This window comes from Pimephales promelas, chromosome 10 (genome assembly GCF_988280905.1).
Source record: "Pimephales promelas chromosome 10, fPimPro1.hap1.1, whole genome shotgun sequence".
Lineage (NCBI taxonomy): Eukaryota > Metazoa > Chordata > Actinopteri > Cypriniformes > Leuciscidae > Pimephales > Pimephales promelas.
In genome coordinates this window covers 16,947,462-17,019,550 of record NC_142778.1, presented here as the reverse complement: position 1 = coordinate 17,019,550, position 72,089 = coordinate 16,947,462, and the positions used below count along the sequence as shown (strand labels likewise).

Here is a 72,089-nt window from a genome sequence, read left to right as displayed (position 1 = left end):
GGTTTCGCCTAGAAAGCCAATCCTCTTCAAATAATAAAAAACGAGCCAATGGCAAGAAAATGCCATGGGTCTGCGGAATTTGCATAGCGTAACTCCGCCTCACCTCGTGAGTATATAAGGAGGAAGCAAACGCAACCGCAGTATGTTTTCGCTTCAGAACCAAGAGCATCTCTTCACTCCACAAGCCACAATATCTGAGTTTTCAAGTGACTCACCTCTTCGAGACGAGCGACCCTCCAGTGTTGGTGTGACAGCAGTACCCAGTGAGTCTTCACTTTGCCTGCGGTCTGTGCTGTGGTCTGCCAGACTCTGTGTTTCTCCCTGGTCGCCTCAGCATTGTAGAGTTTCCTCTCCTGAAAGAGCTGCATGGTGCGCGTCTTTTTAAAGATGTCTCGCCCGTGTTTTTCTGGTTGCAGTCGATATTTGTCATCTTCTGATGGGCACAAGTGCTGTTTTGTGTGTCTGGGCTTTGAGCATGCAAAAGCAGCACTCGTGGACAGTGGCGCAAAAAGTGGGTATGTGCTATATGCGGCACATAGGGGCGCAGCACAATGGGGGGCGCCAAAGCGATGGTAAAAAAAAAAAAAAAATTAAAAATATAGGCTATATATATTGTATTTCTATATGTAGCTGTTGTGCGTTTCTAAATAATTTCTGCATTCCTTTAATGTTATATAAGGCTAGAGTAGGCGCCCTCATGGAGAAGGGGGGCGGGTAATATTGCGAGCGGGCGGAGGCGCCGTGAGCGCTGATCGAGCAGGTACGAGTAGTGAGTTGTCGTCGAAAAAGATGGATAAAACAAAATGCTGTGGGGCTAAAAATAGAAAAAGAAAGAGAGAAAAGAAGATGGCATGTCAATTGATGCAACAGCAGCTAAATAACTGCATGCATTGCTGAAAGCCAACAGGTAGGATTTAAAATGTGATATTCAGGCATGCAGGCTATCTATATCTCGTTGGCCATCGGGATTACCGGGAGATTCCCGCTGGGCCGACGTGCTTTTTCAGCCGATACATCTCATCCTTTTTTATTTATTCGTCTTAATGGCCCACAAAACTCATACATCGGCGGCCCATTTGTTTGTTGTTTGTTTTTGTTTTGTTTTTTGCTTAATTGGCGGCGCTGTGCTGGTGTAATGCATTGGTCAAAAAAAGTCAGCTTTAGTTTTTTTTCTGACACACTGGCCCATGAAACATGTCATTATGCGCTTATATCGTTCAAGTATAGAAATTAGTGCAAAACTAATTATGAAAGTTTCCTTTATTTTTCAGTGCATTGGTTTTACATTAGCCTTTATGGCTATTACTATCATGGGATTAATATTATAATTATGGAGTAGTGTTATGTAAGGGTGTCACGATTTCGAATTTAAATCGAAATCGATCAAAATTAATTAAAACCAAAATCGATCGAAATTAATTCAAAATCGTCGATGCTGCCACGCCCCCATGTAACGTCCGTTCTGCTTGCCAAGCAGAAAAAAACACGCATGTTGAAGTGCTGCGAGTCTATGGTCAACCTCTAAGCCATTCAAAAGATAGCATGGACACTGCAGACACAGGAGACCCATCAACAGAACGTGAACCCCCTCCTCTTTCATTGAAGTCGCAAGTGTGGAAGTTTTTTGGATTTCCAGTGTGTAATGTTGACAACGTTCGCGCTTCAAAAAAGCCCCAGTTTGCAGACATCCAAAGTCTCGCCGAAGTGCCGGGAGTCTCCCGCATATTGATAGCGGCTCCCTGATGCACGCAAATTGGTTAAAATCTCCCGGAATCTAGAGCGAGTGAGCAAGAGCGAGCATGCATGCCGAGACAGAAAAAAAAGTGCTCCAAACCGCATTGCGCGCACGATAGAGAGGGAGAGAGCGAGAGACCTTGGCTTGCATGTGTTCACACACACTCTGTTTGCAATGTGTATGCGGTGCGTATTTGTTTCTGTACCCATGTTAACAGGTTAGAGCTTTCACACTGCACGCGGATGCAGTCCGTCGATCCGTTCCAGTTGCGGTGCATATACAGCAGTGCAGAGATCGTTTCCGTGCCGAGTCTATTTCTGCTGAGCTGCAAACGCTGAATTAAGTGACTAGCGCACGGTTCGTGGTCAAAATGAACTCAGATTGACCTGAAAATGTACTAGTTTCACTAATTAATTCAATAAAATGTAGTAATCTCACCATAAATGTATTTAATTAAAAACTACTTTTCATCTTTTTACTTTAAGACCGGGGTTATAAGCAAGGAAAACTACAATTTACCTCAACAAGGTCATAATGAACGACATTCGCCTCATTCGTGGAGGTAGAATAACAACTTCCTTGAGACATGCAAGATTTATAGTATTACAATTTAAATGCAAAAGAAAAGGAGGAGAGTCGGCTGTTTTTGTGAATTTAAAGTTTTAATTTAAATTGTTTGTGATTTTAATATACATGGTTGAATATTTGACCATTTGCTTGAGAACCAATATAAGTAATGCATGTAATTATAGAGCTACAGTACGTTGTTTATATTGTGTTTAAACATGCATACGTCCATTCAAGTTTGTATAAGTGTACAAAGAGAATCACAATGCTGACACAACCTTTTTTTTTAAATAAAATTTGCTGCATATCTGAATTTGAAATAAAAATAGTGAGTAGGCTGTGTTTGTGGTACAGCCGTGGATCAGTTACGCACAGCAGATGCAGCTTATGTGAAAGCACTATAGTGCGTGCTGCTCCTGTACCGTACACACCGCAACATACGCACTGCACACAGAGTATGTGTGAAATAGGCATAAAGCACATGTAATGAAGAGAGCATCCTGATTGGCCGATTGATAAAAATCGAGAATCGAACCGTGACCTAAGAATCGAAAATGGAATCGAATCGAGGATTTGGAGAATCGTGACACCCCTAGTGTAATGTAGACAGACACTAACTAAAAGCGGTTCAAATTTTTCTTTGTTTAATTTGCACCCTGAATATGGGTTGGAGCTTTTAATTTTGAATTCTCAAAGTGCACCAGACTGCTGAATTTAACATTACAGAACACAAAATTTTATTACGGGGGAGCATGCCCACGAACCCCCCTAGACAAACAGAGGTCCACCTACCACAGTTTTACCTAAAATCTTGTGAGAAACACTTGTATTGCTGTTCCAATGGAGCTTATAGTTTTCTTAGGGGGGGTTCATCAAGGTGGAGTAGCTATAGTTTAATTTGATTAATAAACAACAATTTTTGCACTTATTTTATCTGTTAGCTCTCACTTTTTCCTACTCACCTATTGCACGGCTGGGGGTGGGGGGCTGTCATGAGAGCGGAGGTTGCCACCCTGCTGGCGAAGGGTGCAATCGAGATGAGGTCAGGGTTTTACAGCCCCTACTTCATTGTCCCCAAGAAAACCGGTGGGTTACGACCAATTCTGGACCTGCGCGTTTTGAACCGCACCCATATCCCAGGCTGGCCTTTTCGCCGGTGCGGTTGAGGACTTTGCCCAGCAGTTCTCGACCGCTCAGAAGCAGTCTGAGGCTATCAAACATATTCTGCCCCGACGGCTGTGGCTCGGATGATTCCACTGGATCAGTTTTTGGGGGCTTGGTTAGAGCTCCCAAATTTGTCCCATTGGGTCGCTCGAACTAACAGGCTCGGCTATGCGATTCAGTTCGCACGGTCTCCTCCCCGCTTCAGGGGAGTCCGCTTTACGATGGTTGGTGGCAATGCCCCGATCATGAGAGCGGAGGTTGCCACCCTGCTGGCGAAGGGTGCAATCGAGGCTGTCCCTCCAGCCGAGATGAGGTCAGGGTTTTACAGCGCCTACTTCATTGTCCCCAAGAAAACTGGTGGGTTACGACCAATTCTGGACCTGCGCGTTTTGAACCGCACCCTTCAACGGCTGCCGTTCAAGATGCTCACGGCCAAACGCATTTTCGAATATGTTCGGCCCCAGGATTTGTTTTGCAGCGAAGGACGCTTACTTTCATGTCTCCATCTTACCTCGACACAGACCGTTTCTTCGGTTTGCTTTCGAGGGGCAGGCATATCAGTATGCGGTAGAGGTCTTCACAGTGCACCCGAGACCCGACGGCCCGGGACCCGACCCGGGACCCGTACGGGTTCGGGTCTGTATTTTAAATGATCAGCCGGGTCCAGGTCGGGTCCGAATCTATTACTTCGGGTCCCGGGTCTGTTTAACATTGTGTGTAATACCAACGCATTCTCATCCTTTAGCGTCATATAGGTCGCTATATGACAAAACGGCGAAATACTACTCACATGGCACCCGTTATCGTTAATATAACACGCGCTGAGAACCTGCTCAGACTGATCTCATGAAGTAGCGTGTGTATGACACGCCAATTCGTATTTCCATTTTTGGCGTGCCATCAAGACGCAAAATCGCCTTTCAGCGTGTTTATGAACGCCGTTGACTTAACGTTATATAAATATATGACTTGCCTCAACCCCGTCCCTAAACTTAACCGTCACTGGGGTTAATGGCATTTATGACTGGAGATTTGACTGCGTGTTCAGACACGCGGAATGACGCGGAGGTTAATGGCGTAGACATATACGCATACACGCGGATAGCTCAAAATGCGTGGAGATAACACGCCACCTGACTCCAAAGTGGCGTATATGTTTACGCAAAAGTCATGATGTCATGTTGACCTGCTGGTAATACACGTGCGATCGGAGTGCAATCTCAAGCACGTGTCATGTTTCCATGGCAACCAGAGCAGAGTTTCCGCCAAACCGTGCTTTACATTTTCTCCAATGTTTACAATAATATAAATGAACCGTCTTGTTTAATCTTAAAGTTTTGGTGTTCGCAAGGGGTTCGCGTCCTGAATTATCTCGATGACTGGCTAATCCTAGCACACTCTCGAGATCAGGTCTGCGAACACAGATACCTTGTGCTCCGGCACCTGTACAGGGGTTTTCTAAATATAAGTTGTCCAAAATTATCTTGGTAGGGGGGTTTGGGGAAACCCCCAAGAAAATGTTGGTTTTCCTGATCTCGACATGTCCATTTTAAGGTCCCAAAAAATAAATGGAAAACAGTAGCTTTAACAGCATACAATACAATGTTCTACAGTGAAAGTAGTCTTCTGAGATCGGTAACAAGTACACTGACAGTATTCACCAATGCAATTTAGAAACAGAAAATATTCATTAGGCCAAACATTACTGTTGTATACATTATACAACAAAACCATAAACATATGTAAATCAAATGTATATTCTTTATAATACAGTAAAGGACACAATTGAGTCTGGGGGTCTCTGTCCATTGTTGGCATCTATTGTTCAAAACAGGTAATCTGACCTTTGACCTATTATAGGCTTATACTACAGTAAAGCAGTGATTGGTTAGTGATCAGTAAACAATTAGAGTTTGCACATATGAGGAGTGTTTGCGTGACCTGGTGAATAATTGTAGCATGTTGATTGGTGTGTTTGGAAAAGAAAAGCAAGTCAATTCTAGATGTTTTTTGTTTTAGTCAAAGGCTGAGAAATTGCTTATGGTTTTGGAGATTTGGTGTGTAGGTTTGCACTTTGAGTTAGAGGTTTCAGGGCTGGAGTGAGACTCATTGTACCCACATGCCCACTTTAGTTCCCCACTGACTATATTACAGTAAAATAATTTAGTTAAAACCTCAGTATATAAGTCTTCAATAGTGCACTCTACTGTACAGCCTTGTAATTCATTGTATTTTGCAAAAATATAATTTTCTATTCAGTGCAAAAGCAGTACACAGGGTTTTATAAATACAGAGGTCCCAAAAGTGATCTTGGGTTCGGGGGCATATTATTTTTCCACAGTAATTGTCAAAGAACTTGGGATATGTATATTTGTGTTAAATAGGAATCCATTGCAATAAAGTTATTCTCATTCTGGGCACAGTATGCAATAGGGAATTGCTTTACCTCTCCTCTCTTATCACAATCTCCTTCTCTCGTTCTTCTTCTCTGAGTCTCTTTATCTTTACCTGTAAACATCCCCTACCTGAAGCTGAGCTTTGATAGATGTTTAGTTTTGCCACTTGCATCCTATCTCGTGAAGCTTTGCATTGGGATGCCCGCGCGGCCCGCGCTTCTGTGAACATTCTGCTTTGATCGTCATTTCAAACATTTTGACATATCACAATTTGATAATTTAATTAATAATAGTCTCTATTTTACTGATAACTTAAACAATGTTAAAATAAATGTTACTCGAATAATTTGAGGAATTTTTAATTTGCATAGAATGTTATCTTTCTTAACGCCGTAATAAACCTTCGCGTGAAGTGGAAAATCGATTCCCGATGCCAACTAATTCAGCACCTTACTTGGGACAGCGCCTTTGTAACGTCGAACGTAAGAGGAGCAAGTTAAGAAGCTTCCTAAGTGACACTTCGGGGAACACACTTAGGAACATATACAACTTAGGTAAGATATATCTTTTTGAGTCTTCTTAGCGCGCTAAGAGTGAGAGTTATCGGGGAACCGGGCCCTGGTCAGTAGCATGAAGGCCTATTTGATCAGATAACAGATTCTTTAATATGAGAATCAGTTTAAATCTGTCAATGAGTGATCCACACAAAAAAATGGAATGCAGAATGTTTATGCATTTGTTGACAATACACAATCACATATTCAAAATAGGAATGTCCTTAAATAGTCAAGTCACCTTTATTTATATAGCGCTTAATACATATTGTATCAAAGCAGCTTCACAGTGATAACATGAAAATACTACAACACAGATCAATAATATTGTTGAATATTAAATGTCTCCAACTAAGCAAGCCAAAAGCCAAGGCAAATAAGAAATGATTCAAGGATTATTTACATTTCAAACAAACGCCAATGCAATCATTCTGTGCCCAGAGGCATATGAGCAATTAGTGTGAGCATCACAGATCAGTTTCAGCTACTTTTTCTTTCCTAAATTAATCAATATTTTTGGACTAGCTAATGGTTCAATTGCTCACTTATTAAGACAGTCACTTGTCGCCGCCTTCTGGCTTAATAATGCAAGTTGCGCAAACACACGAACAAGCGGAGTGGAACAAACAGTGAAAAGTCAAACACATTTGAGGTAACTTTATATTACAATAATAACTAGAATGTACATTTCCAGAGGAAAATGTGAAGTGGTGCTTGCAGTGGCAAAAAGCTCGCTCGGTTGCTAGAGTGTTGTACAGAATTGCATATGAGACAACAACCATGTCTGTACGATGTTCTGGTGCTGAGATGTGGCTTATTCATGTGTTTGTAGGGTTACTAGGGTACCCTATATGGTTGCTATGGTGTGATTATACAGTTTATGAGTTAATATTTAAAGACTAGTTGACAGTCTGAGTCAAAAAAAGGCAAAATCCATGTTTCTTCTATTTTCTAAAACTGAGATATGGCTTGAATATGTTGTTTTATGGTTGCTAGGGTGTTCTGGGTGGTTGCTAGGGTGTTGCTAGGCAGTTGCTAGGGTGTTCTGAGTGGTTGCTAGGGTGTTGCTAGGTGGTTGCTAGGGTGTTCTGGGTGGTTGCTAGGGTGTTATGGGTGGTTGCTATGGTGTTGATGGGCGGTTGCTAGGGTATTCTGGGTGGTTGCTAGGGTGTTCTTGGTGGTTGCTAGGGTGTTCTGGGTGGTTGCTATGGTGTTGTTAGGCGGTTGCTAGGGTATTCTGGGTGGTTGCTAGGGTGTTGCTAGCGTGTTCTGGGTGGTTGCTAGGTTGTTGCTAGGAGGTTGGTAGTTGTCACAGATGGTTACTATGAAGTTTGTAGCATTTTCTTGGCATGATTTAACACTTAGCTAATCAATATTAGCATGTAGCTATTCTCTGCTAGCATGTGTAGCATGTAGCAAGTCATGTTTGCTAGCATGAGTAAAAAGAGCCAACCCCCATCTCTATACGATGTTTTGATGCAGAGATGTAGGTCTTACAAAATGGTTGCTAGGGTACTCTGTTTGGTTGCTAGGGACTGGCTTGGCAGCTGCCAATCATGAAGCTCCAAAGTCAATGTGAATGTATAAACCAACCCCCATCTCTATACGATGTTTTAATGCAGAGATAAAGTCTTGCAAAATGGTTGCTAGGGTACTCTGTTTGGTTGCTAGGGAGTGGCTTGGTAGCTGCCAATCATGAAACTCCAAAGGCTGCTTGTCAGTATGAATGATATAAACCAACTCCCATGCCTCTATGACATTCAGAATGGAAGATATCCCTCTTTGGATTTTGGTTGCTAAGGTGCTCGAAAATGGTTGCTAGGGCATGGCCAGAAATTGTTGAGGTGATTCATGATTGGCTGTTTGCTGGCCCAAGTCAAACGAGCCCACCCTCATGTTTCTATGACACTTATATCCTGAGATATCCCTTTGATCTAATTCAATGGAAGTCTATGGGAGTTGTTGCTAAGGTGCTCTAAATGGTTGCTAGGGCGTGGCTTAATAGCTTCACAATGATCCTGAGAGACTGATTGGTCGTCTGAGTAAAATGAGCCCGCCCCCTTGTCTCTATGACACTGTGATCCAGAGCTATGTTCAATACAAAATCCCTATGCAATTTACCATAGTAGGAAAAACACATGCATTTGATGGGACGTCCTTCACCATAGTAAGTCAATGGGGAAAACTTTAGGCAGCTCCTGCCCCCCAGGGGTGCAACTTTTACCCCATTGTGAGGTATGTTCTTACAGAGGCTGCCAGCCTCTTCAAATGTGGCAAATCACACGTTTTTCCGAAATCGTTGTTCGGAGCTATGAGTCGTCAAAGTTTGTCTCAATGTTAAGTCTATGGGATTTTTTGGAAATTTGTTCGCCCCTGGGTCGAACACCGTACCCCCGATCTCTGATAAAAGTGATAGGACACTTCTCTTCAATAGGCCGCACGATTTGATGCCTCATTCATGGGTCTGTGACAAAAACTGTGGATGTAGGAGTGCTCCAAACTTTTTCCTGGAATAGTATAATGCTATACTAGAAATTTTAAATAACATTGGGGTCAATGGGGGAAAATTTGGGCAGCTCCTGCCCCCCAGGGGTGCAACTTTTACCCCATTGTGAGGTATGTTCTTACAGAGCCTGTCAGCCTCTTCAAATGTGGTAAATCACAGGCTTCTGTGAAATCCTCGCTCGGAGCTATGAGTCGTCAAAGTTTGTCGCAATGTTAAGTCTATGGGATTTTTGGGAAATTTGTTCGCCCTTCGGGCGAACATCGTACCCCCGATCGCTTAGAAAAGTCATAGCACACCATTCCCGAATATTCCGCACGATTTGAGACCTCATTCATGGGTGTGTGACAAAAACTGCGGGAGGAGTAGCGCGCCAAACTTTTTGGCCGACTCAAAAAACACAATAGTAATAGTGTTGCCTTGCTTTCAGCAAGCACCACTAATAATGGCAATATATTTAATAAGGTGCTTGTGTTGTTAAATTGAGCTTATAGTAGGGAAGAGAGGGGCACAACCTAATGATGCTACGCAGCATCTCGTTACCAGAGACGTTCTCTCTTTTTTACTGGTTCTGACAGTACACTATGTAACATTTTTGGTTCAAAATTTTAATGAGTACTTATAAACCCATCTTCCAAACCTTGTTTTTGTTTTACTCTTATCATGTTCATAAACAGAGATCTGGTTACAATGTTCTTCTGTTTGTTTATTAAGTTGGCTTGAGAAAGCCAACTTACTGAAATCCTATTTAAACTTATTATTATTAGTGGTGCTTGCTGAAAGCAAGGCAACACTATTACTATTGTGTTTTTTGAGTCGGCCCAAAAGTTTGGCGCGCTACTCCTCCCGCAGTTTTTGTCACACACCCATGAATGAGGTCTCAAAACGTGCGGAATATTCGGGAATGATGTGCTATGACTTTTCTAAGCGATCGGGGGTACGATGTTCGCCCGAAGGGCGAACAAATTTCCCAAAAATCCCATAGACTTAACATTGCGACAAACTTTGACGACTCATAGCTCCGAGCGAGAATTTCACAGAAGCCTGCGATTCACCACATTTGAAGAGGCTGACAGGCTCTGTAAGAACATACCTCACAATGGGGTAAAAGTTGCACCCCTGGGGGGCAGGAGCTGCCCAAATTTTCCCCATAGACCCCAATGTTATTTATTATTCTTATTCTTATTCTTATTGTTCCGCCGTTTTTCTGTTCGCTACTCCTCCCGCAGCTTTTGTCAGAGACCCATGGGTGAGGCGTCAAATCGACCGGCTTATTTAGGAGAGGTGTGCTATGACTTTTATAAGCGATCGGGGGTACGATGTTCGCCCCAGGGGCGAAAAACGGCCCAAAAAATCCCATAGACTTAACATTACGACAAATTTTGGCGACTCATAGCTCTGAGCGAGAATTTCGCAGAAATGTGTAATTTACCACATTTGAAGAGGCTAACAGGTTCTTTAAGAAAATACCTCACAATGGGGTAAAAGTTGCACCCCTGGGGGGCAGGAGCTCCCCAAATTTTTCCCATTGAAAATTTTCTAGTATAGCATTTTACTATTCCAGGAAAAAGTTTGGAGCACTCCTACGTCCACAGTTTTTGTCACAGACCCATGAATGAGGCATCAAATCGTGCGGCCTATTGAGGAGAAGTGTCATATCACTTTTATCAGTGATCGGGGGTACGGTGTTCGACCCAGGGGCGAACAAATTTCCAAAAAATCCCATAGACTTAACATTGAGACAAACTTTGACGACTCGTAGCTCCAAACAAGGATATCGGACAAACGTGAGATTTGCCACATTTGAAGAGGCTGGCAGGCTCTTTAAGAACATACCACACAATGGGGTAAAAGTTGCACCCCTGGGGGGCAGGAGCTGCCCAAAGTTTCCCCATTGACTTACTATGGTGAAGGACGTCCCATCAAATGCATGTGTTTTTCCTACTATGGTAAATTGCATAGGGATTTTGTATTGAACATAGCTCTGGATCACAGTGTCATAGAGACAAGGGGGCGGGCTCATTTTACTCAGATGACCAATCAGTCTCTCAGGATCATTGTGAAGCTATTAAGCCACGCCCTAGCAACCATTTAGAGCACATTAGCAACAACTCCCATAGACTTCCATTGAAATAGATCAAATGGATATCTCAGGATATAAGTGTCATAGAAACATGAGGGTGGGCTCGTTTGACTTGGGCCAGCAAACAGCCAATCCTGAATCACCTCAACACTTACTGGCAACGCCCTAGCAACCATTGTAGAGCACCTTAGCAACCAAAATCCAAAGAGGGATATCTTTCATTCTGAATGTCATAGAGGCATGGGAGTTGGTTTATATCATTCATACTGACAAGCATCCTGTGGAGTTTCATGATTGGCAGCTGCCAAGCCACTCCCTAGCAACCAAACAGAGTACCCTAGCAACCATTTTGCACAACCTATATCTCTGCATCAAAACATCGTATAGAGATGGGGGTTGGTTTATACATTCACATTGACTTTGGAGCTTCATGATTGGCAGCAGCTAAGCCACTCCCTAGCAACCAAACAGAGTACCCTAGCAACCATTTTGCAAGACTTTATCTCTGCATCAAAACATCGTATAGAGATGGGGGTTGGTTCATACATTCACATTGACTTTGGGGCTTCATGATTGGCAGCTGCTAAGCCACTCCCTAGCAACCAAACAGAGTACCCTAGCAACCATTTTGTAAGACCTACATCTCTGCATCAAAACATCGTATAGAGATGGGGGTTGGCTCTTTTTACTCATGCTAGCTAACATGACTTGCTACATGCTACACATGCTAGCAGAGAATAGCTACATGCTAATATTGATTAGCTAAGTGCTAAATCATGCCAAGAAAATGCTACAAACTTTATAGTAACAATCTGTGACAACTACCAACCTCCTAGCAACAACCTAGCAACCACCCAGAACACGCTAGCAACACCCTAGCAACCACCCAGAATACCCTAGCAACCGCCTAACAACACCATAGCAACCACCCAGAATACCATAGCAACCACCTAGCAACACCCTAGCAACCACCTAGCAACCACCCAGAACACGTTAGCAACACCCTAGCAACCACCCAGAATACCCTAGCAACCACCTAACAACACCATAGCAACCACCCAGAACACCCTAGCAACCACCCAGAATACCCTAGCAACTGCCTAACAACACCATAGCAACCACCCATAACACCCTAGCAACCACAAAGAACACCCTAGCAACCACCTAGCAACACCCCAGCAACCACTCAGAACACCCTAGCAACCGCCTAGCAACACCATAGCAACCACCCAGAACACCCTAGCAACCGCCTAGCAACACCCTAGCAACCACCCAGAACACCCTAGCAACCGAGCGAGCTTTTTGCCACTGCAAGCACCACTTCACATTTTCCTCTGGAAATGTACATTCTAGTGTTGTGAATACTATTCTCCAAGACGAAACTTTGGCACGCTACTCCTCCCGCATTTATTGTCCTAGACCCATGAATGAGGTGTCAAATCGACCGGCTCATTTAGGAGAGGTGTGCTATGACTTTTCTAAGTGATCGGTTGTACGATGTTCGTCTGACGGGCGATAAATCGGCCGAAAAAAGTCCCATAGACTTAACATTGGCACCAAATTTGTGAGATCATATCTTTTGACCAGAAGGTCATAGAGACTTGGGGTTGGGCTCTTTTTACTTGGCCTATCATGCAGCTAACAATTAGTGACATACTAACTTCATATTCACGCCCTAGCAACCACATAGGGCAGCCTAGCAACCATAAAACAACATGTTCAAGCCGTATCTCAGCTCCAGAAAATAGAAGAAACGTGGATTTTGCCTTTTTTGACTCAAGACTGTCAACTAGTCTTTAAATATAATCTCATACACTGTATAAGCACACCATAGCAACCATATAGAGTACCCCAGTAACCACCTGAACACATGAATAAGCCATATCTCAGCACTAGAACATCATAGAGGTATGGCTGTTGACTCGTATGCAATAATGTACCACACTCTAGCAACCGAGCGAGCTTTTTGCCACTGCAAGCACCACTTCACATTTTCCTCTGGAAATGTACATTCTAGTTCTTCTTCTTTTTCTTATTTTTCTTACCCAAAATTTTCTGACTGCTACTCCTCCTAGAGCTTTAACTCTACAAACTCCAAACTCGGGTCAGACCTTCAGACTGTTCTGACTCGAGTTGCTATATCTTTTTAGACTGATTCGACTTTCAGATTTCTTAAAAATTAATATTAAAAATCATAAAAATCCCATTGACTTTCATTGCAGCATGGTCAAATTGAGCCAAGACTATGGTGGCCCAATAGCGTACAACAAAAACTCAAATCTAAATTCCCTGAAGCCCTAGACTCAATTAAACTACCATTCTATATGAACTAATGATCTATCTATCTATCTATCTATCTATCTATCTATCTATCTATCTATCTATCTATCTATCTATCTATCTATCTATCTAATCTTTCTTTCTTTCTTTCTAACAAATCTATCGTTCTTTCTTTCTAACTAATCTATCCATCTTTCTTTCTAACAAATCTGTCCATCTTTCTTTCTAACTAATCTATCCATCTTTCTTTCTAACAAATCTATCCATCTTTCTTTCTAACTAATCTATCCATCTTTCTTTCTAACAAATCTATCCATCTTTCTTTCTAACAAATCTATCCATCTTTTTTTCTAACTAATCTATCCATCTTTCTTTCTAACTAATCTATCCATCTTTCTTTCTAACTAATCTATCCATCTTTCTTTCTAACAAATCTATCCATCTTTTTTTCTAACTAATCTATCCATCTTTCTTTCTAACTAATCTATCCATCTTTCTTTCTAACAAATCTATCCATCTTTCTTTCTAGCAAATCTATCCATCTTTTTTTCTAACTAATCTATCCATCTTTCTTTCTAACTAATCTATCCATCTTTCTTTCTAACTAATCTATCCATCTTTCTTTCTAACTAATCTATCCATCTTTCTTTCTAGCAAATCTATCCATCTTTCTTTCTAACTAATCTATCCATCTTTCTTTCTAACAAATCTATCCATCTTTCTTTCTAACTAATCTATCCATCTTTCTTTCTTACTAATCTATCCATCTTTCTTTCTAAATAATCTATCGTTCTTTCTTTCTAACAAATCTATCGTTCTTTCTTTCTACCTAACTAATCTATCCATCTTTCTTTCTAACAAATCTATCCATCTTTCTTTCGAACAAATCTATCCATCTTTCTTTCTAACTAATCTATCCATCTTTCTTTCTAACTAATCTATCCATCTTTCTTTCTAACAAATCTATCCATCTTTCTTTCTAACTAATCTATCCATCTTTCTTTCTTACTAATCTATCCATCTTTCTTTCTAAATAATCTATCGTTCTTTCTTTCTAACTAATCTATCCATCTTTCTTTCTAACTAATCTATCCATCTTTCTTTCTAACAAATCTATCCATCTTTCTTTCGAACAAATCTATCCATCTTTCTTTCTAACTAATCTATCCATCTTTCTTTCTAACTAATCTATCCATCTTTCTTTCTAACAAATCTATCCATCTTTCTTTCTAACTAATCTATCCATCTTTCTTTCTAACTAATCTATCCATCTTTCTTTCTAACTAATCTATCCATCTTTCTTTCTAACAAATCTATCCATCTTTCTTTCTAGCAAATCTATCCATCTTTCTTTCTAACTAATCTATGCATCTTTCTAAAAATTCTTTCTTTCTCTTTCGTTCTTTCTTTCTTTCTTGATGCTAATAACATGCTAATCATGCTAGCTTTCTGCTAATCATGTTAGCTTCTTGTTAAAAACATGCTAGCATGATGCTAGCTACATGCTAATCATGCTAGATTCTTGCTAAAAACATGCTAGCATGATGCTAGCTACATGCTAATCATGCTAGCATGATGCTAGCTACATGCTAATCATGCTAGCATGATGCTAGCTACATGCTAATCATGCTAGCTTCTTGCTAAAAACATGCAAGCATGATGCTAGCAACATGCTAATCATGTTATTATGATGCTAGCTACATGCTAATCATGCTAGCATGATGCTAGCTACATGCTAATCCTGCTAGCTTCTTGCTAAAAACATGCTAGCATGATGCTAGCAACATGCTAATCATGTTATTATGATGCTAGCTACATGCTAATCATGCTAGCATGATGCTAGCTACATGCTAATCATGCTAGCATGATGCTAGCTACATGCTAATCATGCTAGCTTCTTCCTAAAAACATGTTAGCATGATGCTAGCAACATGCTAATCATGCTATTATGATGTTAGCTACATGCTAGTAATGCTAGCTTCTTGCTAAAAACATGCTAATCATGCTAGCTTGATGCTAGCTACATGCTAATCATGTTAGCTTCTTGCTAAAAACATGCTAGCATAATGCTAGCAACATGCTAATCATGCTATTATGATGTTAGCTACATGCTAATCATGCTAGCTTCTTGCTAAAAACATGCTAGCATGATGCTAGCAACATGCTAATCATGCTATTATGATGTTAGCTACATGCTAGTCATGCTAGCTTCTTGCTAAAAACATGCTAATCATGCTAGCTTGATGCTAGCTACATGCTAATGATGTTAGCTTCTTGCTAAAAACATGTTAGCATGATGCTAACAACATGCTAATCATGCTAGCATGATGCTAGCTACATGCTAATCCTGCTAGCTTCTTGCTAAAAACATGCTAGCATGATGCTAGCAACATGCTAATCATGTTATTATGATGCTAGCTACATGCTAATCATGCTAGCATGATGCTAGCTACATGTTAATCATGCTAGCTTCTTGCTAGCAACATGCTAATCATGCTAGCATGATGCTAGCTACATGCTAATCATGCTAGCTTCTTCCTAAAAACATGTTAGCATGATGCTAGCAACATGCTAATCATGCTATTATGATGTTAGCTACATGCTAGTAATGCTAGCTTCTTGCTAAAAACATGCTAATCATGCTAGCTTGATGCTAGCTACATGCTAATCATGTTAGCTTCTTGCTAAAAACATGCTAGCATAATGCTAGCAACATGCTAATCATGCTATTATGATGTTAGCTACATGCTAATCATGCTAGCTTCTTGCTAAAAACATGCTAGCATGATGCTAGCAACATGCTAATCATGCTATTATGATGTTAGCTACATGCTAGTCATGCTAGCTTCTTGCTAAAAACATGCTAATCATGCTAGCTTGATGCTAGCTACATGCTAATGATGTTAGCTTCTTGCTAAAAACATGTTAGCATGATGCTAACAACATGCTAATAATGTTATTATGATGCTAGCTACATGCTAATCATGGTAGCATGATGCTAGCTACATGCTAATCATGCTAGCTACTTGCTAAAAACATGCTAACATGATGCTAGCAACATGCTAATCATGCTAGCATGATGCTAGCTACATGCTAATCATTCTAGCTTCTTGCTAAAACATGCTAGCATGATGCTAGCAACATGCTAATCATGTTAGCATGATGCTAGCTACATGCTAGTCATGCTAGCTTCTTGATAAAAACACGTTAGCATGATGCTAGCAACATGCTAATCATGCTATTATGATGCTAGCTACATGCTAATCATGCTAACAACATGTTAATCATCTTAACTACATGCTAATCAAATTAGCATCAAGCTAGCTACATGCTAATCATGTTAGCTTCTTGCCAAAAACATCTATCTATCTATCTATCTATCTATCTATCTATCTATCTATCTATCTATCTATCTATCTATATTTCTTTCTAACTAATCTATCCATCTTTCTTTCTTTCTTTCTAATCTATCTTTAAAACTTCATTCAAACTTCAAAACTTCAAACGCTCTGGTCCGGCTTTCTCAAGCCAACTTAAAGTTTGTCATCAAACTTTTTTTTCTAGTTTATTAATAGTGTACTTTTAATAATTAAGGCTAAATGTGGCCAATACAATCAAGTCCATCACTGTCTTGCTTTTGTTGCGGGAAACCATTATAAAGTGTTAGCCATTTGAAACCCAATTCATATATTGGAGACTAAACATGATCATAGTTCTTTTCTCTTTTTCCCCCTCAATGTAAAAATGTCTAGTTTTTCCTCAATGTAAATGTCTAAACTATTTATGTTGTGTGGCTCTTCCCATGATGACTTTTTTAGTGTTTCTCTCTGGATGTAAAAGGATGATGTAGCATTTTGGGGCAAATATGGCCACCAATAATCCAAAACTGGAAGCTAAAATAGCAAATATTTCCACAGCCACTGCATATTTCCCTGGTGAACTCACATATGCTGGAACAAATGCAATCCACACAGCACAGAAGATCAACATACTGAAGGTAATGAATTTGGCTTCATTAAAATTATCTGGAAGGTTTCTTGCCAGGAAGGCTAAGAGGAAACTTACTGCTGCCAGGAGGCCAATGTATCCCAGCAGTAGAGAAAAACCAGCCACTGAGCCAATAGAACATTCGTAGACTATTTTAGAGGTGACATACTGGCTGTTTTTATAGGGTGTTGGGGATGAAGTGGTTAACCATACTATGCATATCAGAACCTGAAGTGCAGTTAGGGACATGACAGTGCCTCTTTGTTGAGCTACACCAAACCATTTCATGACACTTTTACCCTCAGGTCGAGATGACTTGAACACAGCTATTACCACCATAGTCTTGACCAGGATGCTGGAGACGCACAGGACAAAGCTTATGCCAAATGCAGCATGTCTTAATTGACATGTCCACACCTGTGGCCGGCCAATAAACAATAGAACACATAGAAAACACAGTTTGAGTGACAACAGCAGCAGGAAGCTTAGCTCTGAATTGTTGGCGCGTACTACAGGAGTGCTACGGTGATGAGCGAAGAGGACCATCACAAGTGCGCAGAAACAGGTGCCAAGCAGAGATGCAGTGGTCAGAGAGATGCCCAGAGGTTCCTCATATGACAGATACTCTACTTCTTTGGGGACACACCGATCTTTATTTGGACTCGACCAAAACTCATCTGGACATGTTGTGCACTCAATAGCATCTATGTGTATAACAAAATATGAATAAAAAATTTTCTTTAAATATATATTAAGATTTTGGAATAGGACTTCTTTACCTTTTGTATTTGAAATCTCTCCATCTCCGCATGGCAGGCAGTCAAAACAACAGACGGGAAGACCCTTCTTCCTGGCTCGTCTGGTGCCTAGGGGGCAACTCTCACTGCACACAGACAGTGGGGGCTAAGGGGCACAAGATCTGTTATCACGCTTTTTTAATTATGTGTGTGTTAAGTATATTAATTTTAGTTTTGAAATGAATATTATATATATATGTATATATATATATTACTTTTTTGTTCTCAAAATTCCAGAATATTTCATCCTCATTTAGTGTGAGCACATTCCCTGCTGTAGCCCCTTCATTTACTACACCAACTGTGCTGACCCTTATCGCACCATCTGAACTCGGCTGCCAGTTCATCACATCATAGATGGCCAGAGCATCTCCATTCTTATCAAATGAAACATGATCCCCAAAGCCAGTGGTGAAGTTCACTTTCTGTAGGTAATGGGCTACCTGAACAAGTTACAGGCAGGACATGTGTTATATGTGTTTCTATAGTGTGTATACACATGTAGAATTATTTGTGTCCCTTCTGTGTTCATGTAGTATTTCTGCTATACCTGCCAGGGCTGCAGGTTGATTATCTCAGCACATCTGTTTCCATTAAATGGTCCTCTGCCCTCCTCACACTGCATCAGGTCATGAAGCGCATGTGCAAGGGCATAAACTGCTTTATACACATTATATGATGCCCTCAGCTCTGAAACATCAGTGTATGCTGTTTCTGTGCAGTTCAGATCTTCCTGCCCTGAACAACCCATTTTTTCTCCCTCTACCTCTTTGCCTTCAGCATCAAAACTGCACCCGAACATGTTTTCCCAGAAGATTCGAACCATATTGTTTCTTGGATTCTTGTCAGGGCGGAGGTTATAAAGAAATTTACGAAGTCCCTGGATCTCACCACGCCTTATAGCAATTCCCAGTGTGCCCCCCAGGAAAGGCAAAAGACGTTGAGTGTGAAACACTGGTGAAGTAGCCCAAGCTTCACTTGCAATCCACTGTCTGCCTGTCAAATTTTGCAATACCACCTCATGCATCAGTGGTAACAAATATGCTTCGGTGGAGAACACCACCACCACTCTAGCTGTAGAGGCCTGAACCACTCGCACTATCCTCTGAATATCTTTGCTGTTATTATCACGAGGCAGCATTTCAGAAAAGCCAACACAACCTCCAAATAGCTGCACATCTTTGTGGAATGACTGAGAGGCATGGATGCCATAGTCATCATCACTGTAGAGAAGACCAACCCAGGTCCATTCAAAATACCTCAAGATCTGAACCATAGCCTGCACTTGGAAGGCATCACTGGGTATTGTTCTGAAGAAAGAGGGGTACTTTTTCCTGTCACTCAAACAGGAGCAGGTGGCAAAGTAGCTAACCTTATAGAAAAGACAAATGAGCAGCAAATAAATCAAGCAAAAGAGAAACAAATATTTGGAAGCATTATATGCAGACTATATATTTTTGTATGTATTACAATTAAAATAAAAATAAAAAATTGCATTTCACATTCACATTTACCATAGGCACTCTAAACAGTCCCAGTACACTGGAGATTGCAATTGAGTGAGTAGACCCCGGGTCCCCCACAATAGCAATCACTGGAGGTAGGCCAACACAGTTTAGGTTAGAGAAGGAATCATCTGTCCCACTAACCATAGCTGTAGCAGCTCTGAATGCCACTCCCAACTTTACACAATTGTCATAAAGATGGTATCCAAGAGTGATGTTAGGAAGCAGGTTTGGATTCTTATTGATCTCATCTATAGCAAAGGCCATAGTCTGTGCCTGCTGGAAACTTGCCTTATCAAACCTATAAAAAGCAAGAGAAATTATAATATTTCAATGTTTCTGAATTGATGGTATAAAACAGTTTCCAACATTCTCATATGGTAAAATATTATTTAATTTACCATATGTAATTCTTGATGAATAAAAAAGTATATGCAATTTATAACAAGACAGTTCAGCAGCTATGTTATAGTTTTCTTAATTTTGTCTTTTACAAAAATAGGTAGGCTATCCTTGTCCATTTTGTCTCAGACTCACTGCTCACAGTAAGGTGGTTCCGGTTCCATTCTGAAGCTCAGCTCTGGGAACACTGTGAGGAAGTGAACCTCAAACAGACCTCCAAGTATAAGATCTCCATCCTGGAACATCCCATTTAATTTGAAGTGTCCCTGGAGCTGACAGATGCCTGAACTGAGGACTGAAGCTGCAGAGACACAGTTAAAAGACAGACACAGGCAGATTTGAAGAGTGATCCACATCTCTATCTCTTTCTAGCTTACCCAAATTGCTGTTATTTATAATAAAGACTGTGTGGGGTGTTGCTTTAAAAAAGCAGGTGGAGACAATTAGAGCTCCAATGAAATCATGGAATACTTTTCTCTTTTAATTATAGTTTGATGAATGGCAACTTAAATCTGCCACTTGTTTTAGTGTTTGCTTTCACTGCGTTAATGGTAATCTCATTAAACAACCGTTTGTTAATGGTAAAATGAACCTCCCTTTAACAAAAAAAAAACAAACAAAAAAACTTGTAGTACTGGTGACTAATATATTGCATATATTATACTGTAGAATAGATAGATGAGACAAATAGAGTAGGTTAGTCCAAATGTATGCCCACATTCCTAATTTTTCCTCCAGAGGTCAGTATATTCATAGATTTTCTTCTAGGTGCTTAAGTTTTTTTTACAATAATAACAACAGGCAGACAGACCAAGGAATAGCAGGCAAATATGTCATAGGTTAACAGAAATGCTCAACATCAAGTAAAGCAAGGAGACAAAAAAAACCCAAGACATATCTCAGTTTGTACTCAGATAAGATATCCATTTTCCCCCATATGCTTCACATTTACTCCTGGCATGTCTCAGAGAGAAAGTCAAATGTTCCATAACATAAATTTCCTGCACTATTTCTATCCATTCAGCAATTGTCGGGCATTCTTTCCTTGTTATTGTTTTTTGCTACCAGCTAAGAGTATTTGTAACAAATATCTATCTGCTTTTCTCAGTCCTGTTGGTAGATTTCCTAAATACATAACAGTGAAGTTAAACTCAAGCTCTGAGCCGATTATTGACTTAATTGCCGTCACAACCTCTACCCAATACAAAGAAATAACAGGGCACTCCCAAAAGATATGATAGTGACCAGCCGACATATTACCACACTCTCCAACGACCATGTTCAGGATTATTGGTTTGTGACTTTTTTATATTGGGGGTTATAAAGAATCTTATAGTGTTTTTCCAAGTGAATTCCCTCCATAGACCTGAGCTAGAGGTGGTAGATTGTGTTCTGCATATATTCAACCAATCTTCCCCAGTTATCTTTATGTTAGCTTCTTTTTCCCACCTGATTTTTACATACATTGTTGAGAGTCCCCTGTCCGACTGTAAATATGAATATAACTTGGAAATCAGTTTTCTGCTCTTATTATCCTTATATGTGTTGATGAATATTCTTATCAGGTCTGTTCCCTTCTCTCCAGTAGTTTTAATATTTTTATCAAAGTGGTGTCTCAGTTGAAGGTATCTGAAGAAATCTTCCTTCCCTAAGTAGTATGTATCTATGAGTTTTTTAAAGGCATCCAAACCGTCAGTAGAGGATATCATGCAATATGAAGTGATCCCTAAATTAGTCCATTGCTTGAATCTACTGTCCAAACTAGCTGGTTTAAATTCTGTATCATATTCCACCCAACGTAATATTTGTGAGTTTCTTTCAAATTCCTTATTTTTGAGTAGTTTCTGCCAAACGTCATCCAATTAGTTAGCTTGTTCAGATGTTTCTTCAGAAGAGTTTTTCCACCCAGAATAGATTGAAGAGGTACGCTTATTTGACTTTGCTCTAAGTCCTTCCATTTGGCATCACACTCAGGGTCACACCAACAAACCAGAGAACGTAATTGTGCTGCTCTATAATAATCTTCCAAGCACGGTAGAGCCATACCACCTTTGTCCTTGGGGAGTTGTAAGGTTTGAAATCTAATCCTTGATTTTTGTTTTCCCCAAATAAAGGATGAGATAATTCTATTCCATTCGCTGAATTGTTTGGGAGGCACTTCTACAGGCAATGATTGAAAAAGAAAAAGCAGCCTAGGTAGTATATTCATAGATAGAGATAATAATTTGGGCAAACTTGCATTAGGGTTTGTTAGTGTCACGAGTATGTCATCCACATATGCACATATCTTATATTGTGTCTCCTATCAATACCCCCGTTATATCCTTATCATCTCTGATTACCTACGCCAGAGGCTCTATGAAGAGGGCAAATAGAGTGGGACTGAGGGGGCATCCCTGTCGACATCCCCTTTCGAGAAGTCCCCATTTATTTTAATTCTAGCCGTAGGAGAGGAGTATAGGGATTTCAAACATCTAATTACCTGGTCATCGAAACCAAAGCGCTTAAAGGGATACTCCACCGGGTTTTCATATTAAACTATGTCATTCCCTTAATTAAGACGAGCTGATGCATACCTCTCTCGTCTCAGTGCGTGCACTCTATCGCTCTGTATTGCCGCAAAACTATGTTAGCACTTAGCTTAGCCCAGTGCATTAAATATGGGCCAAAAAGAGAAGCGACAAAACACTTCCTCGTTTTCCCTATTTAAACACAGTTACTCGATTAGTGTAACTCGACCTAGGCTGGTGACACAAAATAAAACGTTGTGTTTTTGTAAGCGTTTAAAATTGATGACTATATTGTATGGCGGAATACCATAAAAAAGTGCTTTAGAGCACTTCAACTTGGCACAATAATACCTTCACTCGTGAAAAGTCCTCTTACCGGCTCCCGCTTTGTCGCATGTCACGTTGGCTGCATTGACGGAAATAAGAGGGAGGGGGAGAGCGAGGAAGAGGGAGCCGGTAAGAGGACTTTTCACGAGTGAAGGTATTATTGCGCCAAGTTGAAGTGCTCTAAAGCACTTTTCTATGGTATTCCGCCATACAATATAGTCATCAATTTTAAACGCTTACAAAAACACAACGTTTTATTTTGTGTCACCAGCCTAGGTCGAATTACACTAATCGAGTAACTGTGTTTAAATAGGGAAAACGAGGAAGTGTTTTGTCACTTCTCTTTCTGGCCCATATCTAATGCACTGGTCTAAAGTGCTAACATAGTTTGCGGCAATACAGAGCGATAGAGTGCACGCACTGAGACGAGAGAGGTATGCATCAGCTCGTCTTAGTTAAGGGAATAACATAGTTTAATATGAAAACCCGGTGGAGTATCCCTTTAAGGACCAAATATAGATATTCCCATCGGAGAGAGTCAAAAGCCTTTTCAGCGTCGAGACTAATAACCAATATGATCAATGAGGTAGAGAGCCCGTCTTACATTGTACTGGGTTTGCCTGTTTTTTACAAAGCCTGTCTGGTCTGTGTCTATCAGATCCGGGATTATGTTTTCCAATTGTTTTGCTAGTATTGACGCGTATAATCTATAATCTATATTTAAAACTGATATAGGTCTATAAGAGCTGCAATCGGTTTTGTTTTTTCCCATTTTAGGGATCACTGAGATTACTGCTTGTCTCCAGGACATCTGGGTCTCGCCACCTCCTAGAACATAGTTAAAGCAATTTTTGAGCATTGGTGTTATTGTTTCCCTAAAGATACAATTGAGATGGGTACCCATCTCCTGGGTTATTATTTTATTTTGCTCTGTCCCTATAGATGGTAAATCCAAAGATGTTAGAAAGGATGTCATGACAGCTGACTCTGTTTTGTTGCGGTTGAGCATATCATTTAAAGGGCGGCATCGGCTCAGTGGTTCATGTAGGTTGTCTACAAACCGAAAGGTTGGTGGTTCAATCCCCGGTTCCACCTGACCAAGTGTCGAGGTGTCCATTGGCAAGACACCATACCCCAGCTGCTCCCGATGAGCTGGATGGCGCCTTGTATGGCTGACACCACCGTCGGTGTATGAAGGAGTGTGTGAATGGGTGAAAGTGAGGCAATATGTAAAGTGCTTTGGTGGCCATTGTGAGCGCTTAGTTCTTCTCTTATCATTTTGGCGATTACTTTACTTCTTTTTATAGGATTATGTAATCCATTTATATTAAGGGTGATTATTCTATATTTTTGATGAGGCATTTTAGTCAACCGTGAAGAGAAAAAAAAAAGTTTACCAAGACATTTAAATATCCCTGAAGGCCTGAACAAATGAACTTCGGTCTGTGATTTGAAATAAAACTTAACACATGAATACAAACATTTAACATTAGTGACCTCCATCTATGAAGTATGAATTGTACTTCAAAAACAAGAGGGGAAGCCCTACATCTGGAAGGGGCCCCTCTAAGCATGGACGAAAATCTCTGACTACATAAAATCAGAACAGTCCACATAGAAAAACAGATTCCCTAAATTCCCAGATGTGGTCAGTTTAAATTTCTCTAAATTAGATGAATATGAAATTTCACCTGGTCTTATGGAAATACAGTTCGACGTAGAAATGTGAGGGCTATACTCTTACCGGCCTTTTCAAAAGTTACTCAGTCACTCATAGCACCTTCGTTGCATCGAAATCCCTTTAGTTTCTCCTGGATGTGTTTCATGCGTGCTTCTCGATGACGACGCGATGTAGCACCTGTCGTTTCCCAGGCAGGTTGTCTTCGTCTCGTTGTCGCTGTGGCGCATTTTCCCACCGGCGTCCCGATTCCGCCGTTCGGCATCAGTCCCTTTTTCTTCAGATCATCCATCGCTTCGGACGCGCTATTGTATATAACTGCGCCTGTGTCGAGAAACACTCTAAGTCTCGCTGGGTGAAGAGTCTGAAAACGGAGCCCCTGTTCTTTAAGTGCCTTTCTGATGGTGGAGTAAGCCTTTCTTTTCACGACTATTTCGGTTGGGTAGTCTTGCTCGAAAAAGTATAAATTGGCCTTAACATTAGAGAGTGAGGAAGCAACGGTGGTGCATGCTGGTAGAGTGAATTTCTGAGAGATAATCATGATTTCACATGCCAAGATGAATGAGTTTTAATGCAGATGTATTTTACAACAATAGAAATTAAAAAAAATCACACTAATTGTACGATGTGTTTGAAATGTTTGAATGATTTTTTATTTTTATAAAGTTACCAAAAAGGAGGACCAGCCACGTCAACTCCTTGCAAGAGACCTGCCCCTTCAAACCCTCTCCACCAGCTTCGTCCAGTGACTCATACAGTAACATCTGTGATAACTAATTTATTTTTAAACCTGGCTTTCTCTTGCGGTTATTTCAGTTTAAGGAAAAACAAGCATGTAAACGCAACAGTTATAGAAATCGAACTTTACCTCATCCATGACAACAAATTTTCGACTGATTTATCCACGGTGGAGTTGAAAACAACAGTTCCCATCATTCCGCGTTTCTCCACGTCGTCATCAAGCAAAGCCGCTGTTGTTGTAGAATCTAGCGAAATGTTGTTGTTTTGAATTTAGCGCCCTCTAGCGACATAAATCTTAGGTATTGTAGCTTTAACTAATGTAGTTAACTAATGTCCACTAACGGACCTTATTGTAAAGTGTTACCACAATGTAAAATAAAAAAAAATCACACTAATTGTACGATGTGTTTGAAAAGATTTCTCTGGTGGTCTGGAGGAAGAGGAGGCCTCACTGCTGGCTCCAGAGCAGGTGCAGTTTGACACGGGTAGGTTTGATCCTTTTCTACATTTTGTCATTAAATTGGATAAGGTCCTTCAACTATAGCCCTCACTGTTGACAGTTTATAAAGATGTAACTCATTCATGCACGTTTGGTTTGTGTGTGTATTTTGAAATTTTCCATGGTGCAGGCGATGAGGACTCGGATGCACAGCATTCATGCTCAGATGCTGAGGAAGACGCACCTCCAAGGAAAAGACTAAGAGCTGAGAACACCTGGAAGAAAGTCATCAACAAGAAAAGAAGAATGGTTGGAAAGTCATACAATGGAAAACAGAAGCAGAAGGAAACAATGAGGGAGCCACGGGCTATGGGGCCCAGATGTTCATCAGCAGCATGTGCCAGGTCAGGTAAACATCACTGCAGTGCAATCGGCGAGTCTGAGAGGAATACGATTTTCAATGACTTTTGGCAACATATGACCTGGGAGGAGAAGAGAGTGTATGTGCGTGGTCTAATTGATGTGGTCCCCGTGCAAAGGAGAAGGGGGGCTGAAAATTCCTGAAGATCAAATTCGCTGTTGTTTTTTTTACGGGTCAACGGGCAGAGAAGACGCGTCTGCAAACGTATGTTTTTGTCTACCCTAGGAATAGGCGAGTGGTCTGCTCTTAACTGGGCAAAGGAGGGACACACGCAAGCAGAGACAGAGGGACAAACACACAGCAATGCACGTCATTCAGTGGCAGGCCATGAATTTATTTGCAGTTTTTTGCACGACCTCCCAAAGATGCCCTCACACTATTGCAGATCCACAACATCAAAACAGTATCTGGAACCTGTGTTTCAATCGATGGCTGATCTGTATGCAGTGTATTGTCGTGCTGCTGGAGAGAAGAATGTACAGTAGGTAGACAACCAGAATGTGGTTTTTACCGCCGCAGCTTGAGGCTTTACAATCGTATAAGACGACAGCGCATTAGCAGTCCAGCGATAGCTGTGTGGTTAACGCATCATCCTCATCCTCATATACCTCCAAACGACGCAAGATCGCACCTCGTTACATGCTCTTGGCCGACAGCTTTTATGTTTATCCTACCGTTCTTGAAGCTTAAATAGGTAGCTTTTGCAATCCGTCCCCTCAATGTATAAACTGTAGGCTACTCACGGATTCTTAAACTGTTCCCTCGGTTTAACAATTCGTGCCCACTGATTAATAAACCGTAGCCACGAGTTCCTAATCCCTGCTCTCAGATTTGTAAACCATGCCCTCAGTTTTTGAAATATGTACCCACAAATTCATCAACCGTGCCCACGCTTTTCGCAATCCGTAGGCTACTCACGGGTGTGTAATCCGGACTCGCGGATTTGTGGCTCGTCCCCGAGAATGTGCCGCATGATTCAACCAGGCCTCCTGTTTAGATGCGGGATGCATTGTTTTTAAAAGGACTTCACTTACAAAAAAATAAATAAATAAATATAGCCTAACACAAACACAAAGTTATAAGTCTATAAAAATAAAACATTCATAAATTGTTTTACATATTCCTGTCTTAAGTGAACTCATTTAAAGTTATAAACGCAAATAATAGGCCTAATAATAATATGCTATTATTATTACATTATTATTTAGGCTACATATTTAGATATAAGACGCTTTAATAAAAAAAAGAAAAAAAAGCAATTCGTCAAATGTCAGTCATAATAGGCCTACTGGTTAGACAATAATAAAACAGGGCTGAGATTATCACAAATAGGCCTAAACACACGATTTTGACGCATAGGCTGACTTTTTGCCTTTATTAAACATTTAAAATATTCGCAAATTAATATGAAAAAAAAAATAGATTTTGCTTTCTAAAAACTATATTTTGCCCGCAGTGCTAAATGAGAAGAGCATGTGAGAGATGATTTATAGGTGATTTATAGGCTTGTGTCTGTAAAAAATAACTACGTTTTCTTGTTATTGTGAGTTTACGCAAATAAAAGTAGTTGCAAATAATGTATTATGTATTATGTTTTTTTTTTCCGTATGACCAGAAATGCTAGATTTTAAATTGTTCCACTGTTGATAGGAACATGCAAGTGTTTGCGGCCGCGGTGACATGCACACAAACAGTTGGATATACGTTAAAACCTGTTTGTTTGTTAGAATCGTAGCCTATTATTATTGTCTAAGACTGACATTTGATGAATTGCTTTGTTCTTTTTTGTGGATAAAAGGGTCTTCTAAATAGGCCTGTAGCCTAAATGCATTTTTATTTGCATTACTACTATGAATGAGTTCACCGACGACAGTAATATATTTAACATAAAATAATTTATAACTTATAACCAAACCTTTTACAGTTTTTGAACTGTGTTATTATTATTATTATTATTTTCGCTTATTATAGTACTGAGCTTTTTCCTCTAAATTTACTTTAAAGATAAAAGTATCCTAAATGTATTTATTTTTTTAAATGCAAGAAATTATCCATTTTAAAAAAGGATTTTAAAAACAATGCAATGCATCCCGCATCTAAACAGGAGGCCTAGTTGAATCATGCGGCACACTCTGGGGTACGAGCCACAAACCCGTGAGTAAGGATTACAAACCCATACGGATTGCGAAAGCGTGGGCATGGTTTACAAATCTGAGAGCAAGGATTAGGAACTCGTGGGTACGGTTTATTAATCCGTTGTGATAAAGTGCAGTTATGTTTCTAACGTTAGTGTTTTTGGAGCAACTGAATGCCTTCAAACAAAAGCTACCGAGGAATCGTCAAGAAAAGTAAAGGCCAGTTTTAAAGTTTTACAAAAAATAAACCATGTTCAATTTGTAGCCTATAGCCTATATTGTTCTTGAATTGTTCGAAGAAAAAAAGGACATACTAAAAACGCTAGTCTAATCTCAGGAGCTGCTTTGATTACGCTCATGGCGTTTAAAAAAACGCGGCGCTCCCATTGAAAACAATTGAAAACACGCCAGGCGCTTTGGTGGACACACGGGGTTTCAAGTGGGGGAGGGCGCATATTTGCATTTGAATGTTGTGTTACATTCTAAAGCCTGTTTTATGCTTCTGCGTCGAATCGACGGCGTACCCCCGCAGACCCCTATCCGTCGACGCGAACCCCTCTCCGACCCCTCCGCTGTAGCTCGCGCGTTCACTGTGAAACTTTATCTTTGCTGCTGACACAGACAGAAAACACTAGTTTACTAGAGTTTAGAGCAGCATGTTTGCAGCAATAACGGCGTAGGCCTACCCTCGACGCAGAAGTATAAATTGGCCTTAAACTTCGAATTAGCCTACTTACGCAGAGAGTTGCCAATTTATTTTCGTTTTTAAATGTTTTGTTTAAAAGTAGACATTTAAAGCTTTCATATCGCGCCTCTGTGTCCTGATTATATTGTCTTATATTTACTTCTAATGTGTTAATCCAATTTGTTGATGAAACATTTATTACAATGAAGATAGAATTTATCCGAAACGAAATTTACAAGCTTTCTACAAAACAAAACTTAATTGGTGGTCAAAATCATGTCTGACCCACTCAAATATTTTCCGATATATTGGGTAGCTTTTGATCCTATCTTACTCATCTCATGCGGTTCACTTTTTATATAGCCTACTAAACATAGACGAAATAATAAAAATAAGTAACATAATATTATTAAACATAAATGTGAAACGTAGCCTATGTTTTTTTTTTTGTTTTTTTTTTACTTATATTTAAGCGTCACGCCGCTCCGCTTTGCTCACATTCTATACATGCATGTGTGTGTGTGCATGTGCTGGAGGGAGGCCCATCCCTACTTTTGAATATCGTTATCATTATTGATCATTTGTAATAATTAGTTTTTTTCATGCGTATGTAGAAATTATACTATTTTTTTCAGGTTTGACACTTTACTAAAAATGACTCTGAATGTATTACTAAATAACTTTACATAACATTACTATCATTACTTTTTTCAGGTTGTTTTACTAAATTTAATTTATATTAATTTATAGCATGAGCCCCTGATTATGTTGCATGTTCTCTTGTTTTTTTTTTCTTCTTTTCTTTTAAAGACAAACCTTATTTTTACAAAAAAAATTGATGGATTTATATAGCGTTTTGAAAAAAAAAACTTTTAATTTATCATTAACAATATTGTTGTTTGACTTAATAATCATTCTTCAACATGTTCAGACTGAACCAATAAAACATTTAATTTGAATATTCACAAAATGTGTGGGTCTAGGTAAAAAATGTAGTTTTCCTGAAAACTATTGAAATGGATTTATAGCGTTTTGGAAAAGAACTCCTCGTATTTTTTTTTTTTTTTTACGGAACTGCTTTTGAAATTACGATTGGTATTATTATAGATGTAAAGAAGTCATTCTGTTGGATACTATTTTGTTCCTTCCTTAGTGTAAAATGGAAATCTATATATTTTTTTATAAATACAAGCAAAAAAAAAAAAGAAGAAAAAAAAAAACTAAATGGTGTAACAGTTTTAGAACTAGACAAATCTTTCTGCATAAATACCTAAATATAAAATTTAACTACAGTCATCCATGTTGAATCGGGCTTCGAACCCATGTCATTATCATGTTCTAACCGTAAGTTCTACCACTCAGCTATGTGTTCACTTATGCCCAAACATATGTTTCTCCAGTGAGTATTCGCTCATGAGCATGAAAACGTTTTGTCGTTAATCTATTGTGAGTGTAAGCCTACTTTACACGAAAACGTACACCTTTTACAGTTTAAAAGATTATTTTATTTTAGCTGTTATAAGAAAAATAAATTCAAGTGAACACCGCCGCGTTTGTCGAACACAATTAATGCCAGAATAAAACCTAATTTTAGAATAGGCCTACACTGGGCGTGGTGTGTCAAAAAATACTCAATTATAAACTTCAATATTTCGTTCAAAACCACCTCAAAACAATTCGTGACATTTTAAAAAGCCGTGAATCAATGTATTTAAGGCCACTGAAACTGAAATCTCTCAAATACATGAGCAGAAGCGCTGGTTCAGATTTTATTATTTGTTGTTTAAACATGCGTGTTGCATATTTAAAAATAAATAAATAAATATATTTGATATGGTCTAGGCTAATTATAACATTGATTACTGTGGAGGGGGGGTGTTTTTTTTTAATTTTACATGGAACCCCATTAAGTTTTATTTTCTAGATTTTTTGCATAACTGCTTTTGAAGATGTAAATTCAGTCAATCTGTTGGAAGAGATTTGTTCCTTAGTTTAAAATAGAAATGCATGGTCATTTTATTTATATAAGCAAAAAAACTAAATGGTGTAACAGAGTTTTAGAACAAATCTTTCTGCATTAATAGCCTAAATATAAAATATAACTATAGTAATCCATGTTTGAGCAAGCTTCGAACCCATGTGTTTGTAATGGTAAAACCGTAGGCCGATGCTCTACCACTCAGCCATGTGTTCGGTCTAATGAGTAATAAATAAATTCAAGTCACCACCGCCACGTTTGTCGAACAATAGGCTATTAAGGCCACTGAAACTGAAACGCGCGCTGCATGTTATGTGTCAATACAGGCGCAGAAGCGCTGGTTCAGATTTTATTAGGCTATTTGTTGTTTAGACGTGCTTGTTGCACATTTAAAAATATATATACACATATTTGATATTGTCTAGTTAGGCGATGTCACGGATCCATCTGCGTTAGCACCAGACACCTTCACTCCGCCCACTCGTTCCAGCTCCCCAGCCTTCTAATCACCGTCACCTGCCCGCATCAATCACCGTCCCAATCATCCTCCCTTTATAAACTCACTCCTCACAGTCACTCACCGTCTGGTCTCGTCGATACTACGGCTACAGACTCCCGCTACTCTCACTGCTACGTTCAGGATTACTTACCCGCTTGCATCAGCCCCGTCTGCCTCTCATCTGCTCCTGGTTCCCGGTCTCCTCCTGTTCATCCGTCCGCTGCTTCCACTCTCCGTCTCTCCGTCCTGCACAAGATAAGATATACTTCATCAGACTGTTTCCCGCTGCATCCCCGAACTTTCTCCATTACATACTCACCTGTTGTTTACCCTACCACCTGTTCAATAAACCTGGTTACTTTCATCCATCTGCGTCCTTCTAGTTTGTGACAGAAGACCAGACCACCAACATGCTGCAACCTACCCCGAGCACCAGCGCTACACCGACCCCACCCTCTCCAACCATTCCCCGGACTAGCGCTCCAGCACTCTCCACGGCCACCGTCACCACTTCTTCCCCATCTGCCTCTGTCAGTCCCATGGCCCAACCAGCGCCCTTCTCTGGCGAGGAGGAGGAGTGCAGCGGCTTCCTCCTGCAGTGCGAGCTCTACATGGAGATGAATCCATCTGCCTTCCCCACCGAACGATCTAAGGTCGCCTTCTTCATCTCACTCTTGCGAGGTCGAGCGCTCAATTGGGCTCATGCCCTGTGGAAAGATCGAGGTCCCGTTACTCGGACGTTTGCTGCTTTCTCCGGTCATTTCATCGAAGTATTCTCGCAGTCTGCACATTCCATCTCGGTTCAAGACCAGCTGTACCGGTTGCGGCAAGGGAGATCGTCAGTCGCCTCCTATGCTCTGCAGTTCCGCACCCTCGCCGCCACTCTCGGTTGGAACGAGAGCGCGCTCATCACCGCATACCGTCATGGCCTGAATTCTGACATCCGCCTCCAGCTCGCGATTTATGATGACACCGTTGGAATAGAGAGCATCATCCAGCGATCCATTCGCATCGACCAGCAACGCACTGCCTGCCAGCTCGACAGCCCTGCACTCCCACCTCCTCGTCCAGCGCCCCGTCATCACAGTCCTCCAGCACCAGAGCCGATGGACATTGGAGCCTCGCGACTGCCAGTGTCCGAGAGAAATCGGCGCATCACCAGCGGTCTGTGCCTGTACTGTGGAGCCTCCGGCCACCTACTCGCCTCCTGCCCCATTCGTCCACCCCGACCCGCTGTGAGTACAGTCCACCTACCACTACCCATTTCCTCCTTGAAATATACTGCGGCCACTATCACTTATCTGAACTGTTCCATTTCAGTTTAGGCGCTGATCGACTCCGGATCAGCGGCCAATTTCATCGCTCTGTCCACCTTAGACCGGCTACAAACCAGGCAACGATCCATCCCTCACAAATTGCAAGTACAGACCATCCTCGGTCAACCTCTGGGGCGTGGCCGGGTAGGACATCGTAGTCCCGACCTGGGACTGGAGATCGGCTGGCTCCATAAGGAGGAGATATCTTTCCTGGTGCTGGAGGGCTCCACGGCCGAGATCATCCTGGGACGCCCCTGGTTGGAGACCCATTCCCCGCATGTCCAATGGTCCACCGGCGAGATTCTACGGTGGGGTAAGGACTGCTTCCATCACTGCCTGCCATCTGTGACGAGAACCTCCGTTCCTGCCACCGCTCCGTCCGTTCCCCTCTCCACCACCTCCGTGGAGAGCCCACCTGTGGAACATCCTCCCGAGCTCCCCTCTCCCTACCGGGCGTTCCAGGATGTCTTCGATAAACACCAAGCGACCACCCTACCTCCACATCGGCCATGGGACTGCGCGATCGATCTGCTGCCCGGGGCGGTCCTACCGCGAGGTAAGATCTACCCTCTGTCCATCCCGGAACAGAAGGCCATGGGGGAGTATATCCAGGAGGCTCTCGACCACGGATTCATCCGACTATCAGCGTCCCCTGCCGCTTCGAGCTTCTTCTTCGTGGGGAAAAAGGATGGAGGCTTGCGCCCCTGCATCGACTACCGTACCCTCAATCAAGCTACTGTCAAATTCCGCTATCCTCTTCCTCTGGTCCCAGCCGCCCTGGAACAACTCCGAGGGGCATCCATTTACACCAAGCTAGATCTTCGTAGTGCCTACAACCTCATCCGAGTCCGGGAAGGAGATGAGTGGAAGACCGCCTTCATCACCCCAGCGGGGCACTACGAATATCTCGTGATGCCCTTCGGATTGTCCAACTCACCCGCCATCTTCCAAGGTTTCATGAATGAGATATTCCGCGATCTCCTCAACCAGTTTGTCATCATTTACATCGACGATATCCTCATCTACTCCCCCGACCTGACCTCCCATATCCATCACGTTCAAACAGTACTCACCCGGCTCCGAGATTATCACCTCTATCTCAAACTGGAGAAATGCGAATTCCACCAAAGCACCATCCAATTCCTCGGTTATATCATCACTCCCCACGGAATCACCATGGACCAGAGGAAGGTGGAAGCGGTACTCCACTGGCCACAACCCACCACCCGTAAGGAGCTTCAACGCTTCCTGGGGTTTGCCAATTTCTACCGCCGGTTCATCCAGAACTTCAGTCCCATCAGCTCTCCCCTCACCGACCTTTTCAAGAGTGGGGCCAAGTCTCTATCCTGGAACGACCAAGCCACCCGCGCCTTTCAAGACCTTAAATCCGCCTTCAGCTCCGCTCCTACCCTGGCCCTTCCGGACCCTGCCCTACCGTTCCTCGTCGAAGTGGATGCCTCCATCTCGGGGGTAGGAGCGGTCCTCTCTCAGCGGCAGGGGAACCCACCTCAACTCCACCCATGCGCCTTCTACTCCAAGAAACTGTCCCCGGCGGAGCAGAATTATGACATCGGCAACCGGGAGTTACTGGCCATCAAACTCGCGCTGGAGGAATGGAGGCACTGGCTGGAGGGAGCCCAACGCCCTTTTACAGTGATCACGGACCACCGTAACCTCGAGTACCTCCGAGAGGCCAAGAGACTCAATCCCCGTCAAGCCCGTTGGGCCCTGTTCTTCACACGCTTCAATTTCTCAGTCACCTACCGCCCCGGAGATAAGAATGTGAAAGCAGACGCTCTCTCGCGTCAGTTCCAACCCGAGGTCCCTCCTTTTGAGTCCGAAACTATTCTCCCTCCAGCCGTGGTGGTCAGCCCCATTCAGTGGAGCATGGATGATCACATCGCCGAAGCCACACAGCTTGAACCTGCTCCGCCGGGAGGTCCTGAGGGACGGGTCTATGTCCCAACTCGTTTACGCCTGTCCCTCATGGACTCAGTTCACTCCTCTCCGGGCTCTGGACACCCAGGCAGGCAGTCCACTCTCTCGCTCGTCCAACAGCGCTACTGGTGGCCGGGTATGGCCCAGGATGTCTCCCGGTTCGTCAAAGGATGCTCAGTCTGTGCCATGGCCAAAGTTCCCCGTCATCTCCCAGAAGGCAAACTGGTCCCTCTTCCCATACCCACTCGACCCTGGTCCCACCTCGGAGTGGACTTCGTCACCGACCTGCCCGTATCTGACAATCACACCTGCATCCTAGTAGTAGTAGACCGCTTCTCTAAAGCGTGCAAGCTAATTCCCCTTCCTGGCCTACCAACAGCCCTTGAAACAGCGGAGGCGCTGTTCCAGCACATTTTCCGGAACTTCGGTATCCCAGAGGACGTTGTCTCCGATCGAGGACCCCAATTCATCTCCCGTGTCTGGAGGGCCTTCTTCAACCTTCTGGGAGTGACCGTCAGCCTCACTTCGGGTTATCATCCCCAGTCAAACGGCCAGACTGAGCGGAAGATCCAGGAGATAGGGAGATACCTGCGGTCATACTGCCACGATCATCAGGACTGTTGGAGTCGTTACCTGCCCTGGGCCGAGTATGCACAGAACTCTCTCCGACAAACCACCACCGGACTCACCCCATTCCAGTGCATACTCGGCTACCAACCTCCACTCTTCCCCTGGTCAGGAGAACCATCAGACGTCCCAGCAGTCCACCATTGGTTCCAGACGAGCGAGAGAGTCTGGGACTCAGCTCATACTCACCTCCAGCGGGCTGTTCGGAGACACCAGAACCAGGCCAACCTTCGCCGCGCCGACACCCCTCACTACCTTCCCGGACAACTGGTCTGGCTCTCCACCCGGGACATCCGTCTCCGACAGCCCTGTCGGAAGCTGAGTCCCAGATACATCGGACCTTTCGCGATACAGAGGCAGATCAACCCCGTTACCTACCGGCTGGTCCTCCCCGCTCACTACCGCATCGCACCCACCTTCCACGTCTCCCTGCTGAAGCCCTACACTAACCCTCTCTCTCCTTCTTCCCCAGGGTCTGGTGCTGCGGAGGTGCCCCCTCCTCCTGCAGATCCCGAAGACGATAACATCTATCGAGTCCATGAGATCCTCGACTCCCGACGACGGGGCGGCCGCTTGGAATATCTCGTGGACTGGGAGGGATTCGGTGCTGAGGAGAGATGTTGGGTCAACCGGGAGGACATTCTGGACCCCTCATTACTCCAGGACTTTCACACCACCCACCCAGATCGTCCAGCGCCCCGGGGCCGTGGTCGTCCCCGTCGTCGGTCCCGTCCGCCAGCTGGAGCTGGCCGTGGGGGGGGGGGGGTACTGTCACGGATCCATCTGCGTCAGCACCAGACACCTTCACTCCGCCCACTCGTTCCAGCTCCCCAGCCTTCTAATCACCGTCACCTGCCCGCATCAATCACCGTCCCAATCGTCCTCCCTTTATAAACTCACTCCTCACAGTCACTCACCGTCTGGTCTCGTCGATACTACGGCTACAGACTCCCGCTACTCTCACTGCTACGTTCAGGATTACTTACCCGCTTGCATCAGCCCCGTCTGCCTCTCATCTGCTCCTGGTTCCCGGTCTCCTCCTGTTCATCCGTCCGCTGCTTCCACTCTCCGTCTCTCCGTCCTGCACAAGATAAGATATACTTCATCAGACTGTTTCCCGCTGCATCCCCGAACTTTCTCCATTACATACTCACCTGTTGTTTACCCTACCACCTGTTCAATAAACCTGGTTACTTTCATCCATCTGCGTCCTTCTAGTTTGTGACAGGCGAATTATAGCATTGATTACTGTGGAGGGGGAAATACCCCACCGGCAAATCGCAACTTGCTTAGCTTGGTTATGTTTTTTTTTTTTTTTATCTACATGGAATTTTTTTTATCATAACTGCTTTTGAAGATGTAAATTAAGTCAATCTGTTGGAAGAGATCTGTTCCTTAAAGGTGCAATACCTAAGATTTTTGCATTAAAATATCCCAAAATCACAAGGCCAGTGTTATATATTTAGTAAAGATGATAACTCACAATATTCCAAATGTTTCAAACAATGTTTAAATCGCGAGAAAATTGAGATTTTAACCAAGGAAACGGAACGTGTCAGCAGGGGTGATCTGGGAGTCGCGAGTCAATCGTGTCATATCCGCTTACCTCGGTTTCCGCTCTTACTACGTGTAGTCCTGGACAAATGCGGTAGTTGTAGTTGTGCGTTAGCGTCTATCAAACGACAGCTTGTTTCGCGCATTTGTTATGGAATGGAGCACAATTGTTCTTTTCATTTATTCACGGAATGTGAACTGTTGGCTGTAAAGGGGGTCGCACACCGGACGAGAAGCGCCGCGCCACGTTTAGGACAACTCCGCAGTAACGTTATCGAACACCGGACGCGCACTTTCTCATCAGTGCATGGCCAGCAATATTGTTATGTTTAATGACAGAAAATGAAGATAATGTTCTATGTTAAATTGTACTGTACAATTAAATACAATCGTTGCTGAGTCTGCATTCTGAAAACTTTACCTCAGAGCATCCGTTCACAGAATGAATTGAGAATCTCACCTGAAAAATCTAATAATAATCAGTAATTGTCATTCAAGCAGCTGATTAGTAATTGTCATTCAAGCAGCTGATTTCTGTAAATCACTGCAAAACTAAATGCATATTGCAGCATAGGGCAAAATCAGGATCCATTAGCAACGGTTTGAGGCAAAAATAATTACAATTTTATATAAAACTATGTAAATGGCGCTCTGTGGCGCAGCAGGATTTTGAACACGGTCCTGATTGAGGCGTTGCTGGGTGCCGCGGACAGACGCCGAATGGCGCCGCCGGTATGTGTACACTTATAGATAATACTGTTCGAATAATTATGTGGTGCGACGCGGCGCTGCAGCTTCTCGTCCGGTGTGCGACCCCCTTAACGTTAATTTTGTGAAACTGTAGCTGTGGTTGAATACTTACACGACATGAAAAGATGTGTCAAATGTACATTGCAGACATCCCAAGTCTCCCGGAAGTTCCGGGAGTCTCCCGCATATTGATAGCGTTTCCCTGATGCCCGCAAATTAGTTCAAATCTCCCAGGATATAATGTTAGAGCGAGACATACTGCGCGCATAACATACAGTGTACTGTACAGAGGGAGAGACTTTGCGAGTGTGCCTCGCGAACGCGAAAGTTAGCCTTCCCTCCCACCCCCACAATCTTGTTATCGAAATATACCTCCCGGAAATGAATTCTTGCAGGTTGGGATAACTTACATTAAATTGATTTTTTATTTTTATAAAGTTACCAAGGAGGACCAACCACGTCAACTCCTTGCAAGAGACCTGCCCCTTCAAACCCTCTCCACCATAGCTTCGTCCAGTGACTCGTACAGTAACATCTGTGATAACTAATTTACTTTTAAACCTGACTTTTCTTGCGCGGTTATTTCAGTTTAATGAAAAACAAGCATGTCATTAAACGCAACGTTTATAGAAATCGAACTTTACCTCATCCATGACAACTAATTTTCGATTCCCGTCTGACTGATTTATCCACGGTGGAGTTGAAAACAACAGTTCCCATCATTCCGCGTTCCTCCACGTCGTCATCAAGCAAAGCCATTGTTGTTGTTTTGAATGTAGCGCCCTCTAGCGGCATCTAAATCTTAGGTATTGCACCTTTAATGTAAAATAGACATGCAAGGTAATTTTAATACATGTTTATGCGGGATTCGAAACAGTGTCATCAAAATAATTGTACCAATGTTCTACCACTCGACCACGACTTTTCTCACAGACAGAAGCCCAGAAGTTCGGTTGTTCAGCAGTCAGTGTGCGCACGCGAGAGAAGCGCTCTTCAGTCTTCGCATTCCTCAATAGCGTCATTGAAAGCAGCACTTTATTTTCGCTGACTGCAAGATAGGCCTATTTTAACTTTTGATTAATAAAATGTTCTTCTATAGCCTAAAAGTTTATATTCTAGTTAAAGCTATATTCTATTTAAAATGTAGGCTACTTTTACATAATTACGTTTTGCTTTCGCTAAATGTCCCTTTGCGCCACCTGGTGGTCACTTCGCCACCGACTTTGAAATACGGCTGGTTTATTTTTGCCGCGGTAGATTTACCGCGGCACTTGCCGCGGCGGTAAACGACATGCTGGTTGTCCACCTACTGTAACACCTTTGTCAAGGCAAGTGTTCACAAATGAGTTCAAGCGTCTCAACCTAGGCCTTTACCACCCAAAAAAGGACCAGTGCAACATCTGTTGTGCTTTCAAGACCGGCAACTTACCTGATGACGAGTGGCAGCACCATCTCCTTCAAAAAGAAGAGGCCCGAGCCGAAAAGTTGTCTGACAAAAGCAAGGCCAGCAACAACACTATGGTCTTATGTATGGACTTACAAGCCGTCCTTTTGTGCCCTAAGCTAAAAGCCTCTGCCTTGTATTACAAAACAAAGCTTGCTGTTCACAATTTTACCATGTACAACATGCTGACACACAGTGCCACATGTTATGTCTGGCATGAAGGCGAGGGATGCCTGTCTGCCAGTAAGTTTGCTTCATGCATTGTTGACTACCTCTCTGCACACACTGAGCCTGACACATTTATTCTGTGGAGTGACGGCTGCGGGTATCAGAACCGGAATGCAGTTCTAAGCAATGCACTTCTTCTGTTCTCCATGAAGAATAACAAAGTCGTCATTCAGAAGTACCTTGAGAAAGGGCATACTCAGATGGAATGCGACTCCGTTCACAGCGTCTGAGGGACCAGGATGTTTATCTCCCAGCAGAGTATGTTAACCTGATGAAGAGGGCCCATGTAAAGCCTCATCCATATGAAGTCAAGTACATCGACCACACCTTCTTCCAGGACTTCACCAAGCTGAGGCTCTGCAAGTCTCTGCGCCATGGAGGAAGACCTGGTGACCCAACTGTCCATGATATGAGAGCCATCAGGTAATTACCAATGCAAATCTTATGTCTTACCAATTATACTCATGACATTATGATGTTGCATATTGTTTTATGAAATCTTACAGTGATTATGTTGTTGTGTTATATTTTGTGCTATTAGGTACAACAACAATGGAAAGATGGACTTCAAAATCAACCACTCTGACGTCTGGCATTCACATCCAAGTCACCAACTCCGAAACTCCACCTCAGACAGCCACACAGTCGCCCCACTCTATTCAGACCGCCTGAAGATCAACGACCTGAAATTCAAACACCTCCAAGACCTGAAGGAAGTCATCCCAAAGGACTTTCACAGCTTTTATGACAATTTACTTCACTAGCTTAATATAGGATGCGGTATTAAAGGAGAACTCGCAAAATGAACCTGGGGTGTAATAACACATTGGTACCGAATCGACCATTGTCTGGGATTTGTTTTCATGATAATCGAATGTAAAGAGTATCTCTAAAAACTGTTTAGCTTATAATGCTAGTATATCTAAGTAAAAAGAAATCAATGCTAACAATGCTCAAAATAGCCCCACACTAACACGGTAGCATAATGAGGGTCCCTACATACAAACCGAAGCACTGATAACTTTGTAAGTGTACAGACAGTTTAATAATAATATACTTTATAAAGACAGTACCATCCCGGAGCCATCTTTGGAAAACAGTCTTGACCAGTCGAACCACTAACAGCGTGCTAAGTGAGCTGAACTAAGTTCCAAGTCACAGTTTACCTTGTAGCAGGGCGTTCATGGTTCGAATGGTCGAGACTGTTTTCCAAAGATGGCTCCGGGATGGTACTGTCTTTATAAAGTATATTATTGTTAAACTGTCTGTACACTTACAAAGTTCTCAGTGCTTCGGTTTGTATGTAGGGACCCTCATTAAGCTACCGTGTTAGTGTGGGGCTATTTTGAGCATTGTTAGTGGTATTAACTAGTGATTTCTTTTTACTTATTATATTCCAACATATACTAGCATTATAAGCTAAACAGTTTTTAGAGATAAAACTCTTTACACTCGATTATCATGAAAACAAATCCCAGAGAACAGTACCAATGTGTTATACACCCCAGGTTTATTTTGCGCATGAGTTCTCCTTTAATAATGTCAATATGATGGCAATGTAACCACACACAGAGCCTCACAGATATATGCACACAAACAAGGGCTAACCATACTCACAAACACAAATACACAAGCCTTAACTGTGATTTTATTATATTATAAATATTATTTTATATTAATATATTTATTTTATTGTTAAACTATGATATTAGTTATTGATGTATTTTAAATGTCTACTTATTACTAGGTTTATTATAAATGTGCATTGAAGTTTTTAAATGTATATAATACTTGAATTGAGCCTCACACATACATGCACACAAACAAGGGCTAACCATACTCACAAACACAAATACACAAGCCTTAACTGTGATTTTATTATATTATAAATATTATAAATATTATTTTATATTAATATTATATTTATTTTATTGTTAAACTATGATATTAGTTATTGATGTATTTTAAACGTTCTACTTATTAGGCTTATTATAAATGTGCGTTGAAGTTTTTAAATGTATATAATATAATACTTGAATTGAATGTTTTGGATACCGCATTAAATTAATGTTTTTATTAATATTTTACTGACTCAAAGTTCCCTCTCTTGGCACTGTGCATGTAAAATACCCCAACTATTGTTTTTATGGGAGAAAAAAACGGCTGTCTACTGGCGTCGAGTACTATCTTTGGATAACTTGTCTGTTTTTTAGGTAATAACGAGTGAAAATAGTTAGGTTAAATACATTTGAGTAGGCTTGTTTTGTTAAAAATCGAAAGCTGTAATGCTGAGGTGCAGAATGAAGCCTGTGAGCCACAAAGGTAAGTTTGCGTGCAGGCTCATTTCCGCCTATTTAGACAGCCTAGTCAGCTCGTTTTTTTGTGTGTGTATTGCATCACTTATAGCTCATAAACTTTTAAAATAGAGTTTAGGAAGATATATAACCACAACCATAAGCTTTGATTAGCTCTTAAAAGCTTGTCTCGTCAAAAGGCTCAACGCGACCGCGGACTTAAGGCCAATTTATACTTCTGCGTCGAGGGTACGCCGTAATGTGCGGCGTTGGCTACGCACGTAGGCGACGCCGTTATAAGCATTTATACTTTTGCGTTCAGGTCTTGTTGCTCTGCAGTACTGCTCCAAAACGCTAGTTGGCGGCGGAGAGTTTTAATGTTCCACTGTGTTTAGATTCCTCGCGGCTAGGGTACTACAAGCAATAGCGACTGAAAGAGAGTGGATCATGTTGGAGTTGGAGCTTATTGAGGTGGAAAAACAGTTCACTTTAGTGAAATTACTAAAACTGAAAGGCAGAAATGAGAGAAGACGTCGGAGGAGATGGTACGTGTGGAAATCATAGACAGTGATGGAAATGCGTGAGAAGGTACGTGCGGAAATGCGTAGGAGGAAATGCGATGCTACCAAGCCGACCAATCACCGATCTTGCGGTCCGCGTCGTCGCGACGTGTAGTTACATTTTTGAGGAGGTGCGCGTCAGGCGACGGCGAAGGGTACGCGGCATGGGACGCGTCTGTGCGTATGCTACGCCGTACCTACTGCGCGCACCCTACGCAGAAGTATAAATTGGCCTTTAAATAAACACACTGCTGGCAGCAGCAAGTCTGCGTCGTTCCATTCTTATCAATGACAGCGCGAGTCTCGTATCTCCCTGCTCCCAAGTCATAAACATCGTATCTCCGATTAAACATGATTTTGGGGAAATGTTGTGTTAATGTTGGTACACAACAGTACACTCTAAAAAATTGCTGGGTTAAAACAACCCAATTTGGGTTATTTTGGCAACCCAACGCTGGGTCAAATATGGACTAACCCAGCGGTGGGTTATTTTAACCCAGTTGGTTGGGTTAAATCTTTGACCCAACATGCTGGGTTGTTTAAACTGAACTCAACTATTGATTAAAAATTACTACATTGCTGGTTAAAAACAAACCTGAAATAGGTTTCAAAATAGTGAGTGCAGAGAATTACCAGAGGAAACAGTAATAATCATAAGGAGAAGATTTATTATTAATAAGAAAGATCATCCAAATGCATTAGAGAAGATATTCATAAGAAAAAAAATGCAATTTTTCATGCTCAGTGAACAACAAAACAAAACATTTCATTACAATTTGTTTATAAATATTTTTAAAATATTTAAAATAAATAATAAGTAATATTTAAAAAATAAAAAAACATCAATAAATTACATTAGCTTCACTTTTAACAATAAATTACACTAGCTTCACTTTAAACAATAATAAATTACATTAGCTTCACTTTTAACATTTACATAAGGTTATCAAAGTGGCACAAGTGCTTTATAAATTAGTTTGACACCCCTATAGCTTTTTAGAGATTAAGGTTAACAAATGGCACAAGAACATAGTGGCACAAGTAAAATACTTTAGATATATGCATTAGTCTGACAATTGTCCTCTTAATTTAAACTCATAACATTTTAGAGAGGGTTCGTTGTTTTGGTTCCAGTACTGCTTAACATGACAAATATCCACGGAGCAGTCTAACTGAAGGGGATTCTGTTCCTGGGAGTTTGTAGACAACCGTCTGCAAAAATTCCACACTGGTGCGCACTGCTTCGGGAAATGGATGTCCAAAACATAAAAAAAAAAAAAGTTTAAAGTATGTGTCCACAGCACCAAGTAGAGTTTTTGCTGTAGTGCCTGTTTGCCAACAACAAAGGCCTGATGGCACTGACCGTCATCCCCAAGAATGAAGGGGAAGGGTTTAGTGAGCCTCACCACCAGCAGGAATTCAACTGTGTTGGTCCCAACCTGTTAAAAACAGAAGAATGTTAAAAACTCACAACACAATGCAGCATTATATACAAAATTACAAACAAAATATCGATATACTGTTGTCCTCCTCCGTGCAATATGAGAACCGATACTTTGAAATGACTTAAGAAAAGGACCTGAGGATGAAGGTTAAAAAACCTTTATTAATCCATGGCTAGTCAAATAAAATTAAAACGCCTATGCGTTTCAGCCAGCAAGGCCTTCGTCAGCGCTTGAAGTGTTTGACAAACAGCTCACTTCCTTGTTAAGACCAGTAATCAATAAAAGCTGGTCTAGTCAACCGTTCTCTGAGATTTGTTTTTATGATAATCGAATGTAAAGAGTTTTATCTCTAAAAACTGTTTAGCTTATAATGCTAGTAAATGAGGGCATATAATAAATAAAAAGAAATCGCTAGTTAATACCACTAACAAGGCTTAAAATAGCCCCACACTAACACAGTAATATAATGAGGCTCCATACATGCAAAACAAAGCCGTTCACTTTGTGTATACAGTCAGGAGCCATCTTTGGAAAACAGTCTCGACAAGTCGAACAACGAACGCTGTTCATACAGTTCAGAAGTCCGCTGAACTTCATACAGTTCAACTCACTCAGCACATCTTTCGTGGTTCGACTTGTTGAGAAGTTGAGACTTGTACGTGAAGTGCTCTGTCTTTATAAAGTGTCTTCTTATTAAACTCTCTGTACACTTACACAGTTCTCAATGCTTCGTTTTGCATGTATGGACCCTCATTATATTACTGTGTTAGTGTGGGGCTATTTTGAGCCTTGTTAGTGGTATAAACTAGCAATTTCTTTTTACTTATTATATGCCCCCAAATACTAGCATTATAATCAAAACAGTTTTTAGAGATAAAACTCTTTACATTCGATTAGCATGAAAACAAATCTCAGAGAACGGTTGACTAGGTACCGATTTTTTATTAGACCAAAGGTTAATTTTGCGCCGGAGTTGTCCTTTAAGATATATGTGGATCTCTTTACTGAAGAGCACCAGAGGTATTTACACACTTTTACACCTGTTGATATGTTTAGCCATTTTAAGTTGCTCTTAGTATGGTCTGTATAGTGATGTGTGCAATGCTACATTACTTACATTATTGAATTCAATGAAAGACTTGATATTTTCTTTTCTAGTTTCCTCATCAATTTGTTCATCTGTTAAGAGAAAAAGAGACAAGAGAAGAATGTAAGAAAACTGATCTATTCAGGGCTCTACAATGCGAGTATTTCACTCGCATATGTGCCTGAAAATAGTTGTGTGTGAACTTATAAAATAATTTACGAGTGCACGAGTGAAGGGCTGGTCTCAATACACTGAACAAGAGCGCGATGAAGCGAAGCATACCATTGGTTTCACATAAAAAGCATACAAGTGGAGGGGGTCACACTGTGAACATAACATGATGACGTAATTTTATTCAAATGAGAGTGACGATTCGCAACCAATGAGCCAATCACTGAAATAGTGTGCTTAGTAATATTGCAAAGTCTGTTGTCATAACAATGTGCACGCTGAGTAAAAGCTTTCAATGCGCACATAGGGATGTCCCAGTCGCGGCAAGTTAAAGTTGACAGGGAAAATGTAGGCCTACATTAAATTGATCCTCTGAGTTACGGATCGATCTTTAGAAATGAATATGAAAATCGATTCAGAATTGGTGAATCGATTTTTTTCAACACAGCCCCACACATTTGTGTGCTTATAATGTTTAAAATGTTTTCAATGAAATCGAAAAGAAGCAGAGTGGTGTTTTATAACATATTTCGTTTCATTGTTGCCTAAAATGTACTTAACAGAGATAACCGAAGTAGCAGAGCGTGGTGAGTGGCGCATTTAAGAACAAGCTGTTCCATTAGCAGAATTACTGGACTCACGTTCTAGGAAGTCATTCTCCTGAACCGGACTTTGCATAGGATACTTGGTATTGAGAAACGCCAAATGCCAACACTTGTTTCTTGTGACAAACATGCCGAGAAGCAATAAAAAACTCCATTGTTGTTTACTATGTTGCTTTCTTCATGCGAAAATGACGTCGATTGCTTCTTTCCGGCAAACACTATGCCTATTAAGTAAGGGTACTGTTGGTGGTGGAACCGACCCGATTCGTACTGTACCGTACCGCTCAGTGGAAATGAGCCATTAGCCTACTAGTACTGCAAAAGAAAAAAGCAAGCGGGCTTTTTTTGTTTTGTTTTTAGCACTTTATACTTTATTGAGGTGTTCATTATTTGTATCTATTTTGAAGCAGGCTAAAAATAATATTAGGATAATTGTTAAACAGGTAGTTCACCTAAAATAGAAAATTCTGTCATTTATTACTCATCATGTTGTTTTCATTTTTTTTTTTTTTCATTTAGGAGCACATGTACTTGGAAAAAAGGTTAGCATAGAGTCCTGCTATTCAAAGCTCAATGGATTTTAATTAACATATAAAGAAGTGCATTTTAATTTGACTTAAATAAAGTTTACCTTTAAAGATTGGTATCAAGACATCGAAGTTCCATTCTTTCAGCTTCTCCTGTACAAAATGATCCATAAGCTGTTATTCTGCAACCTGTCAGTGGGAAAATGGGGAAATTGGCAGAGGCTGTGAGTCATCACGTTTCTTAAAACATTTAAAATGAGACAAAATGGTCTGTATATCAAACAGATGAGAATATGAAAAATTCAAATACACTTAACTTTTGAGCACATACTTATATTAATCAATGACTTATAAAAAGACAACTTTGCACTAGACACCAATATATATGTATATATTTTTATTTTATATATATATATATATATAATATATTTTTTTTTTTTTGCCTGATACAGATATTTTCCATTTGCTCACTTATTTGAACTTTTGTCATTAAAACATAACTGTTTAATCAAGTTTTAAATAACCAAAAGTCAAAAACACATGCATTAAAGGGATAGTTCATCCAAAATGTAAATTCTGTCATTAATTACTCACCCTCATGTCATTCCAAACCCCTAAGACCTCTGTGCATCTTCACAACACAAATTAAATTATTTTTGTTAAAATCCGAGGGCTTTCTGACCCTTAACATCATTTTAATTTGTGAACTAACCATTTGAGATAAACTGGCTAGTTTATTGCAGCATAATCAAATCTTTTCACTGAATCCATTATTCCAGGGTCAATTTATTATTCAAGAGGCAAACATTATTGTTGTTGTTATTGTTTTATTATTACTATTATTATAATATATAAAATGTATTTTGTAAAGATTTAATTTTGTCTGGGCAAATATTAAATTATTGTACACAGAGAAAAACGTTGGATTATGCACCAGACATGTTCAGTGCCTTCTCGTAGTTCATTAATAAAATATAACAGTGTCCAATGTGCATAGCTGGTACTATCCATCCTAAATAGTATGTGACATTAGTAATTTTGTCAATACTATTTAGGGCAGATAGTGTGGATAGTATTCACATTGGGACTGTATTATCACTTATATCTGTGTAAATATGACCATCTGACCATGGTTTTAAATTTCCACGCAAGTGCATCTTCTAACATTAGCTGCTACAGATTTGTCACACTAAACTCACTCATATGCTTTGTGTAAAGCCATTTCTCAACATCTTAGGATATTAAATGTGTGTGTTGTAGCTTGTTTAAAGCTTGTTAGTATAGTGGTTAACAAGTAAAACTGCATTTTATTAGGTCTGAAGAACATTGTAGCCTGCGCTAAGTTACTTCTCTCTGTTTATAGATATGAATATTTTATACGTTAGCTTAGCTTAGGTAGCTAACTTAACTTACTCTGCAGTAGAGATAGGTCCAACAAGTCCGACTATAAACACTTAACTTACTCAAACTAGGGTTTCATGACTGTACAAAAACACGGCTTGGAAGATGAACTCATGACGTACTCTCTAATTTTGATAATTTGAAATAAAAAAGGCGACAGCCTGACGCGAGTTTTTAATAAAAAAAGCAAACGACGATCGCATACCGACAATCGTCGACCTTATATAAATATAAACGTTAGCGAAGTTAAATTACTCATAAGTCACATATTTCTGGGGAAATGTTGGCCAAAAGAGGTAATTTAACGTTATCTGACTTATTCAAAAATCAGGGAAAAGCTATAACGTTATAACAAAGTATAAAAATAACGAAGCTAGGGCTTCAAGACTTATTGTGTCCTGTGAATCGCGCTATTTTGCATACTTAAACATTTTTTGGGGTACAGTAATAGTTTTCTGCATTAAATACTCTAAAGCATACCTTTTTCGCCGAATAACAGCTGTCCTTGCTGAAAAACGATCATCTGAGGTGATCCAAAATGCCCGCAAATGCAGAGTTGTTGCCTCGTCTGTGGCGTCGATGGGTGAGGGGTGGGTTCACTGTTTCAACGGTCACAACCGGCAACCCAGCGTTGGGTTACACAAAAAAACTACCCAACAATGAGAAAATAACCCAATAAAATGACCCAACAGTCTCAACCCAGCGGTTGGGTTGAAAAAATAACCCAGCATTTTTTAGAGTGTAACAGCAATATAAGGTATAATACCAACTTTAACAATATAATGTTTAAAGGCACACTATGCACTCTCTGGTTTTTTTGTAAAACAGTGACCTCTAGAGCCGCTGTGGTGTACTTGCACTGTCGTAAATAACCGTTATTCCCCTGTTACTGCATATCTACTGAACTACTGTCAAGTGCTAGGCTGCGTCCGAAATCGCGTACTTCCATACTATATAGTATGCGAAAAACAGTATGCGAGCAGAGTAGTATGTCCGAATTCATAGAATTCGAAAAACAGTAGGCGAGAAGTACCCGGATGGCCTACTACTTCCGGCGAGATTCTGAAGTGCGCATACGATGGACACTTTACTATCCCATGATGCCACGGGAGAGGAGGAGTTGTCGTTATATTTGAAAATGCCGGAAACCGGAGACGCGGGAGTTTTCCACTGTATATGGAGTTTTCAAGTGTAAGTACTATATTAAACACTTTTTGTTTATTTGTGGTGAAATTGTGTTTGTTTAACATCATATAAGTAAACGATTGACTTGTTAAACGTTTAAATAATGTAAATCGCGGGTGCAATTTTCTGATTTGGCTGCAAAATGACACTTTTGTCTTTGCCATTATTACCGAACTGAACGAGCTAAATTAATGCATGTCAGCTAACGTTAGATAACTTTGTTTTCTTTGTTTCGCAGTTGAATGAGATGCTTACACAACTTTTATTTATTTTTATTTTAAAACGATTTGGAAAATCAGGTGGAAATTAGCACTTAAGTGCTACAACCTGCAAATGCATCTCTCCTTTTTAAGGTTAATGTATATTTTGCATTGCCCTTGTTCAAAAATTAATGAATTAAATTAAATTTTATTTTATTTCTCCTTTACCGGTGTTGTTATTATGAAATATTTGTTGCCTGCATAGCAAACTACTGTTAACAAGTGTACCTCATCTTGTCAATGTAACATAGACTGATCATAGTTCATCACATGTTAAATCCTGTGTTGATTTTGGAGGGGCAAAATGATAAGATTAAGAATATTTAGGATTCATATTCATAACCATGACATAATGACACCTTTATAATCATGACATGACGCATGTCATTAATATTAAGGTGGTTTTATGCATGTATAACAGCTGTCACTAAATGTTATTTGCTCAATTATGGTATTTTTAATGCGAATATGACAGTTTGAGATGTCTTTGTCATGACAACTTGACATAAACCAATAGCCCTACATCATAACAGTGTGTCTCACTCAAACAATGTCATATTTACAATTTTGCATAAAAAAATTAATAATTGAGCGAATGACACTTAATGACAGTTGTCATAAACCCTCCTTCACATTAATGATATGTGTCATGTCAGTCTTATGCACACCCCTTCAAGTAAAGTGTTACCATTCTTTTTTATTATTATTATTTTAATAGTTCACCCCAAAATGAGAATTCTGTCATGCAATGATTTAACAAATTATGTTTTACAAGCAAATTACAGTTATATCTGAAAAATATATTGTCTGACTATGAATGCTGCACTGTAGAGAAATAGCCACACACTTCAGACACCTTTAACATTTATTTGCTTTATTTTTGTGTATTAACTTTTAAATGGATGCAGAATACAAAGCTTAAAACAAAATCACATAACTTTGGCATAAAGTAGTATAATAGAGCTTAAAGCACTACCAAAAGGAAAAGTATTAAAACATTTCTATTATGGTGTCACCATGAGGAAAGACAATGAACTTTAGCAGCTTTAGTAAGGTAACTTTTACAGGTTTCTAAAAAGATCTAAAGGGACTTTGATAATAGCAATCTCATTTGGAGGGCATCACTAAAATTATTCAATATGTTTTGTTTTTTTCAAGGCATGTTTACAAGACGAGGCAAGGATACCCACCATCTCCAAGGATGCACTATCCTGCAGATGGTAACAGGCAGCCAGTGCACACAGGGCTGTTCTTCAGCACCCGAGCATCGTGCACCGACCCAAGATACCCATCAAAAATGTCGAGGAACTTCCCCTTGTGGTCAGTGATGGCCTGCAGCTGAAAATAATTAAGCAGCTTTCTGGTTGAAGTAGCACTGGACGTCACTTGCTAGTGGTTTGATGCGGATGTGACAGCCATCTATTGCACCAGCTACTACACTGACAGCTGGAGACCCTGCCAGCTGGGTAAAACCTGCTCCCACTGCCTCCTGGTCATCTGCACTGGGGAAAGCGATAACCTGTCTCAAAGTGCCGATGACTGCCTTGCTCATTCTGTGCATAATGTCGTGCACAGCAGACTACGGGATGTCATAGACGAGTGACACTACCCGGTATGATGCTGCATGGGCCAGCCAGTAAAGGAACACCAGCACCTCGACGTCCTTTTCCCACCCATGGTCGCAATCTGCTTTCACTACAGCAATCAGGGACTGGATGGACTGCCGTGAAAGTCGGGAGGCTGCTGTGCCAATTCTTCGGCTGTACTTTGAAGATGGAGCTGACCTCCACCCCGGTCCGCTCCTCCACCCCGGCCGAAGGATTGGCACAGCAGCATTCACGTTGCAGTAGGTTGTAGGGCTCACAATCTGTAAACATTTATATAGTTTTAATATAAAATACAATTTGAATCAACAAGACACTTGTTTCCTGTGTTTGCTTATTTATAAATATAAATATATTAGATCCCATTTCTTATGCATGATGTATTTGAATATGTCTGTGTGTGTGTGTGTGTGTGTGTGTGTGTGTGTGTGTGTGTATATACATATATATACTTATATGATAATATAAAAGCTTTATAAAAACTAATTCTTGACGAAAATGTAAGATGTCACTTTAAATCTGAAGTCAAATGTGTGTGTGTGTGTATATATATATATATATAAAACATTATATTTGACTTCAGATGTGGTGGTTTAAATTAATTATAATTTTAACAGGCTTGTATATTTGTGTTTAGTTATTTCACTGTAATGGCAATGAAAAAAACCTATTGCCATAAAATATAACATTCATTATATATATATATATATATATATATATATATATATGACTTCAGATGTAAATTGACATCTTAAATTTTGTTCTAGAATTATAGTTTTTATCAAGCTTGTATATATATAACACACAGACAAGCAGGCACACCGCTTGTGCTATTATTACCATCAATGAATGAATCAATAGAGGGAACAGGTAGGTAAATAAATGCTACTTACGTTATTTGAGAAAATCCGCAAAAGCTCTCGATGAAGGCATGATCTACGACCAGCTTGAAAAACGCAGATGAAAACAAAGCAAAACAGCGCGAAGGTGGGCTCTTTAAATTTCCGCGCTGTTATGACAGCGCATGACACGTGACATTTCCAATATGTCGCATATGGTACGTCCGGAATTCATTCATACTACCCGTATTCATACTATAGAACGTACTTTTTTAACGGTCGCGAAGTACGTTCTTTTTTAAATGTAGTACCTACTCACATAGTACGCGATTTCGGACGCAGCCCTAGACTGCTTTTTAATAATAAAGTTGCCTATCGCGTTTGCTGGCTTATAGCGTTTTTACATGATTTCTGCAAAATCAGAAGTAAATAGCCTATAGTGTATAGGCTACTGTATAATTTCATTCATGTTTTTTGATTGTAATGTAAACATTACAAAATGTCAGATGACATCAATCAAGTTAAATGTACGTCGCATTATTTCATAACATTGGACGTTATGATTTAGACATGATTACAATTTATCATAATAGCAAATTGTGTTCAATTATTTACAACCTCTAGGCTTATATATGTCCTAATAATTATGTGAGATATTGACTATGTCCTCATGGTAATCGCAAGAATCAACATCAACAGCGTCAAGATTTGATTGATTCATAATCAACACAATTTGAAGTTACAGTCGGGAAGTGTACTGTTAGTCAGATAAACTTGATATAACAGTAACTTACACACGTCATAAGAAATCCGAACCAGACACAGGACTAAAGATGTGATACACATCACAACACCTGAGTTCAGCTGGCAAACTAGCTCTTGTGGCAAGCTCGGCAATAAAACATAACGAAAAAAACAACAAGACTAAGAGAAACGACTGTTTTTAGGAAGTCTGCTTAAAGCTCTGGTAATCGAAAGCTATAGACATATGTGAGAATTATTGAACTGGTCTTATTATCAACAACAGATGAACAGCACCGTAAAAAATTACATACCACAAGCCAGTGCAAAAACATACAATATAGAAACAATTATACAAATACAAACAAGTTTATAAATAAGAGATTTACTTACAAGTCCATCAACAAGATCGCCAGGTCAGCATCGCAGTTACAATCCAGTGCAGCTTTTAAGCTCGCGCCAACGAGTGAAAGCCCGACCGAGTGGACTCTTGTCCGGTTTCTAGCACGGTCCGATTCTCTTTCCCTTTTTCGAAAGTAGCTTCATCAGGGCCTGAAATTAACTTTTTCGGCCACCGGCCACTGTGGCAGGTGGATTTAAAAATTCACCTGCCACAGAGACTTTTTACCAGCCACTTTTTTTTTTTGCCTCATATTTTGCCTCAGCCAAAAAATGGCTTGTAAAAAGAACAATATTGTGAAATTCCTGTTTTATTTTTTTTTCACCTTGATATAAAGGTGAAAAAAAATGGGAATTTCACAATATTGTTCTTTCACTTGTAAGAATACACATTTAAGTGCTGTCAAGTAATAATAATAACTCTAAGAACATACATTTAAAAAAAAAATCTTTTAATTCATTGATTTTGATACTCACACAACATATAGGCCTATAGGCTATATAGTATACTCAACAGGTAGACCTACCGCAGCAGCTCGTATGTAAACATATCACACGCGGCTGTGTTGATGGCTGATTTAGTCACGTAGACAGATCCTGACAGATTTTAGTTACAGCGTTCAGGAACCGTTAACTATGAACTAAATTAATATTGTTATTACTGGTAAAGTTACCGGGTAACGTTACCGGATATTTTCTCACTGGTTCCCAACTCTCAACATGCACAGTTGCACACGCACACACATCTGTGCAACTGTCATTGTACTGTAGGCTACGTCAGCGTTACATTATCTCATCCCATCTCACCAACAGTTTAATACTCGCACATCCAAACGTAGTCAGAAAAGGGCCTCGTCTTCTTCTGATCGCATGAACGTTCCGAAACAACAGTCGCTGTCATAAACCAGCCGCTCACGAACCTTGCCATTGCCGCCAATTGTCCACTTTGTATTAAAATGTCTTCTTTTACTTTTCTTTTTTTCATCCTCATCTTTTTGTTGGTTGTTTGTTTCAGCTGGCCTCTTTACCCCAGTAATGTGCCGCCACATTTTAGCTAAAGTCAAACGCAATGGCGAACTTGTTGAAATGTAAAAATCCTAATGAATCACTCAATTCTCATTGGCTACCTGCCAATGTGGCAGGTAGATTGACAATGTTACCAGCCAATGGAAAAATTCACCCGCATTTGGCAGGTGGTCGGGTGTTAATTTCAGGCCCTGAGCTTCATACAGTATGATGTTGTTGATGCGTGTGACGTCGTTGCCGTAAACCATTTCGTGATTCTCACGCGCTGTGTCAGGGGCGCCACTCTCAAACTTGCATGGCTGGTTTTTCCGGCGGCGTCCCCCCCAAGCTTTCCTACCAGGATGATTCGCCCTACTATGACTTTGTTAACCACCAAAACGACTTTGAAGCTGTTGTATTAAGGTACAGATCTTGCATAAAGTGCCTTTAATAACTCAAAAAAATATGCAGTTTTGTTTATTTCCTGAAAAATTATGGTTTCGGAGATACGAGGATTCCGCCCGACAACAACGATATATATAATTTCAATTCACATAACCACTAAAAAAATATTTCGAATCATGTATTTTCGGCTCAAGAGTTGCCCAGAGCTGATTTAATGCTAGAGGCTGTGTCCTGAATAGCCAGAATACACTGTAAACTGTTAAAAAATTGGGTGTTAACCTAAGTAAATATTGTAATGAAATAACCTAAAAAATAATATATATAAATATTATATATATAGCCTATATTCAAATGTTATAATCGTACCTTGATGCGATTTTGTGGGCGATTTTGTAGGGTTTTCTTTTTATTGTCTACAGAAATGGACCATGGTGAATATATTTATACAGGCTGTGCAAAAGCCAAACGTCGTTACTCCCGCTCTTCGTCGTCAGTTGCCACAGTTGCTAGGCGACAAGAACAATCCTCCACAGGCTAGACCGGTCAGAGCGCTCCAGGTGTGCACTTTGATGTGGGACGCAGTTGTTACCAACAATTTATTTATATTGTGACCATGGACAAACATTTTGTTACTTTAATTTTTAAAATAACCAGTGGGAGAATATAAGGAACTTCATACTGCATTAGTATTCATGTACAAATGTGAAGTAGCCTACTTTTCCCTCACAGGACAGCAACACTACACATTTTACATTAAACTACACAAAAGTATATTATAGTTTAAATGTATCAACCTTGCAAACACTCAGAGACCCTTACAAAAATAAACAAAAAACCAGAGTCATGAATTCTCTTTTGTGTACACATTTAAAGTTGCATAAAATAATGAAATAATGAATAATAAAGAAATACAATGTACAAGAAATACAATACAAGGCTATAATGCCGTTTTCGCGTTTCCACTTGACAAAAGCATGCTATGCTGACGAATGAGTTAAGATGAAAAGAAAAAAAAACTTGTGGCTTTAACGCTGGTTTCTCTGGCTATTTGAGTAAATGAAAACATAATTCTTTTACATTTAAATGTAAATTTTCGTCCACCACCGAACTCTCGGCCACACTTTTTTTAAAATAAAAATGCTGTCATCACCCGCGCAATGATTTATGTGTTAGGATCGGGTAGGATAGGCCGTGAAGTGTCCATTTATGTATCCTTCCTTTCTCTGGGAAACGAAGGGTGCATTTGGCGTCACTGAATCAGGGAAGCCTTCGTCGCGCTGCAATGAGGCAACCAGCCTTCGAATACGGCCTTTAGAGGATGCATAACTGAATTGGGACAGTCTTCATCCCACCGCGATGACGCAATCGGCCTTCAAATGCGGCCTTCGCGGATGCAGCCTTTGAATTGGGACGTTCTTCGTTGCGCGGCTGTGATGCAATCAGCCTTCAAATACGGCCAAGCATCCTTCAAATACAGCCTTCGGAGGATGCAGTCTTCACATTGGGACACAGCTATAGACAGGTCTCGATAGACCACACGGATATAGCCCCGATAACCCAGACATAGACGGGTCTCAATAGACCACAGTGTAAACCAATCATTTTCCTTTCTGCCCTTAGAACATGTTTGAGTAAGTAAAACTCCCATCTGCTCATAATTGGTGCGCACACCCTCACTCAGCGGCACTGCAGGAGAGCGTGAGACGCTCCTGTGGTCTGGATTCTCCTGCTATTAAAAAAGATAGCTAAATAATCACATTAAGTTAATAATTAAGGGCAGACTAAACAGCCCTCAGTCCTCGAGTTCAAACTCCGCGTGACCAATGAGCAAACACTAGACTATTTGCAGGTATTACTCATGGTAGTTGTAGTGTCAAATTGCTATTTGTTTGTTATGTCAGATGTATTTTGACAACAAATTTTTAAACACGCCAAGTGGCTAGTGAGAGCGACTGCGTTATTTGCCACTGGTGAAATCCACCCGCATTTAGCGGGTGTTAATATCAAGCCCTGATTGTAATTATACGTTTTTAAATATAATAAGAACTTGAATATTTTCTGCTGTTTTATATTTGTAGTCCACTGCATCTTGAACACAATTATTGTAATCTTTAAAATAAATTTTCATTTTGCTTTTTATACTACTTTTATACTTTAAAAGATGCACAGTTTTGTTTTGTTTGAATACTGCACTGTTGTGAATTAAAACCTTTTTAGTGTGTAAGGGCATGATTAAACAATAACTACTATAGTTTAAAAGTGTTTTCATGTTTGTTTGCTTTTCACATGTAGGGATTTCCATGTACTGTCTGCCACCCTGCCAAGACCTCTTCACGCCTGTTCACACATTGTCTTTACAAACAAAAAAATGTTTTTCACAATTTAAAACAATTTATTGTTTTCTGTGAATGATTAGTCAGGATGATTTTCAGATCATTTTGAAGCAAAAACTCTAGGCCACAACATCCATTAGTCAAAAGTCTTGTGGACAGATATTTATTATGTGTTTTTGGGCTTATTTCAGAAACTTTATTTTTTATTTTTTTCAATAACCATGCATAAACAATATTCTCTCAAAAATACTAGCATGTTCATACATGTTGCTCACATTTTATAGTAGCCCTGTTTGTGCTAAATAGAGTGTTATTTCACCTGTGCCATTAATATGTTTACAAGTAACTGAAAACACACACACACACACACACACACAAATGTCAGGGCATATCAAAACATCTCAAGGACCCCAAAACACCTTAGACCCCAGAGGGCTAATAAAAAAAAAATCTAATTTTAAGGCTATGGACAGTATATTTTGATTTCCTAGATAATGAAAGCATATCTTGAAATCGCTCTGAACTTTTTTTTTCATCTTCTGTGTAAACAAAGTGGATTTTATCATATGTTCAGATCTATCTACAGAAAATATAAGCAAAATCTAAATTTAATGAGATATGCCTAATTTGCATAATTAAACATACAAATTTCATAAACGTGTAATACTTTTTTTAAATATACTTGTTTAAGTATTCAACTGAGGAATTTTTATGGTGATATCTATTATTTAAATATTTTACTTTATTCACCTGTAGTGTCTCGCCTTAATAGTGTCTTAGTGTAAAAAATGAAAGACTCACACATTTAGCAAAATATTTTCACAAACCGCATCTATTTATTCTGTGTACCTCTTCCCATGATTGCTTTTTTAGTGTTTCTTTCTGGGTGTAATATAATGATGTAGCACTTTGGGGCGAATATGGCAACCAGTAATCCAAAACTGGAAGCTAGGATGGCAAATATCTCCACAGCCACTGCATATTTCCCTGGAGAGCTAACATATGCTGGAACAAATGCAATCCACACAGCACAGAAGATCAACATGCTGAAAGTTATGAACTTTGCTTCATTAAAATTATCTGGAAGATTTCTTGCAAGGAAGGCTAACAGGAAACTTACTGCAGCCAATAGTCCAATGTATCCCAGCAGAAGAGAAAAACCAGCCACTGAGCCAATAGCACATTCATACACTATTATAGACCTAATATACTGGCTGTTTTTATGGGGTGTTGGAGAGGCAGTTGATAGCCAGACTGCACATATCACAACCTGGAAGGCTGTTAGGACCAGAACTATTCCTCTTTGTTGAACCGCTCCAAACCATTTTATTGCACCTTTACCTTCTGGTCGAGAGGACTTGAACACCGCTATTACCACCATAGTCTTGACCAGGATGCAGGAGATGCACAGGACAAAGCTTATGCCAAACACAGCATGTCTTAACTGACACGTCCACAACTTCGGCTGTCCAATGAACAGCAGCACACATAGGAAACACAGTTTAAGTGAAAACAGTAGCAGAAAGCTGAGCTCTGAATTGTTTGAACGTACTACAGGAGTTTTGCAGTAATGAGCAAAGATAAAAATCACAAGCACACAGATACAGCTACCAAGCAGAGATGCAGTCGTCAGAGAGATACCCAGAAGATCCTCGTAGGATAGAAACTGCACTTCTTTGTGGATGCAGTGATCTTTTTCTCGGTTGGACCAGAAATCATTTGGACATGCTATGCACTCAGTGGCGTCTGTACACGAAAAAGTAGGAAATAATCAAATTTTAAATAAGAAGTAGCGAAAGAAAATATGTTTAAATGGTTATAGTTTATTAATGTTTTATATTCAGTGTATTCATTTTTTCAACAATACCTCTTACTTTTTCTCACCTGTTGTATTAGAAATCTCTCCATCTGCACATGGCAGGCAGTCAAAACAGCAGACAGGAAAGCCCTTTTTTGTGGCTCGTCTGGTTCCTGGGCGGCAACTCTCACTGCAAACAGATCGTGGGGGCTGAAAGAGACATCATATGTTGTTATTCAGGCAAGCTCTGATATGGCTGTGTTGTGTTTGTATGATCTAATGGTCTTAGGAACACATTGCACTTTTTTCTTTGTTTTAAAGATTTAAATAATAATTTGCACAAATAATGATATTTAAAATAAAATGAAAATTACTTTGTTTGTCTCATAGTTCCAGTATATTGCATCCTTATCCAGTGTCAACACCTTCCCTGTTGTTGACCCTTCATCTACCACACCAACTGTACGGACAATCATTGCTTCATCAGAGCTCAACTGCCAGTTCAACACGTCATAGATGGCTAAAGCATCTCCATTCTTATCAAATGACACACGATCCCCAAAGTCTGTGGTGAAGTTTACTTTCTGTAGGTAGTGTACCAGCTGTACAGTTTGAAGACAGGACATGTGTAATATGTTTATCTGATATATGAATTAATATAGCACATACATTAATATACACACACACAAAATATTTAGCTTTTCCTCATTCAGCTCTTTTATATGCCTCATAATCTGTATAGTCTAATAGAGTCTTACCTGCCAGGGTTTCAGGTTGGATATGTCGGCACAGCTATTCCCTCTGAATGGTCCTCTCCACTTTTCACACTGCATCAGGTCATGAACAGCATGTGCCAGGGCATAAACTGCCTTATATACATTGTAAGAGGCCCTAAGCTCTGATACATCAGTGTATGCTGTGTTTGTGCTGCTTAGAACCTCTTGCCCTGAACAAGTTTTTTCACTCTCTCTGCCTTCAGTGTCAAAATTGCACCCAAACATGTTCTCCCAGAAGATTCTCACCATATTGTTTTGTGAATTGTTGTCAGGACGAAGGCCTAGCAGAAAGTTACCAAGCCCCTGTATCTCTCCTCGTCGGATGGCAATACCCAGTGTACCCCCCAATACAGACTTAAATTGTGGAGCAAGAAGCACAGGTGAGGTAGCCCAAGCCTCACTAGCAATCCACTGCCTACCTGTAACATTTCTTAACACCATCTCATCAACCACGGGCAACAAATAGCTTGAAGTGGAAAATACAACAACCACTTTTGCCGTGGAGCCTTGAATGATTCCAACTATGCGTTGTATTTCCTTCTGGTTGTTATCATTGGGCAGTATCTCCGAGAAGGCCACACACCCTCCAAACTCCTGCACATCCTGGTAAAATGATTGACCGGCATTGATGCCATAATCATCATCACTACAGAGGAGACCAACCCAAGTCCATCCAAAATGTCTCAAGATCTGAACCATAGCCCGCACCTGGAAGGCATCACTGGGGATTGTTCTGAAGAAAGAGGGGTACTTTTTCCTGTCACTCAAACAGGAGCAGGTGGCGTAGTAACTAATCTAATAAGGAGAGATTGAGAGCAGAGGCAGAGAGAGAACGATTAAACATTTTATCAGTGCTAAAGTCATTGTCAAAAAAAAAAAAAAAACATTGGAAGAAACAGATATGTGTTATTTTCACACAATGTTTTACTATTTATATTGAAAATCTGATTATGGCATAGTAGATAACCAAATATTATGTCATCAAAATAAATAAGAAAATTGTTGCAGGAGAGACTGATAAACATGGAAAAGTATTTCCTTTTTAGTCTGTTTAGAAATTATAGTTTCCTGAAGATTTTTTTTTTTTTTCAAAAAAAGGTAAAAATATATCTCATACCATAGGCAGTCGAAACAGCCCCAAGACACTGGAAATTGCAATAGAATGAGTAGACCCGGGATCACCAATGATTCCAATCACTGGTGGTGGTCCTTTGCAGTTGAGGTCAGAGATAGTCTCATCTGTTCCACTAACCAGAGCTGTGGCACCACGAAATGCCACTCCAAGCCTTAAGCAGTTGTCGTAGATCTGGTAACCAAGCGTGATGTTAGGCAGGAGGTTGGGGTTGCTATTAATCTCATTGATGGCAAAAGCCATTGTTAGTGCTTGCTGGAAGCTTGTCATATAGAAGCTAGAGAAGACAATACAAAATAAATGAGAGCATTATCTTCACTAATACTAACAGTAACAATAGAAAAATTAATAATAGAAGACTAACTGAATTCCATAACATTTATGTGAGATCAGATTTTGAATTTGTAAATTATTATTATTTTTATACAAAGTTATATATGCAGTTAATAATTTCAGTCATGTAACCAATCAACATGTCATGTAACATGATATCAGTTTCTTAAATCATTGTTGAAAAATGTATATGCAGTCATAAAAATAGCATTCAATTTTCCAATTATTGCCTTTAAGTGTTCAGTTAGTGTGGTCCAGACTCACAGCTCACAGTGTGGTAGTTTTGGTACCGTTCTGAAGCTCAGCTCTGGGAATGCTTTGAGGTACTGAACCTCAAACAGACCACCAATGAGAAGGTCTCCATCCTGGAACATCCCGTTCAGCCTGAAGTGTCCCTGGAGCTGACAAGTACCTGAACTGGCCATCATGGCTACAGAGATATAATTACAAGACAGGAACAAACACATGTGCAGAATTAACCACATCCCTCTATTTATCAGTCTATGTCACTCTTCCCTCAGCTCACTGATTTATCATAAAGATTGTGTGTGGCACTTTTTTTATATAGCAGGCGGTGCCATTGGCCTCTCTGGAAATGAGGACGTCATTTTTGCCATTTTGGCCCTCCGCCAATGTATGTCTCTTGGTATGTATCAAGACAACATTTAAACCAAAACATAATAAATCTATGGTCTCAAAATTATTAATCACAAAACATGGTTAACAATTACACAACCAGATTTGTATTCACAAAAATAGCATTCACAATTAAAATAAAAGTTTCATAAATACAGACACAAATATTGTTTAAAGTTAAAGTTCCAAAATTATGTATCTTAAATGTATTTGTGAAATTGTTGAAAATAATTCTGTGAAGAATACCTTTTTAAAGTTTTAAACCTTGTTTAGCAAATTTGAATATACATTCTTGACAGTCTTCAGTCTGACATCTAGATGGCAGTCGTGTACTTGACTTGTTTTGTAAGACACCTGTGGTCCATTATATAAACCTCCTTAATCCTCCTGTGATTATTACAGAAACTGTGAACATTCCACATTTACTCTAGCTTTATTCCTAAATGCTGATTACCATGATAGTTATGTGATATGGCTTGGCCCATAAGCCAAATAGTATTACTAAAGTAGCCGACTGGGTTACTAAGAGTAACTTACCCTACACTGCCCTACACTGCCCACACATCACTGCATGAAAAAGGTCAAATCTGTTTATCTGACCATAGTAAACTGCTGTGTAATTTCAGCTTTGCTGGATGTATGAGGAAAATACCTGAGCCAAGAAAATGTACAATATTTGTACATTTCCAGAAAAAGCCAGATACCTAAAGTACACAAACCAGGGTTACCCCCAGAAATTCTGGGCCCTATGGAAAACGTCTCAGTTACGTATGTAACCCTCGTTCCCTGAGTAGGGAACGGAGACGTTCCGTCGGATGACGATGAATGAGATTTTCGCTTAGAAAGCCTATCAGCTTCAATCAATATAAAACGATCCAATGGCAAAGAAATGCCATGGGTCTGCAGAATTTGCATAGCGTAACTTCGCTCACCTGTGCCTTATCAGCTGTGTATTTAAGGAGGATGTTGAACGCAAATCAGGCATGTTTTTTCGCTGAGGAGCCAAGACTGAGGTCCGGCGATCCCCGCGACACAGCGGAAGGTGGCAGAAAGACGGAATGTCTCCGTTCCCTACTCAGGGAACGATGGTTACATATGTAACCAAGACATTCCCTTTCGTTGTCACTCCGAGTTCCATCGGATGACGACGGATGGGATTACCAGTCTAATCTCGCCACATTCTCAGCTGTCTTCCAGTGCCCTGTGTAATCTGAGAACCCTGTCGCACTTAGCTTGGCACGGACGAAGGACTCCTATTTAGCACAGGCATACCAAGGTACACTGGGGAGCATATTCCATAGTTCCATAGGGGGGGGGGGACTTAGGGAATACACATATGACCCGAAGGATGCATATGGGGATCACTGGGGTGTCCAGCCGCAGGTGGAATATTTCAACCCCAGGAGTGGCTTGCCGAGGGAAAGACACCTGCTCAGAAAGGCTTTCAGTGGAAATACACATGTGGGGGTCGCTCAGGGGAAGGACCATGCACACAGAAGGCACCTACCCGACGTGCAGGCAATAGACACTGGCGCCAACGACAGGGGTGCTGGAGGAACTCAGGGCTTATGAGGCTCACCTGAGGAAATAGCACACGTATCCAGTCCGTGGAATGGCGAAGCGAAGACACCTGAGCGGGTCCGGTACTAGCTGGTTGAAGCGAGTACATGCGAGGACACTGGCTCCACACAGAGATTATAGAATCTGGCAAATGTGTTAGGTGTCGCCCAGCCTGCAGCTCTGCAGATGTCTGTTAGCGAGGCGCCATGCACTAGAGCCCAAGAGGACGCCACACTCCGGGTGGAGTGGGCAGTAACACCAAGGGGGCACGGTCGACCTTGCTGCTGGTATGCCAAAGCAATGGCGTCCACTATCCAGTGGGACAACCTTTGCTTGTAGAGAGCCTTCCCTTCTGCTTCCCACCATAACAGACAAAGAGCTGGTCTGAGGTCCTGAAACACTGCGTTCTGTCTCCGTAAGCACGAAGGGCGCGTACTGGACAGAGCAGTGCCAAGGCTGGGTCTGCCTCCTCCGGGGGCAGTGCTTGCAGGTTCACTACTTGGTCCTGGAAGGGAGTAGTAGGAACCTTGGGCACATATCCAGGCCGGGGTCTCAGGATCACGTGAGAGTAACCCAGCCCGAATTCCAGGCACGCTTCGTCAACGGAGAATGCATGCAGGTCCCCTACCCTCTTGATGGAGGCCAATGCAGTCAGAAGCGCTGTCTTCATTGACAGGAACTTAAGCTCAGCTGACTGCAAAGGCTCAAATGGAGCACTCTTCAGGGCAGTTAGAAGAACCACTGAGAGGTCCCAAGAGGGTACGAGAGGAGGGCGAGGAGGATTCAGTCTCCTCGCTCCTCTCAGGAACCTGATGATCAGGTCGTGCTTCCCCACAGACTTACCATCGATAAGGTCATGGTGTGCGGCAATAGCGGCGACATAGACCTTAAGGGTGGAGGGAGACAGTCTTCGCTCCAACCCCTCTTGAAGGAAAGAAAGCACGACACTGATCGAGCATCTCCTGGGGTCTTCTCGGTGAAAAGAGCACCAGTTGACGAAGAGGTTCCACTTCAACGCATAGTGGACTAGTGGACGACGCCCTAGCGGAAGTAATGGTAGCCACCACCGTTGGTGTTAGGGTACTCAAACCTACCTCGTCCCGTCCAGGAGCAACACGTGGAGGTTCCAAAGATCGGAACGAGGGTGCCACAGGGTGCCCCGTCCCTGAGAAAGGAGGTCCTTCCTCAGAGGAATGAGCCAAGGAGGTGCTGTTGCGAGGAGAGTGAGTTCGGAGAACCAGGTCCGGGTAGGCCATTACGGCGCGACCAGAATCACCTGCTCCTCGTCCTTCCTGACCTTGGGTCTGCGCAAGAAGGCTCACTGGGGGAAACGCATAATTGCGGCCCTGCGGCCAGCTGTGCGCCAGTGCATCCGTGCCGAGCGTGCCCTCGGTCAGGGAATAATACTGGGCACAATGGGTCGAGTCGTGAGAGGCAAACAAATCTATCTGAGCGTACCCGAACTGGTCCCATATCAGCTGGACCGACTGGGGATGGAGTCGCCATTCTCCAGGGAGGGGCTGAAGCCGGGACAGCTCGTCGGCTGCACGGTTCAGGGCTCCGGGAATATAAACGGCACGAAGGGACCTCAGGCGCTTCTGACTGGCGGGCGTGTTGCGACATACAGCGGGAACGCAGACCACCTTGATGGTTGATGTACGCTACAGTTGTGGTATTGTCTGTTCGGACTAGTACACTGGCTCTTGAACTGGCTCTTGAGCACGGCTCGGAAGCGGCGCAGAGCGAGCTGTACAGCCAGCAACTCGAGGCAATTGACATGCCAAAGGCGCTGGGGACCCGTCCAGGAACCCGCGACAGCATGTCCATTGCACATGGCACCCCAGCCCGTGGCAGAGGCATCTGTCGTTACAACAACGTGCCGGGAAGCTCATTCCAGGGACACGCCGGCCCGTAGAAAACTGAGGTTCCTCCACGGGGTGAAGGTCTGACGGCAGGTCGGAGTAATTGGTACCCGGAGCGTGCCGTGTTGCCATGCCCACCTCGGGACTCGGTCGTGAAGCCAACGCTGAAGCGGTCTCATTTGAAGCAATCCCAGCGGCGTAGCTGCGGCTGCGGATGCCATATGCCCCAGGAGCCTCTGAAAAAGTTTCAGTGGAACCGCACTCTTGGAGTACACAATGAAGTACGGGCTGTAGAAGCCGGACTGCATTTCGGCTGGAGGGACAGTCTCGATCGCTCCCTTCGCCAGCAGGGAAGCAATCTCCGCTCTCATGATAGGGGCATTGCCACCGACCAATGTGGAGCGGACTCCCCTGAAGCGGGGAGGAGACCACGCGAACCGAATTGCGTAGCCGAGCCTGATCGTCCGAGTGATCCAGCGGGACAGTCTGGGAAGCTCTAGCCAGGCTCCCAAAAACTGTACCAGCGGGGTCATACAGACCACAGGCTTCCCACCGGAGGTGAAGCGAAGCGGAATGACTGGCCCGGACACGGACAGCATAGCGGCCCGATGTGGGGATACAGTCATTGACCGCGTCCTGATAGAGGAGACCAGGGGAGGATGAACATCCCAAGGGGGTCTGCTCTGCCAGGGGGCTGGCGACAGAGGGGGATGAGAGTGGTACGGTCCGAGGACGGCTCGCACTGTCATCTGACGAGGGGTGTACGGCCCGGGGGCGGCGCACGGTGTCGTCCAAGAACTCTGTGTGCTCAGGGATGGATGTGTTACTTCTTTTAAAAAACAAAAGATTCTCCGCTGGCCCTCCACTAGGGGAAGGAGTGGTCCTGCTACCATCTCCTGAGAAGTAACCATCAACATCCCTGAGCAGCCTGTCTCAGGAGTGCCACTTAACCCGGCGTATAGCGGGGGCGGGGCTCAGAGAGGGCTGTGGTGTCCCCCTGCGGCCTCCAGAGCCAGCCCGTGTGAACAGGCAGAGTGGAAGCCGCAGGAGGGCACCTTCGGCAGTGGGCAGACTGAGGGATCTGAGCGGACGGCGGGGCCGTCGAGACAGATAAGCCTCTGTCTGCTCGAAGCCAGTTGAGAACTGTTGGGCAAAGCACTCAACCGCACCACCGAAGAGGCTGACCTGGGATGTGGGGGTGTCAAGCGGAAAGGTACGCCTTACATCCTGCACATCGGACAGGTTCGGCCACAGAATGGTGGGCATCACCTGATCCAGGGAGCGCACGGTCACTTTTGTCACTCGCGCGCGCAGCTCATTGAAGAGCCCTGGGTCAGTCCCGTCCTCGTGCATGTCCGTGAGCATCCGGGTCAGGAAGACCAGCAGAATGGTCATGGCATGCAGAGAGGCGGCTACCTGTCCTTAGCATTATAGAATTTCGCCACAAGTGTAGACGAAAAGCTACAGGCGTCGGACGGGTGCCTAGCCAAGAAGAAGCACCCTGTGGATACAGTAGCATCACAACAGAGCGTACCCATGGGCAGCGGCCCCATCGAGGAAAGGAAGGGCGGAGGAGATCAACGAGGGATCGCTGGAAGACATGTGGTCTTCGAGGATATCGAGATCTCCTGATGCACATCCGGGAAAAAAGGTATTGGAGTGGACGCTGACAGGAGTCAGCGGCCACACTCAAAAACCAATCATCCTGGGAAAGCATGGCTGTCATCTCAGGACTCGACAAATGCCATATGCACACCCGAAAGTGGCAGCACTGTCTTATCACTTCCTGAACATTTGTGGGTGTGGTCCACGGACAGAAGTCGGCGGTTTGTTCCACACTCCCGCCTCTGGTCACCCTGGCCACCAGCCTAAGCAACACTTCAGGTTGGAGAGTGTTACATCGGGGTGTGGATGAGGGGACTCTCTCTCTCACAAGATCATAGAGTCTCGACCATAATGACGCGAAGGTCTCGTTCCCGCGGGGAGAACGCGAGTCATCCACAAACGCTGCTCTAGCATGATCAAGCCCAAGCACGCAGAGCAGAGAATGTGCCCATCAAAATCGGAAATGACTCGACCGCGACCAGAAATACACGGGCAAGCGTCTTTAAAAAGACGTGCCGCGTGCAAGCTCTTTTGTGAGAGGAGGAAAAAACTCTGCGATGCTGAAGCGAGCAGGGAGAAGCACATTCACTGGCAGATCACTGCACAGACACGCAGGCAATGTGAACTCGCTGCGGATCGCCGTCACACCAACACCGGAGAGAAAGGCTCGTCTCGTAGAGTGAAGTCAGAAATGGCTGTGGAGTGAAGAGATACTCTTGGCTCCGAAGCGAAAACATGCCTGATTTGCGTTCAGCATCCTCCTTAAATACACAGCTGATAAGGCACAGGTGAGCGGAGTTACGCTATGCAAATTCTGCAGACCCATGGCATTTCTTTGCCATTGGATCGTTTTATATTGATTGAAGCTGACAGGCTTTCTAAGCGAAAATCCCATTCGTCGTCATCCGACGGAACTCGGAGTGACAACGAAAGGGAACAAAATGTCTGGTCCCCCTCTAGTTTTTACAGATAAAATTTAATTTTAAAAATTTAAATTTAATAAAATAAACATGCCCAGTATACTTTAAAAAAGATACTCAGCACATTGCTTAGTTAAATGTCTAAAGATGAGTACAAAGCCTAAAAAACAAGAAAAACAGAAAAAGGGAGAACATTTATTATCTCAATATATAATCAGGGGTGATAGTAGAAAAAAATCCTGAGCCTGAACTTTTTTCCCTGGGAGGTAAGCGGCCCCTAAGCCAAGAGATATATGCCCTGATCAACATTTGTCAAGCGGGATCCAGAAGTGTGCTCCCCTGGGAGAACATTTTGATAAATACAGGTAGTCCCTTAAATGATTCTGGTAACTTTTGTATATATAAATGGACATCATTCAGACATGAAATGAACAAACCCAATACAAAGCCTATATTACAGTAGCATATTTGTGTAGAGCACCAGAGCTCCTGGGACCCTGGGTCTGTTTATTAATCCATCCCTGCTTTTAACTAGTCATTTACCTGCGTACTTATTGCTATAGTGTACTAAGACTATACAACATCCATAACAAGAAAGGTCAGAGCGTGGCAATTATAATTCTCCAAAGTAAACTAGGAATTCATTAGTAGCCTAACCATAGAAAATAAGAACGCATTAACAAGGAGATATTCTTTTTAATGCAAAATATGCACCATTTATTTTAAATATATATTTTTAAACAGTTACAGTGCAACAAAACCCTATGTAATGTAACACTCAATTTGTTTATTTAAAACCATTTGCTATTAAAGGGTTAGTTCACCCAAAAATGAAAATTCTGTCAGTATTTACTCACCCTCATGTTGTTCCAAACCTCTATGTGTTTATTTGTTCTGCTGAACACAAAAGAAGATATTTGGAAGAATGTTTTAATCAAACAGATCTCATTATTGTAGTCAATGGGGATTGAGATCTGTTTGATTAAAACATTCTTCCAAATATCTTCCTTTGTGTTCAGCAGAACAAATAAACACACAGAGGTTTGGAACAACATGAGGGTGAGTAAATACTGACAGAATTTTCATTTTTGGGTGAACTAACCCTTTAAGAGAACTATAATTGTCAATAATTTAAAGTGCTTCAAGAACTGAAAAACAGTGAGAAATAAAAATAATCAAATACAGTTTACTACAGAAAACTTTTTCTGCTTCTTTTCCTTTTTGAACAGGTTTTTGGGTTAGCAGAACCTTTCCTTTTCAACATGTTTGGTGACAGTGCAGATGATGCTTTGGATTGGCCATGAAAGAGAGGGAAAAAAACGTGTTGGTAAAAAGGATGTGGTGGCTGATTCAGAGGAGGTTGTAGCTGGTGCAAAAAGATGTTGTCTGTCTAGTGAAGAGGAGGCTGTGCCAAATGGAGGACATCTGGCTTGTCCAGAGGTGGTTGCTGGAGAAGATGAATGTTTGTCTGGTGTTCTGGCCTGTTGACCAGAGGAGGTGGTGACTTGTACAGAGGAGGTGGTGGCTTGTGCAGAGGAGGTGGAGACTGGCACAGAGGATGTTTTGGGTGGCCATTTCTTCTGCAGGGCCTTTTGGACAGAGGAGGTGGTGGCTTGTGCAGAGGAGGTGGAGACTGGCACAGAGGATGTTTTGGGTGGCCATTTCTTCTTCAGGGCCTGTTGACCAGAGGAGGTGGAGACTGGCACAGAGGATGTTTTGGGTGGCCATTTCTTCTTCAGGGCCTGTTGGACAGAGGAGGTGGTGGCTTGTGCAGAGGAGATGGAGACTGGCACAGAGGATGATTTGGGTGGCCATTTCTTCTTCAGGGCCTGTTGATCAGAGGAGGTGGTGGCTTGTGCAGAGGAGGTGGAGACTGGCACAGAGGATGTTTTCGGTGGCCATTTCTTTTTCAGGGCCTGTTGACCAGAGGAGGTGGCTTAAGGTGGCCTTTTAATTTTTCGGGCCTGTTGAACCAGTTTGTTTGCCTCCTTTGAGGACTGCATCCTTGCTGCCTCACTCAGCCTTTTCTGCTTTAGTGCCTGTTCAGTCTCTTTCTTTTTCTGTAAATGTAATTGGTAGTTTTGGAATGATGAAAGGCAGGCTCGCCTCAGAGGCTGGTCAATGGTCATAGTTGAGGCTGTCCTGTCCCTGGCTTTAAGTGTGGACTTGATTACTGCGAGGCTCTCATAAGTTTCCACATTCATGGAGCACCTGTCAGCTTCCAGGATATCATCCATCAAATTAAATGATCCTTCCACCAAGGGGCCTGTGAAAATGGACAGAAGAGCTTTAACTAGCTTGCACAGGGTCGGATACCTCAAATCCCTTTCTGCCTTTTTCAAGGACACAACATGGCTCCACCAGTCTACATCGACTCGGCAGTTGCCTTCAGTGTAGCTCTGTAGACGAAGAAGCATATCCTCATCCAGCTGGTAGGCCCGGCATTCTTCTACCAGCAGACCAATCTCTTCTGGAGGGACAACATTTGGCAAGGCTTCTCCTAATGCTGTCAAAGCTCCAATGACTCCATCAGATTGCATTAGAGATTGAGTAAGAGCAGAGAGTGATGATAATATGATGTTATCCAGGGGAAGGTTTTTTAGCAGAAACTCTGCTGACCTCATATACCCTTCTCTGAGAGAGTCATAGATATGACCAACCCATACCTGTCCCTCCACACAGGCTTTGTTCATTGCAATGTAGCAAAACTGTCCAACAGAGAGCCTCTTGTTTGGCAGTTGCAAATCCCTTCTCCGTACATCAACCTTGAGAATCTCCTTGTGACTCAGTGGGATAGCCTTTGGTCTCATAAATTTGGCCACCATTTCCACAAGGGCCACCATTTCCACATGCACCAAATGCACCATCGGCTTTTCATTTTGAAGCTTTTTGGCAAATCCCTGAAATGTTGGAAGGACCCCTGCAAATATAAAATACAATATAAATGGGTAATTAAAACTCACAACCAGTGTTGGGAAATATCTGAACACAAGTATGATTATGCATTTCAAATACAATATATAACTAAATAATAATACAACTGAATTTTGCTCAAGATAAATATTATTAGGGTGGTTTTATTAAAAATAATAGTCAGTCACATTTTTGATATATTCCTATATAAATTTCTAGTCCTGTAACTCATTGGCTGTCTAAATATGTTTGCCAAAGACGTCTTTAGACATCTTTTAAGTTTTTTTAACAGGGCAAGCTGGGGAATGATCGCGGGCGAAATTTGTCCAAATATACTTTGCTTGTAATAGAGAATGTACTGACAAATTTAACCTGATCGCACAAAATGAACCACTAGGTGGCAGCAGATCACTTTCATCTACAGGAGTAAGGACAATGGGTCTCATTCACCAACCATTCTTATGAAGAATTTTGTTCTTTAAACCCACTTATGCAGAATTTACGAAGATTATGGTATTCACCAATGTATTCTTGTTATTTGGCAAGAACAGAATCTACGAATACTCAAGAGCACTCTTACGCACATTTGAGAACTGACTTGTTTGTGCAAAATAAATGGATATTGCATTATCATCTTATCTGCAGGTGTGAAATATAATATAATTTTATATTACAACTATATATTTTATCATTTAGGATATTTTATTAATAAAAATATTATAATTATTTTTTTCATTAAATAAATTCCACTATATTACAAAGCATTCATGTATTTTCGAATAAATAAACACAACAAATAACACTTTTTCACTTTTTATGCTAGCTACTTTATATGACGACTCATTTACAGTTCAATACCTTTTTGAATCTGCCTCAGAGTTTCCGTAGGACCTTCTTAAGAACACGGTTAAGAACATTCACATATTGGTAAATGAGGCCCATTGTTACCTTGTTACACAGTTCTTCACAGTATTACAGTACTCCACAGTTGGTGATATTCTCATTAATTTGGTTATTGTTGCTGTAGAAACGACCTGCCTGTTTCATTTAGTATCATGTATAAAATGACTTGATTCATTTGCCAGATATGTCAGTGGACTGCAACCACTTATTAACTTAAAATGTAACTTTTACTCTTACATTTATGTTGCAATGACTTTGCCTAGTCATAAAATACCTCTGAATAAGTCGATCATGACCTTCATTCTTTGAAACTCTGTAATGAGTACAGAGATTCGTGCCTTTCGATCTCGGTTAACCTGTGTTCCTGTTCGGGATGCCACTGCCTGCTCTTTCTGAAATACTTGTATCCAGGCCTTTTCCTCAACTGAGAGCTCATGTCTCTCAAACACTTGATACAGAAGCCTTCTGTAGCACACACACACACACACACGCACACACACACACACTATGTAAATAAATGTATACACACCGTAATATCTGCATTAAAATGGACTACTTCCTGAATAACAACTAACCATTCTAAACTAATAAAATATGGTGCATAATTAGGCCTACATCCCACAAGGGCTAAAACTAAAACAAACAAGACACTAAATTTGTTGTTGTTAAAATGATTTGCATTACCTGTATTTGTGTTCTTCTTTCGGATCCAGCACATGATAGTAGTGCACCACGAGCACATCCAGGAGCTCAGTCATCCTGTTGCAGATGTCAAGGGTGACAAAATCGCTTGGCGATCGGAACTCTCCTCAGAGTCGCAAGTTCCCTAGGGGAACGGATTGTGTGCAACACACCACTGCGGCACTGATTAGCGCTAATGCACTGCAGGTGCGAGAGAGAGAGGAGCGGCACTCACACAGGTTTCCTGTTTGACGAGTCAAGATAAACGAGATAAAAGGAGACAGACAGGAGGGAGAAACGGGCTCAGACGGGGGAGACACAGACGGGGAAGGCTCAGATGGAGGACCCACTGACAGGAAAGGGGAAGGGGAAAGGGAGAGACGCCCATTTAAGCTTGCTGGAACAGAGTGATCGTTTGTAGGAAGACTGCTGGACTGAGCTATCGACTGGATCTGTGCTGGGAAAGGAGAGAGCAAAGATAAGTGAACTGATTTTATCTTATGAACATTTAAACCGCTTGAAGAGGATACAGTGAGTGTGGATCTGACTGTTGGAGGAGCTATGTGTTTCAGAGTGTGTGGAGGAGGAATTGAAAGTGAAACCCCATGTAAAGTGAGCACAACAAACAGAGCGAGGCCTCTGATCAGCCCTACCGTGTGAGTGAATTGCAGTGCTTTTGCCTTATTAATACACATTGATTTTTGGCTGTGGAATTGAAGTGAACACGAGTGTGATGTGTCTTTGCTGAGAAGTAGCCCTATCCATGCACGTTCGTGGAAGGATATTATATCTGCCCCCGTCAGAAGCCCAGAGTGATATAGTGAACTGAAGAGAGAGTACTGTGTACTGTGAATGTCTTCACCTGT

General features: G+C 41.5%; 2 protein-coding genes, 1 long non-coding RNA gene and 2 pseudogenes across 4 annotated transcripts; 1 reads left to right on the top strand and 4 right to left on the bottom strand.

The window, feature by feature from the left end:
• Positions 1–17,059: 17,059 nt before the first annotated feature.
• On the bottom strand, positions 17,060–20,390 carry LOC120485921 (extracellular calcium-sensing receptor-like). The gene is made up of 6 exons (XM_039681713.2): positions 20,109–20,390; positions 19,581–19,872; positions 18,617–19,438; positions 18,282–18,509; positions 18,049–18,172; positions 17,060–17,973 (listed from the first exon to the last, which is right to left on the bottom strand). Exons 1-6 carry the CDS (start codon positions 20,327–20,329, stop codon positions 17,060–17,062), a joined length of 2,601 nt encoding a protein of 866 aa, XP_039537647.2. The 5' UTR covers positions 20,330–20,390.
• A 289-nt stretch (positions 20,391–20,679) lies between these two features.
• Positions 20,680–39,473, top strand: LOC148977374 (uncharacterized; annotated as a pseudogene).
• A 3,272-nt stretch (positions 39,474–42,745) lies between these two features.
• Positions 42,746–47,994, bottom strand: LOC148977373 (uncharacterized). The gene is made up of 4 exons (XR_016145438.1): positions 47,814–47,994; positions 46,037–46,121; positions 44,660–44,721; positions 42,746–43,536 (listed from the first exon to the last, which is right to left on the bottom strand). It is a non-coding gene; the product is annotated as an uncharacterized LOC148977373 (long non-coding RNA).
• An 8,942-nt stretch (positions 47,995–56,936) lies between these two features.
• On the bottom strand, positions 56,937–60,628 carry LOC120486012 (extracellular calcium-sensing receptor). 2 transcript variants are annotated; one of them, XM_039681847.2, is made up of 6 exons: positions 60,408–60,628; positions 59,796–60,087; positions 58,661–59,473; positions 58,277–58,504; positions 57,989–58,112; positions 56,937–57,850 (listed from the first exon to the last, which is right to left on the bottom strand). In XM_039681847.2, the coding sequence occupies exons 1-6, from the start codon at positions 60,626–60,628 to the stop codon at positions 56,937–56,939; spliced, it is 2,592 nt and encodes an 863-aa protein (XP_039537781.2). The 2 variants fall into 2 exon arrangements, with proteins under 2 accessions (XP_039537781.2, XP_088972772.1); XM_089116646.1 differs by having other exon boundaries at positions 58,328–58,504; positions 60,408–60,568.
• Positions 60,629–68,076: 7,448 nt separating this feature from the next.
• Positions 68,077–72,089, bottom strand: part of LOC148977372 (uncharacterized) — a 7,328-nt pseudogene continuing 3,315 nt past the window's right edge.

Coding starts and splice junctions, on each gene's coding strand:
- LOC120485921 (XM_039681713.2), bottom strand. CDS start 20,329: ATGTGGATCACTCTTCAAATCTGCCTGTGTCTGTCTTTTAACTGTGTC. Junction 18,510..18,616: donor TCAACCTGCAGCCCTGGCAG/GTATAGCAGAAA, acceptor TAACTTGTTCAG/GTAGCCCATTACCTACAGAA. Junction 17,974..18,048: donor AGAGATTTCAAATACAAAAG/GTAAAGAAGTCC, acceptor TTATACACATAG/ATGCTATTGAGTGCACAACA.
- LOC120486012 (XM_039681847.2), bottom strand. CDS start 60,628: ATGTGGTTAATTCTGCACATGTGTTTGTTCCTGTCTTGTAATTATATC. Junction 58,505..58,660: donor CCAACCTGAAACCCTGGCAG/GTAAGACTCTAT, acceptor CAAACTGTACAG/CTGGTACACTACCTACAGAA. Junction 57,851..57,988: donor AGAGATTTCTAATACAACAG/GTGAGAAAAAGT, acceptor TTTCGTGTACAG/ACGCCACTGAGTGCATAGCA.